Source organism: Trichosurus vulpecula, chromosome 7 (genome assembly GCF_011100635.1).
Source record: "Trichosurus vulpecula isolate mTriVul1 chromosome 7, mTriVul1.pri, whole genome shotgun sequence".
In the NCBI taxonomy this organism is placed as follows: Eukaryota; Metazoa; Chordata; class Mammalia; order Diprotodontia; family Phalangeridae; genus Trichosurus; species Trichosurus vulpecula.
In genome coordinates this window covers 99,408,240-99,480,328 of record NC_050579.1, presented here as the reverse complement: position 1 = coordinate 99,480,328, position 72,089 = coordinate 99,408,240, and positions in this window count along the sequence as shown.

Genomic DNA, 72,089 nt, shown 5'->3' with positions numbered 1-72,089 from the left:
CATAAAATGAGATATGGGGTGGGTTTTTCAGCCTAGGAAAGAAATAAAGAAGGCCAACTAAATCTAAGACTTTATTTCACACTGTATTTTTTTATCTGATGATCACACAGGACTTTAAAATAGTAGGTCAGGCCAAACATGCTATTTGCTAAATTATAACCTCTTCTTTTCACATAGGTTTTCCTATACGAATTGGACCAAATGGGTTACCTTCCTAATCACAGGCTTCACAATTTTGAATTGACTGACTTCATCCTGCTTAAGTGCTCCATTATCATCCATTCTCCATGTCCTAGATCCAGGCCTTTCAATACCTTTAACAGAATATCTCTAACCTGGTGCATCGATCCACTTTTTTTAGAACTCTGTTTATAACTATGCTTCTATGAACCTGTATGTAGATATAGCTCTAGAGATGTATTCATATGTATATGCTTGTAAATGTTATCCTGTCTGTTACTAAGTCCTGACCTTTTAGGTTGTAAGCTCCCTCCTGTGTGAGCATGAGCTGCTATCAATACTTTGACAGATCTGAGAATAGATCCCAGTGTGAGTGTTCCTTCAAATGGCGCAGAATGCCACCCATCCATACCTGTGTGATTCTTGCTCATGTTTTATTCTGTAAGTCTTACATGGAGAATAGACCTAATGCAGCAGAGGGATTCTTCCAGTCCATTTAATAGTTTGTGGATATCAGTGAACACTCAAGCTGCTCATCTGTTACCTGTCAATCTCACTATATGACTGACCCATCTCCTTTTCTGGTCACATGTCCTTAATTATATCTTTTATGGCATCTTTTGAAGTGTCCAAGTCACCACTGATAAAATTCTATGGTCTGCTTATAACTACAATCGTCATTTGAGTCATTTAAAATACATTAAACAAATGAACAGAGAACATGGTAGGGGGTGGAGGACAAGAAATTGTCAGTATAAGGAAGTCTTGAGGAAGGAGCTTTCTTTACAAATGTATGCTGGTCCATATCCTGCAGTTTATGGTCTTTGAGAGTTACCTTGGGGCATTGTGAAGTTACTTATCCAAGGTCATACAAGCAGGATATGTCAAGAAGCAGGACTTAAACCCAGATCTTAATGATTCCAAGGCTGAGTCTCAATTCCTCTATACCACAAGTCCATATCCATGCAATAATTTAACTACGTCTGAAATAATGCTAGATTCAGTATTCAAAGGGACTTCATAGATGCATGTATACAAATATTTATAAGTGCTCAAATATCTCTTAAATATTAAGTGGAAAATCTGACATTTGTACCTTTGGTGTCTGTGGCTTACATTCCTATTCCCCAGTAAACCACAGAATGTTCCTGACTTACATTCCCATTTGTCATTTTCTATGTTCTGTTCTTTCCCTAAGCTGGTACTTCAGAACACATAGAAAACACCAGGGTTTCTTCACAGGGTGCTCTCCCTGAGAAGTTCCAATTCCTCAGTATTGGAGAGATGGAACTACAGAAATATATGACTAATGTATTCTCATCACTAAACATTTGCCCCCAGAGTTGATGGCAAGTGGATATCAGTTATTGAAGATAATGTCTTTGCCTTCCTCCAAGGTTCTAAGGCATCCCTTCTGGGTTTCAAGCTGTGCACTGCAATTCTAAATACCAGTCTCTAACTTCCCTCTAGACCATCTTTTTTATCTTGTTAGCCTTTCCACCTTTTTCGTGCACTGAGCCTTGTCTGGAGGACTTCATGCCCCTTACCTTAGCACAAAGACTCTTCATTTATAAACTCCCCTGAAGCCATTTGATTCTTTAACTACCTTTTCCTGCTGTGAAGGAGGAAGACCATGTGTGTTCTGGGAGAAGATGAGTATTTCAAATATATCCCTTTTCTGTAATTCCTCCAAACGTGGGGATTCTATTGCAAATATCACAACTGAAAAATTTGGAGCTTCTTTATTTGAATGCCTTAAGCTTAAATTACATCAGTGGGTGTATTGGGCCACTCTAGTAGAGGACTATAGTTCAATACCAATCTCCCTTCAGTCCTGTTTCCTGTGATTTAATTTCCCTCACAAATACCAACAATAGGAAGAATGTTCTTCATTTTCCTTCCTTTTCCAATTCCTGGAAATAAAGCCATGTGGATTAGCAAATTACTTCAGCCTAGTGCCATGAACTGAAAAGATCACCTTAATTTTGAGAGTGAAATTTCTCCTTAGGTACAATTAAAGTTAACCAAAGAATATGAAACCTAAAAGGAGAGAACTGGCCCTCAAAATATAGCACTAACTGTTTTGCACTTAAATTTGAAGAGATTCCCTAAATCCCTTAACTCCTCCTGTTCATTCAGCAAGGCCTATAATGTTGAATCACTTTTATACCTGATGGGAAAACTATCTTTTCTACTGACTCCATTCTCCAACTGTCTTATAGATTGTTGACTTGGGATTCAGGGACTTCCTTCATTTTGTCAAGTGAAGGCCCCACACTATATCTTTTTTCTCCTATCCTTACTTATAACAGCTGGGTATCATCCTGATAGGCACATACCTTTCTGGCAAGTTAAAAAATATTTTAGAAAAAATATACCTTGATGTCCTGCCATTTTTGTGAATGAATGAAAAAATGAAAAAATATATTAAAAATTAGCATATTCTGCACACTGTGCCAAGTCCTGGGAATAAAAATACAAATACAAAAGTGAGACATTCCCTGCCTGTAAAGAGCTTACATTCTAATAGAAAAAATAACATATGTACTAGAAGGCCAAGAAAGAATATTTTTGTCTGGAAAGTCATGAGGATTGTGAATGGGACAAGAGGGCTTTATACATTTAAAAAGATGCAAAGGGAAAATGATACACCCATCTATTGACCCTAGAGCTTAGACCTCCAAAATCATCAGTACTCAAAAAAGGGGGTCTGCAATCCCCTGGAAATGCCTGAGATCCTTTCAGGACATCTGCAAAATCGAAACCCTTCATAATGATACTAAGGCACTATTTCTGTCTTTCACTCTCATTCATTCATTCATATGGTTTCAGATTCCACATCACAACTAACCTTTAAGAGATTACCACTTGTCAGATTTTATTGTAGTGTTACAGAAGAATATGCACAAATATCTGAAAAGGCTAATAAAATAAAATACTTCTCCTTTTTCCAACAATACATTTATGAGGCCAGATTTTCTTCATATACTTCATCCAAAGTACATCTCAACAGTCCGAATGCAGAAGCAGATAAGAGAATCCAGCTGTTTTTGATTAAGCCAGACATTAAAGAGATTTGCAAAAATATGTAAAGCAATGCCACTCTTCACACTAAATTTAGGTGTTTTTTTTAAAAGGGGGCTATTTATGTTAAAATGTAATGAATTTATCACTATTTTAATGTATTAATAAATATTTTTCAAAAATTTTAGCCATTTTAATTTTTAATATATTTACTATCTATAAATGTAATCCACATAAATATAAACTCTTTGGGTCCTCAATAATTTTAAAGAGTATAAATGCGTCCTGAGACAAAAAGTTTGAAAATCTCTGCCCTAGAAGATCTTATTTGCAGTATTTGGACCATTTGAAGAAAATAAAATATTTGGTTGGGAAGAAGGGTTTTAATTAAACCAACTAATATTTCCTGCAGTCATGTTTCAACAACTCTCACCTACTTGTTCAGTTTTATTAATAATTCCAAAAACCTTGTAACAATCAAGTCATAATTCTGCTGCATATTTTGGTTTCATCCCTTGTATTGAAAAATTCTCTAAATTTGCCCAGATTTTGTCAGTTACACTGCCAACCCATGCAGTAGGTATCCATGATGAGAAATATACATTTCTAAAATATTTCCATCACTCTTGCATTCCCATAAAATTACTTCGGTTCTAACTTGGACTTCAGCTCTTATATATGTGATGATGCTTTAGGAGATTTTATTTATAAAGGAGTTCCCTATTTGAAATGTAGTTCCAGAACCTGCTATTAAAAGAACTCTAGTTGATGAATTCTTTTGTAAAGCAAATAGTTATTTTATAATGTGAATATTCATCTATAACTTATCTCATTTGCGAATTTAGATTTTTATGCAGTGTAGCATCTGTCATTCTAGCCAGATGGAATTGTAGCTAGGTGGAGGAGTGAATGCTGGATTTAGTGGCAAGAAGACCTGAATTCAAATCCATCCTACAGCAATAAACCTAGAAAGATAGATCGGAGCCAGAAAATCAAAGGCAATGAATGCCAGCCTAAGGTTTTTGGATCTTGCTTAGTAGATAACACTGAATGCAGTAGTTTGCCAGTGAATGAATAAATCAATCAATAAACATTTATTAAGCACCTACTATGTGTCAGGTACTGTGCTAAGAATTGAGGATTTACCAAGGCTGCTCAGTGGTATGTTGGAGAAAGTGCTGAACATAGAGTCAGGAAGACCTGACTTCAAATCTAGCCCCAGAGACTTACTAGTTTTGTAAACTTGGACAAATCCAATAACCTTAAGCAACTGAGGCTGTTGACTGTGAACTATTATATATTTAAAAGGAATAGCAAGTTGTACATAATAGATTTGCAGTTTCATGTGCAATCATCTTTTATTGCTGTTGTTATTCTGTGTTATGGAAATACTTGTTTTATTCCATAAATTAAAAATTAAATAAATTTATTTTTAAAATAGCAACAAAAAATCCAACCTACAACACTTACAAGCTGTATAACTGAAAGGAAATCTCTTATCTTCTCTCAGGCTCAGTTTCCTCATCTGAAAAAAAAATGGGAATAATTAAAATAGCCCCTATCTCACAGGGTGGTTCTGAGAGTCAAGTGATAACCTATAAAAAGAGCTTTGCAAATCTCAAATGGTAAATTAATTTTTTAAATTTATTTTAATAGTACTTTATTCTTTTTCCCTGTTACATGTCAAGAAAATTTTTAGCATTCACTTTTACAAGATTTTGTGTTCCAAATTTTTCTCCCTGCCTCCCCTCTCCTCTTCTGAAAATGGTAGGCAGTTTGATATAGTTTATACATGTACTATCATGTTTAAAAATTTCCATATTACTCACAACTGTGAAAGAAGAAACAGATCAGAAGGAAAAAATGAGAAAGAATAAAGTGGAAAAAATATGCTTCAATCTGCATTCAGAGTTGTTTAGTTCTTTTTTGGGATATGGATAGCATTTTCCTTCATGAGTCCTTTGTACTTGTCTTGGATCATCCTGTCCCTGAGAAGAGCTGAGTCATTCATAGTTGATCATCATACAATGTTGCTGATACTGTGTACAATGTTTTCCTGGTTTTGCTCATTTCACTTTGCAGCAGTTCATACAAGTCTTTCCAGGATTTTCCGAAACCTTCCTGTTCATCATTTTTTATTGCACAGTAGTATTTTAAATGATAAATTCAAATGCTAAATAAATAGTAGCTATTATAGTTATTCTTTCTTTTCTAATCCTCCACTCACACTGGCAGGTAGGGTCATCAGAAGCTGGATGTAATTTCTCCCTTTAGTGTTCTAGAGGACCTTTAGGGTCTAAGGTGTGTCTATCTGATGTAACTCATAAACCCCTACTGGTATACCCACCCCAATGAGTATTAATATCAATTAATTAGCCAGAACAATTACCCTTTAGGAGCAGGTATTTACTAAGGTAGTAACAGCTGGTATAAACATACCTCTCAAAGATCTGTGATATACCCTCCCACTAGTACATACAGGGTCTAGGGGGACGTGGGCTCAAACTTAGAGAGCTCATGTGGCAAAGGGAAAAACTCACAAATTGTGCTTATTAGGAGCCCCTTTCTCCATCTGTAGGCTCCTGAGAAACTCCTTTTAAGCCTAGAGTGACATTCTGTTGGGATTCTTAATGCTTCTTTTCCTGTTGTGTCTATTTGTCTTTAACTCCTGAGGCATAGAGCACCACCAGTCATAGCTATTCCTGGGATGCTGAAGGAATGCTAATAAGAAATCCAAATAGGTTGACCTTCACATGGTTGAATTCTTTTAAGGTGGAAGGAGGAGACAGAAGCTCTGCTCTACCTACCCCCAAAAGATTCCCTCTCAATTGTTCTTCCAGATATTCAAGTGCCAAGTTCTGAACTGGCATGCCATTTTATTTTTTTAATCTGCATTTTTTATTTAATATTTTTTAGTTTTCAACATTGATTTCCACAAGATTTTGAGTTATAAATTTTCTCCCCATTTCAACCCTCCCCCCACTCCAAGATGTCATATATTCTGATTGCCCTTTTCTCCATTCTGCCCTTCCTTCTGTCACTCCACTTCCCCCTATCCTCTTTCCCCTTACTTTCTTGTAAGGCAAGATAGATTTCTATACCCCATTGCTTATATATCCCATTTCCCAGTTGCACATAAAAAAAGAAAAAAAACAACTTTTTTGAGCATTTGTTTTTAGAACTTTGAGTTCCAAATTTTCTCCCTTCTTCCCTCCCCACCCACCCTCCTTGAAAAGGCAAGCAATTCAATATAGGCCACACATGTATCATTATGAAAAACACTTCCATAACAGTCATGTTGTGAAAGACTAACTATATTTCCCTCTATCCTATCCTGTCCCCCTTTATTCAATTTTATCCCCTTGACCCTGGCCCTTTTCAAAAGTGTTTGCTTTTGATTACCTCCTTCCCCACTCTGCCCTCCCTTCTATAATCCCCTTTCTCTTATCTCCTTCCCCCCTACTTTCCTGTAGGGTAAGATACCAGTTGAATGTGTGTGTTATTCCCTCCTCAAGCCGAATCTGATGAGAGCAAGATTCATTCGTTCCCTTTCACCTGCCCCCTCTTCTCTTCCAATAGAACTGTTTTTTCTTGCCACTTTTATGTGAGATAATTTACCCCATTCTATCTCTCCCTTTCTCCTTCTCCCGACATATTTCTCTCTCATCCCTTAATTGTATTTATTTATTTATTTTTAGATATCATCCCTTCATATTCAACTCACCCTGTGCCCTCTGTCCATATGTGTGTGTGTGTATACATATATATTTATATGTACATGTATATGTATATGCATATTCCCTTTAACTACCCTTACACTTAGAAAGGTTTCATGAGTTACAAATATTATCTTTCCATGTAGGAATGTAACCAAAACAGTTAAACTTTAGTAAGGCCCTTACGATTTCTCTTTCCTGTTTACCTTTTCATGTTTCTCTTGATTTCTGTATTTGAAAATCAGATTTTCTTTTCAGCCCTGGTCTTTTCTTTTTCAAGAATGCTTGGAAGTCCTCTATTTTATTGAAAATCCATATTTTGTCCTGGAGTATTATACTCATTTTTGCTGGGTAGGTGATTCTTGGTTTTTATCCTAGTTCCTTTGACCTCCAGAATATCATATTCTGAGCCCTTTGATCCCTTAATGTAGAAGCTGCTAGATCTTGTGTTATCTTGATTGTGTTTGCACAATACTCAAATTGTTTCTTTCTGACTGCTTGCAATATTTTCTCCTTGACCTGGGAATTCTGGAATTTGTTTACAATATTCCTAGGAGTTTTTTTTTGGGGGGGGGATCTTTATCAAGAGACAATCAGTAGATTCTTTCAATTTCTATTTTACCCTCTGGTTCTAGAATAACAGGGCAGTTTTCCTTGATAATTTCTTGAAAGATGATGTTTAGGCTCTTTTTTTGATCATGGATTTCAGGTAGTCCAATAATTTTAAAATTATCTCTCCTGGATCTATTCTCCAGGTTAGTGGTTTTTCCAATGAGATATTTCGCGTTGTCTTCCATTGTTTCATTCTTTTGCTATTGTTTTATAATTTCTCGATTTCTCATAAAGTCACTAGCTTCCACTTGCTCCATTCTAATTTTTAAGGTAGTATTTTCTTCAATGGTCTTTTGGACTTCCTTTTCCATTTGGCTAATTCTGCCTTTTAAGGCATTCTTCTCTTTATTGGCTTTTTGGAGCATCTTTGCCATTTGGGTTATTCTATTTTTAAGGTGTTATTTTCTTCAGTATTTTGGGGGGTCTTCTTTAGCAAGTTTTGACTTGTTTTTCATGATTTTCTTGCATCACTTTCATGTCTCTTCCCAATTTTTCCTTTACTTCTCTTACTTGCCTTTCCAAATCCTTTATGAGCTCTTCTATGGCCTCAGACCAATTCATATTTTTATTGGAGGCTTTTGAAGTGGGCTCTTCGACTTTGTTGACTTCTTCTGGCTGTATGTTTTTATCTTTGTCACCAAAAAAGGATTTTATAGTCTGAGTCTGAGTCTGAATCTTGCGCTGCCTGGCCATGTTCCCAGCCAACTAATTGACCCTTGAGGTTTTTGTCAGGGTATGACTGGCTTCAGAATGGGGAGTGCTTTGTCCCAAGCTTCAGGGTGTTGTGCTGCTGTTTTCAGAGCTACTTCTACACAGCAAGCTCTGCCACACCAGCAGTCCTCCTCCTCCAAGAACTGCCAACCAGGCCCATGACCCAGACCCAAGCTGGGCAAAACAAAAGAACCCTGCCTGTGTGCCAGCAAAGTGCTCCCTGAACTCCCACTCTGATATGCCACTTGATTCCTCCCACCAGGCATAGGGTCAGAAGCAACTGCAGCTGGAGCTCTAGAAGCAGCCACAGGAGCTTCCTGCTGCTGCAGTTGCAGCACTGCACCACCTCTGCCACCTGGCCGGGGCCAACCACACACTCCTCTCCCTGATCCAGCAGTTTTCCCACTGACCTGCTAAGTTGTCTTTGGCATTTGAGGGTTGAGAAGTCTGGTAGCTACCACAGCTCAGTGATTCAGGGCCCTATGGTTTGCTCTGCCTGATCTCCTCCGCACCTGGTCTGTCCTGGTGCGGCCCTGCTGGGCCATGCTCCATTCCCAGCATGGTGTGATAGACCCCTCCCAGCATCCATCCAGGCCCTCTTGGGCTGGAGACCTGCTTCCTTCTGTTATTTCATGGGTTCTATAGGTCTAGAATTTGTTCAGAGCCATTTTTATAGGTGTTTGCAGAGATTTGGGGGAGAGCTTAAGCCAGTCCCTGCTTTCCTGCCACCATCTTGGTTCTGCCCCATCATGCTATTTTATAGAAGATGCAGAGGATGTGAAAGGCTGTGCATTAGTCTGGTGCCTTTGGTGAACTGATTCAACAGAGATGTTCTCAAATATTCTGTTATATGGGATGGCTTTTTGGGAGGGGAAATGGGTGAGACAGGGAAGGGGTGATTTAAGAAATGTAAAAAAAACAATATTAACACAATTTAAAAAAAGCAGATGTGTTCACTTGATAAAGCTATCAAGCTAGAGTACCCTCTTGATTACTTTAAATGGGGTGCAGTAGTTGAATGATTGGATAGAGCTCTGGACCTGGAGTTGGGAAGTCGTGAGTTCAAATCCAACTATTTAATTAGTCACTGAACCCCTGTTTCCTTCAGTTTCCTCAACTATAAAATGAAAATAATAATAACACCTACCTCTCATGGTTGTTGTGAGGAAAAGATGACATAGTACTTTTAAAGCACGTAGCACAGTGACTGGCACATAGTAGGTGCTATATAAATGCTAGCAATTCAGTGCTTAGCACAGTATTTGGCACATAGTAGACAATAAATGTTTGTTGAATTGAATAATAGATAGATATATATGTGTGTGTATACATATATATATACAAATATATATATATATATATATATATATAATAGGGAGAAAGAGAGAGGGAGAGAGAGTATGTGTGCATATGTGTATATGTGTTTGTGCATGTTATTCTCATGTGTGTCCTGACTTGATAATTCCACTTTTGATTTCTCAGGAAGGTTGTATTAACAGGAAAACCTGGAAAAGCAAATAAATTTGAGGTAAATAGGAAGGAGGAGAAAATTATTAAGCCAATCTGGAGAGCTCTGAACTTAAAAATTCCAGAGAATGCAACTTTTACAGAATTTGGAAAAATTTGAAAAAAAAAATGTTGATGAGCTGAAGGCAGAAAATTCAATCTAAAGAAGGAGAGGGAACTGAGGAGGTGTATTTAAGGAGAATGAAATGGCTGTTGGTCAAGCAAAGTAAGAAACAGGAGAGAAGAATTTATTTAGAGAAGAGAGCCAAGTTGGCCCTAGTTGTCAAGATGGTAGAAGTGATAAAAGAGAGTAAAGAGAATAAACAAATAAAATGGAGTAAACTGGTGAAGAGATTTAAATTTTAAAGAGAACAATAGTTATTCTGTAATGGGAAGGAAAGGAGGTAAAGATAGAAGGAAGTGATAAAAGACCATAAACTTTCATCAGGAAAAAGGAAGAACAGGGAGTACGTTTTGGTGACTTCCATCAATCCACAAGCATTTGTTCTGTACCTATTATGTGCAAAGCACTGAGGTATTAAAGACAGAAAGACAAAATTGAGACTATATCTTGTACTCAGCATACATTTGTATTCTTACCACAGCCAAAATGTCTACTTCTTATGCATAAAGCACATGCTGGGGACCCTTCAAGAAGAGAAGGTGAAGGGAATCAAGGAATGCCTCTCTACATGATGGGTTTTCAGAGACAAAGTAGCCTTTTAAAAAAGATTTTAAAAAAATAAACCTCAAAAGGACTTCAGTGTGAAAATGAGGAAGAAAAAGAAGCTACGCAAAGAGTAATCCAGACCTGTGTCATAAGGTTAGAGAGATGAAAAAAGTCACAGAGAGGAAGGGAAGAGGAATACTGAATGATTGGAACTAAGAAATAAATTTAACACTATGAAAAGGTGGCATAGTGGATAGAGTGCAGGGCCTGGAGTCAGGAAGACCTGAGTTCAAATGCAGCCTCAGACTCTTACTATGTGACCCTGGGCAAGTCACTTAATCATGTTCGCCTCAGTTCCTCATCTGTAAAATGAACTGGAGAAGGAAATAGCAAACTACTCCAGCATCTTTGCCAAGAAAACTTTAAATGGGGTCATGAAGAGTTGACTGAAGAACAACAACATGAAAAGGGGAGAGCTTACTGAAAAAGAATGCAATTGCTCATCTTCTAAGAAATGATTAATTGTTTCACAAGTGCTGCCAGGTAGATCATTGAATAAGGATTAGAGGATGAAGAAAAAAATGCCTTTGATTGGCAACTCTCTGCTGAGAGGAAGTAAGGACATTGAAACCTGTCATTTCATTAGTGTGGGTAACTCTTAAGAAGAAAGCTCCCTGTTTCAATGTAGATGGATAACAATCAATAATCAACACACATTTACTAAGTGCCTACTCTGTGCTAAGTGCTGTGGATACAAAAAGAGATAAAAGATAGTCCCTGCCTTCAAGGAGCTTACAATCTAATGGGAGAAACAACATGCAAACAGAAATATACAAAGCAAGTTAAATATAAGATTAATTGTAAATAATTAACAGAAAGAAGGCACTAGAATTAAGAGGAATGGGGATTCCTTCCTGTAAAAGATTGGATTTTAGTTGGGATGTAAAAAAAAGTCAGGGAATTCAGTAAGTGAAGTTGAGGAGAGAAAACATTCCAGGGAGAGAGGACAACCAGAGAAAATACCCGGAACCAAAAGATGGTTCACGAAACAGACAGGAGGCCAGTGTCACTAGATCAGACAGTACATGTCAGATAACAAAGGGTAAGAAGACTGGAAAGGTGGGAGGCTAGGTTATGAAGGGTCTTTAATGCAAGCAGAGCATTTTGTATTTGATCCTGAAAGTGATATAGAGTTATTGAGTAGGGGAGTGACCTGCATTTTAGGAAAATTACTTTGTTGGCTAAACAGAGGATGAAGTGGAGTGGAGAGAGACTAGAGGAAGGTAGACTAGCAGGCTATTACATTATTCCAGATGTGAGGTGATGAGGGCCTGCGCTAGGAAAGGCAGAGAGGAGAGAAAAGTACACTTTTAAAAGATGTTGGAGAGGTAAAATCAATAGGCCTAGGCAAAAGCTTAGATATGGGAGTTAGGGAGAGGGATGAAAGATAATGAGGTATCAAGGATGACTCCTAGGCTGTGAGCCTGAAGGACTGGGAAGATGGCAATGCTCTCTGCCATAATAGGGAAGGTAGGAGTTATGGAAGATTTACAACAAAAGATAATGAGTTTTGTATCTATTCTACAACTTATGGTGTTTAGGAGTTGCCTGGGGCACTTCAAAAAGTAAGTGATTTATCTAGGGTCTAATAGTCAAAATTTATCAGATGCAAAATTTAAACACAGATCATACATACTCCAAGGCCAGCTCCCTATCCACTAGTCTATACTGATTAAAAACAATAGAAAGGTCTGTTGTCTTCAGGGAGCATTTATCTAAGATAGAAAGGACATACTAAGATTTTTTTCAAAATGTATAACTAATACCCATTTTTGGTGACTCACAAATTATGCTACCAGAAGGATCCTACAAAATTGCCAAAGATTACAATCTTGGGCAAGACACTTAAAGAGTATAGGGTCAAAAAGAAGACGGTGTCTGACAATATAATTTTGATTTCTGAACTCAGCTTAAAATGAAGGAATATCATTCACCTGACCAAGGATGGAGGACACCTAACACAAGGATGTCAAGGATGATTTTTCTGGCATCTCACAAATCTAATCAAAAGAACTTTAAAACACAAAAGAATGTTGAAGGAAAGAAATTGTCAAAGAATAGCACATAGAAATGCTGCAATGCAGGAAAAATTGTTACTGAAATACTAAGAAGGTCACAGCACAAAATTTGTGTGTTAATATGAGAACATTCAAGAATCAATGGGGGGAACATGGTGGAGAGCCGTTGGGTAAAGATCAATGAAAAGAGAAACAGAAACTATTTTGTCATCAGACATTCTATAGATCACTTGGATAGAAAGAAGAAGTAAATGAGGAGTTCAGGAAATAGATCATAAACCTGGCACAGATTGATGATGTAGTAGTGAAAAGGAATTTTATTTACTTCTATGATATTAGTGGGAATTCTTCTTGCCTAAAGCAGAGAAGCTAATAACTTCTTAATGTTCCTTAATGATAATTTCATTCCTAAAAAGATGGAAGGACCATGAACTCTACTCTGTTGTCAGCAAGAAGGAATTGGTTACTGGAGGAGAAATGATGGTAACCCTATGAAGTGCTGACCAGTCACTCCTACAGTTTGCAACAAAGGAGAGAAAGGAGAGCTAGGCATGATCTGATATGCACCCTAGATTTTAGGAGAGGAGATTTGAAAAGGTTCAGAGTTAAAAAAAATAGATCCTATGGTCTAAAATTTCTGGAGGGAAGTCAATTCAGGAGGGACATGAAATTCTCAAGAACAGATTTTGAAGACACAAAGAATATTTCAATGACTAGGAAAAGGGGGAGTTGGCTAAAACAAACAATATGGATTTGTGAAGAATTCACCAATGAAACTGATTTTTTAAGGTATGTAAAGAAGTAAGAAGTAAGGCAAACTAACAGTAGATAAATAGAGAAATATCATATAGTCGTCTAAGAATAATTCAGAATCAGTTTAGACTGGCAAACAAAACTGAGCAAAAAAAATGTCAATTTTTAAAAAAAAATCCATATTAAAGAAAAAAGAAAGTTCAAAAATGAATAGGTACCTCATTCAGGGTGCCACATTGATGATAACCAACAACAGAAAGAAAAGCAGTTCCCTGGTTTTTTTATTTCTGTTTCCCTTGCCAAGGAAAATGATAGAAATAGCAGAACAACAACAAATGGTGAACATGGAGATAATGTTCAAGATAACTAAAGAGATAGTAAGAATATATTTATCTGTCTGCATTCAAGTCACTGGGCCCAGATAAGTTGCCTCCTCAGGTTCTAAAAGAACTGGTAGGTGTGATTTCTGAACTACTAGGACTGGTATTTGAAAGAGGTAACAAAGGACTGGAGAATGGTTTATGTCTTGATTTTCTTCCTTCCTTCCTTCCTTCCTTCCTTCCTTCCTTCCTTCCTTCCTTTCTTTGTTTCTTTGCTTCTTTCGTTCTCTTCCTTTCTTCCTTCCTTCCTTCCTTCCTTCCTTCCTTCCTTCCTTCCTTCCTTCCTTCCATTCTTTCTGCAAGGCAATTGGAGTTAAATGACTTGCCCAGGGTCACATAACTAGTAAGTGTCAAGTGCCTGAGGCTGGATTTGAACTCACGTCCTGCTGACTCCAGGGCTGGTGCTCTATACACTGCATCAACCAACTGCCCCTTATGTCTTGATTGCCTCCCCCCAAAAAAGAAAAATGGATCTTATCAACTATGATTCAGTGAACTTAATTTATAGCAAAATTTTAAATTGGATTATTCAAGAAAGGTTAGAGAATATTTGCAGAGGAGAGTCACAAAGAAATAGCGTCGTTTCATCATGTTTAGGTCATGCTAGACTAACTTTATTTAATTTTTTCATAGAGTTACTAAACTGTTAGCTAAGTCAAGGGGAATGTTGTAGACAGCGTTTACCCTATAGTTATGTCATCCTATAGTCTACCAAACAATTATTATTCTGTGTTTCTGTGAATTGTGTGACATGGTAGACCACCCCCCCCAAAAAAAGATGAACCTGGGCTACACTGAAAGAAATGCCTTTCAAAAATAATGAGCACACATTTCCACTGTACTCTGCCCCTTTAAGACCATATCTAGAGTACTGTGTTCAGTTCTAGGCATTACATTTTTATACATTTCCATCTGAGGGCAACCACATGATTAAAGATTTCAAATTCATGCCATCTGAACCTGGAAAAGAGACATGGGAGTCCATGGGAGGACATGATCGTTATCTTCAATACTTGAAAAGATGTCATACAGAAGAAGAATTAACCTCATTCTGCTTGTCCTCAAAGGTCAGAACTAGGAGAAATAGGTAGAAGTTATGCAGCAACCAATTTAGGTTTGATATAAGGGACAAGCTTCCTTACAATTAGAGCTATCCAAAAGTGAAATGGACCCCTAGAGGAAGTAGGTTCCCTAACAGAGGGAGTCTCCTATCAAAGGCTGGATGGTAATTTGGGAGGGGGTATATTGTATAGAGGACTTTTTATTGGTTATATGTTGCACTAAATGGCCCCTGACCTCTCTTTCAATTCTGAAATTCTGTGAGCCTCTTATTCAATGTGTGTGGGGGTGGGAGTTAGAGGAATCAGGAGGAGGAATGGGTAATGTTCTACAATATGAACTCCTGCCTTATGTTCAGTATTCAATGCAAGAAAACCCCACATTCAACACTCCTGCCCTTTCAGGTGTGAAATATTTAATTTAGCAAAGCAATCAGCAAAGATACAGTCCCCAAATTGAGGTTACTTTCTCACCTAAAATAAAGATCTTCATTTACATTGAACTTCAGCCAGACCCTCAGGAGAATGTGGGACATTATCTTGCAGTTAGCCTTGAACTGTAACTGTACCAGAAATGCAAACCAGTTCTTGTCTCTTTCAACAGTTTTACTATGTTAGAACCACAGAAAAGAAAATAATGGGTTGGCTTTTGTAAACTTTGTGAAAGATTTTCACTGTGTTAATAAAAGCTTTGTTATTAGTTTTTGGTATTTGCTTCTGTCTTAATAGAAGTAAGATAAAAGTATAAGAAAGGGCAGTAAACAGAAAGAGAAGAGGAAGAACATCATCTTTTGGTACCAGTGGTGCTCCTTATGGTTTATTCAAAAAATGATTTTAAGTCAATTTTCTTTCAGTTGCCTGGGAAAGAGTTAGAAGTAGGAGATGAGTGGGGTAAAGAAGGTAGGAGACCAGGAGGGAAGCAGGGCAGTGATGTATCTCATCATTTTATAGGCTTGGATTAGCAAAGTAGAAATCCATAGGCTATGTTCTCCTGAGTACCATGGCTACAATTTGGGAAAGTCAAGTCAAAGAGAACATGAAATGCTTTCTTAATTAGTTATGTTTTTTTCTTTCAAAAAGAAAACTCTATATTTAAACAACTAAGTGCAAATACAATCAGCAATTTACTAATTATTATGTGGAAGAGAATGAATAGTTAAAACAAAACAAAGAAATATCTTCTGTGGTGCTTACTAATTCAATATTCATTCATTGAACACAAATGAATATATTAAGTACCCACTATTGTCAATGAATTGTGATTGGCACTAGGGAGGATACCAAGGTAAATAAGGCATACTGATCCATGCCCTCATGGAGCTTAAAATCCAGTAGGGAACATCAGACATATACAATTATAACTGCAATTTATAATAGAATACAATAAGAATGTAAAAGAGGCATAAACAAGCTTATGGAACAATTATCTGGAAAGAATCTTAGAGGACATGTAGTCCCACCATCTTATGGGAAAACCGAAGCCTAGAAACTGACCTAAGGTCATTAAAGCAATTATTGGCAGGAGTGGAACTTAAAGTGAGGTCCTCTCAATCCAAACTTGGTGCTTCTTCCATGATACCAAGGTAGAACTTAATAGAAGAGAGGGATCACATCTAACTAAGAAAATTAAGGAAGATTTTGTGAAGAAGTTGGAATTTCATTTGGACATAAAGGGATGGGTATGATATCAACATGTAAATGTATCCCAGGAAGGTATTCTGGTATAGAGTATAGTATAAATAAATGAACAGGGGAAAAAAAGCTCATAACAGGGTTTTGACAACTGAGAGCCAGAGAGAAATAGGTCCTAAATTTACACATGCTTTTTTACATTTTGAAGTAGTAATGCACCTTGATATATTTTCAGATTAAATTTGCAGCTATATTAGAAAAGAAAGTGATGAACGGGTAATTTTATTTACAAAGCTAATTGAAGCAGATACTTAGGAAAGGAACCATGCCTTACTCATTTTTTTAATTCCCAGTGCCTAACAAAATGGCTTGCACATGGTAAACACTCAATAAATATTTGTTGAATGAATTGTTTGTTGAATCCAACAGGTTAATAATGGAAATGTTTGCTAATCTCTTATTAGGAAGATAACTATCATTTCCAAACATAGCTGACATTTAAATAGTCTTATTTAACTCAGGCAAATGATAAATCCTGCGTATTTAATTTAAGAACTACAGATGAATATTATAACAAATGAAGAGTATATATATATATATATATACACACATACATACATACACACATATGTATCTGTGAACCTATATATGCACATGCATGTACACGTGTGCATGTATATGAGTACATAATTTTTAAGTTTTAATACATGGAGATATATGTTCATCTAAGCAGGCATATGCCCCATCATGGAAGATGTCTATATAGAGGACAGATAAAAGCTTTTTCTATTGATGCCCATTTCTACAAGTGCTCCTATTTACAGACATCTTCCTAACTGCGCTGAGCCCTAGAACAGTTCAAAATCTCTTTAGTGAAGTTTATACAATGCAAAAGAAATTAGCCTAATCATTTACTTTGGAAAAATAAGGTGAATGGAAGGTTTATGTTGATATTGCAATATCCAATTGGATAGCCCAATAAGTTAGTCAAACCATACACACACACACACACACATACACACACACACACATATATATATATATATATATATATATATATATATATATATATATATATCAGATAGGTGTTGAAGATAAACAATGAATGAGGCTTAGAATTCTGTAAGATGAGATTGGACTGGACTATATTTGGGGAATCCCAAACTGTACACTATTATAAAAACCTATTTCTTTTATATTCTTCCAGGGAAGTTGTATTGGTATGAATCATGGGTCATAGTGATACTAGAAGAATCAGAATCGCAGAATTACACATTAACTTTACCAAAGAGTAATAGACAGATACATGATAGTCATAAGTAGGCTGCTGCATATTGCCAACAATGACTGGCACACAGGAAGTAGCATAAAAGGCATTATTGAGGGCATATATGACCAGACAAGGAAATAAACCAATGATATATTGAGAATGAGAGACAAACGGACAGCCCCGGAATATAAAAATAATCAGAGAAAAGTATGTTTGTTGCAAATATCCTCTAGGGTAGATTTATGGAAAGATATGGACAAAAATTGCATAGGAAGAAAAGGTATGAAACATGATGCTTTATATTGGTGGAAGAAATGCTGATGGTGAAATGGATCCCTCAAAGTATCAGGTTACAAACAATTGTGAAAGATTATTTTTGTAAAGATAACTTTTGTAGACTTGAATTCAGGTCAATATGAGAAAGTTCACATGTTGTATTGTGTTTTTAAATTAATCTTTAATTTTCCCCCTATTTATTACTAGACTATAAAAGGGAGGGTAAAGACATTCCTGCTTTTTCAATTCCCAAATGATTCATTAGTTCAAAACGAATTAGTCCCAAGGACTATTTCACTATTTCAATGCCTACACAAGAAGCTTCTCTTGTTAAAATGAAGCAGTAGGGACAAAAATTCTTTGAAAGAATTCAAAGTGCTAGAGAAACATATACTATTAAAGACCAAATGGTCAACATCTGCCTGTTAATTAGGGTATTTATTAACTTCAACTATCTCACTAATGTTCAGGGGTTTTTTTTAGCACCTCTCTCATCAGCAAACATAATTTCCTAGGCCTGAAATTCTTTTTAGTAACGAATAATAAAGATTGCTGAATTTCCTCACCTTAGCAAACTCTGCTTTGGCAGTCAAGGAATTGACTCAGGTAACAATAATAATGATCAAAGCTATTATTAATACAGGATCTCCCAAAAGTTTTAGATTAGTTTTTAGCTATTAAAGCTTCAACTTAACCATTTTGGGACATCTTGTATGGCATTTTTAATTTTTAAAAAATCTTTCCTAAGTTCTCTCTGCTTGATCCTCACAACAACTATGTGAAGTAGGTATTATGATAGATGTTATTGCATTGTAGGGGAGGAAATTAAACATCAGAGAAATTAAATTATTTGCCGAAAGTCATTCAGCTAGTTAGTATTGGAACTGGGTCTTGAAAAGAGCTCTTCTGATTCCAAATCCAGTGCTGAATATTAAAAATACCAGCCAGAGAAGAAGCTGGGAATGGTGCCTAGCCAGTTGTGCCTTATTTACAAAACGTCTTTTAAGATTATATGAGCCTATTTTTTAATGTGCTATAAGAATAGGAGCTAGAATCTCTGTTCTATAATTATATCGTTAAGCTTTCGGAGAGTTGAAAAGGAGCTTATCTATTCCATCTTTCCACTCTGTGAAAGACTCCCCTTTATGTATTTCCCAACAAGTGGTCATAAATCTTCTATTGAATACTCCCAGTGACAAAGAAGTTGAGTCAGCAAGCATTTAAAGGGCTTCTATGAATCAGTCACTGTGCTAAGCTCTGGGGATACAAAAAAAATTAAAATATCCTTGCCTTCAAGAAGCTCAAATCTACTAGAAAATAGAAAACTAAGTCAGTAACTAAAGACACAATCATACTGCGGGACCTTTATGTTAGAAAACTTTTCCTTAAATTGAGCCAAAATGTATCTCCTTATAACTTCTATTTGCTGTTCAAAGATTTGCCCCTGAAACAATATAGAATAAATTTAATTCATTTTTCACATGAAGGAAGCAGCAAGAGGTCTTACAGCTTCCTGCTGGAGCCTGATTCTGACCAAAAGTAAGGAACTCACTAACTGAAGTAGAATTGATGGGAGTAGAAACTATGATGAAGTAGAAAGCAAAAAATGATCCCTCAGAATCCATAAAAGAGAATTAGAGGAGATCCTGGCATAGTCTGATGTGTATCCTCGATTTTGAAAGAACAAATTTCAAAAGATTCAGAAAAAGTAGAGATAACATCAAATGATCTAATATTTTGAAGGGTTGGTCACCAAGAGGGATTCAAAGCTCTTGAGAATGACTTTTTGCAATCTGATACGGGCTATACATGCACAATCACATGGGGAAGAGGGAGGAGGAAGAGGGGGGAAATTTAGAACTCAAAATCTTATGAAAGTGAATGTTGAAAACTAAAATTAACCAAATAAACAATTTTTTAAGAAAAGAATGACTTTTTTGAAGATGGAAGCAGAATGGATTCTAATGAGGAAGCAAAGGAGAAGTGCCTAAAGAGAGTAATGTGGTTGCAAGCAATTGATTAACAAACACAAATTTTAAAAGATGTGGATAGAAGATGAAATCAGAGCAAGTAACAGAAAATGAATTTTAAAAAAGCATTCTCCAATAAGAATTATATTAAGAGTACTAAAGTGAAAAATGATCCCAGTATGAAGATAAATGTTGAGACCAACAAAAAGTATAGTTTGGAAGAGGGGCTATGACCTGGTCAGGAAAGGCTTCATGGAGAAGATAGCATTTGAGCTAAGCTTTGCAAAAAATTGGGATCCTAGGAGGAAAGGGTGAGAAAAGAACATCTTTTAGACATGGGAGACAGACAACACGTATGACATGGTGAAACCTGCAAAATCTTTTTTTTTTTTTTACTTTTTAAGTAGTATTTTTCCCAATTACATGTAAAGACAATTTTTTAACATTCAACTTGAAAAATTTTGAGTTCCAAATTTTCTCCCTCTCTCCCTCATCTCCCCCCTCCCTAAGATGCTAAGCAATTTGATATAGATTATATATATGTAATCAAGTAAAACATATTTTCATATTAGTCATGTTGTAAAAGAAACCAAAAGGCCAAAAGAGGAAAACTACCACCACCAAAAAAAGTGAAAATAGTATGCTTTGATCTGTATTCAGACTCCATCAGTTCTTTCTCTGGGTGTGCATAACATTTTCCATCATGAGTCCTTTGGAATTGTCTTGGATCATTGTATTGCTGAGAAGAGCTAAGCCATCATAGTTGATCATCGCACAATGTTGCTGATACTATGTACAGTATTCTCTTGGCTGTGCCCATTTCCCTCGGCATCAGTTCATGTAAGTCTTTCCAGAATCTGCAAAATCTTAATCCTTTTAGGGCCAGCCTTTGCATATCTAAGGGCCATTTCCATATTGCATGGAAGCATCAGAGTGGGACTTTTGTGGAGGAATCTGATAGCAATGGAATAAAATATTGAGGGATCACAGCATGAATTTCCTTGATTCCTACATTGGCCTAGGCAGGGTTCCTTCTCTCCCCCAAAATACGCAGTTCACTTATATAAGCTAGGAGTATGAGTTATGAGGTTCTCTAGAACACTCTTAACATTATAGGTATTTTATTATCCATATGTTGAAAATGCCCTGATTTCCCTAGAATTACTCCAGAGTGAAGTCAGAATGAACCAGAGATTAAAAGAAGCCTAACCTTCCCACCCCAAGGAACCAAGTCCATGGGAGCTCACAGCCAGAGCCTTTTAATGGAGGAAGTCCCTATATCATTAGTCACATGTTGGAAAAGGTATGTTTCTTCACAAAATTATGCTCCTTTTCTCTTTCAATCACATCCATACTTGATCTTTCTCCCTTATTCATATGAGCTTAATTGGCTTATGCTTTCTTCCCTTTCCTTCCTCCCACAAAAGTTTATATACATAGAGGCAAAATAAAAAATAATATGTGTTAAACATTTAAAGTAGATTGGACATTTTTCACTGGAATATTTAAAACAGTTTTTAAAATCTAACCTATAAATTCAGTATTTATAGCCTGTTTGTGAAGTTAAAGTACTTTAAACAATAAAGCATATATATTGGTACAGAGATCCCCTCCTACCACCACTAATGCAGGTTGGCACTTTCTCTGTAACTTATAGATTTAAAGTGTTGTCTAGAGTCCTGATAGTCAGTTAATAAACATTTATTAAGCAACTACTATGTGCCAGACACTGTGCTAAGCAGTGGGGATACACAAAAGGCAAAAGGTAGCCTTTGTTCTCAAGGAACTCACAGTCTAATGGGGGAGACAACAAGCAAAGATATATATATATATATATATGTACATATACACACACACACACATATATATATATATATATATATATATATATATATACTCACAGAATATATACAGAACAAGATATATACAGAATTGAAGATAATCAATAGAGAGAAAGAACTAGAATGAAAGATAATACGAAAAAGCTTTATGTCCAAAGTGAGATTTTAGCTGGCACTTGAGAGAAGCCAGGGAAGAGAGGAAGGAGAGATGAAGAGAGAAAATCCCAGGCATGTGAATAATGCCTTCAAGCATTTATACTGCTTAAACTACTTACATAGGATCAAATAGCTAGCATATGTCAAAGACAAGACTTGAACATAGGTCTTTCTAATTTCCAGGCTGCTCTCTAGTCATTAAGTGACTCTACCTCCCCAGTACTACACTGTTAAATCAGAGAAATGTCCTAGACAGTGAATTAAGATTTCAACAAAATATTTGACAAAGTTTATCATGAGAAATGCTGTGTAATATAGTCATTGAATAGGAGAATCAGGAGATACAATCTTGTCTCTATGACAAATTCACTGTGTGACTTTGGACAAGTTAAATCCTCTTTCTGGATATAATTTTCTTGATCTCTAAAATGAAAGGTTAAACTAGATAATCTGTAAGGCTCCTGTCATATCTATTTTCACTAATTCTAAAAGCTTTTGGATAAAACAGAAAAAAACTAACCTGAACGAGATTACAATTGGGTGGATGCATAGCTGGTTGTATATCTAAACTGAAAGAATATCCACTAATGGATAGATGTCCACTTAGAGGAAGAACTTTAGTAATGTGCAATTGGGTTCTGTCCCTGAAGCTGTTCTAGTTAACATTTTTATAAACAAATGAAGTCATAGAAGTGAAGAAGCCATGCTCATCAGATTTATAAATGATACAACTAACATGTTGAGTGACAGATTATAATGCAACAAGATCTCAATAGGCTGAAATGATAAGTCAAAAATAATAAGATGAAATTTAATATGGATGAATTTAAAGGCCCATATGTAAGACTAGGGCTATGGACCTAAGATTTTGTCAATGTGGGGAACTCTGATAAGGAAATTGTCTCTACTAGTATTCTCTACAATTTACAGTATGAGTTGCCTTAAAAAAACAGAAATAATGCCAGAAGACCTGGTTTAGGAGCCATTCATGAAGTAAAGTCAAGATATGACATTATTTTGGATCCAGAAAGGGTAGGGGAGGTCATCCTGTTTAAATCGTAGTTGAAACATGCATGTCCTCTGTAACATCCCTGAAAATTTGTCATCAAGACTCTGAAGAACTCCAGAGAATAGCATTTTCTTCTCTTTGTAATAGCTTTAGTTGTTAGGAATATAGATTTCTATTTATTTTTATCATCTGTTTCCTTAGATCCCTCCTTAACTTGAGCTCATTGACGTTAATTCTATCTTCTGTGATCCAGTAAAGAAAATCTCACCCTTCTAAATGAGTGACAGCTACGTATTTGAAAACAGCTATCCTGTTTCCCCACTTCTCTTTTCTAGCCTAAATATCTTTAGATCTTCCAAATTATCTCTGTATGACATGGTTTTAAGGCACCTAATAAATATCCTCTGTACAAACTAAAGTTTTTTTGATTGTCCTTCCTAAATTTGCTGCCCATACCTGAATGTAGTACTCCAGATATGGAATAATCAAGGGAGGGCATAGTCATTCTGGGATTTAGTTGACTATGAATTCAATTTAAGTCAGTGGTATAATGTGAAAGCCAAAGAAATTAATGTGATTATAATAGAAGCTAGGTAATAGTTCCACTGTACCTTAGACCGATCAGACTAAACCTGGAATATTATGGTTGCTTATAGGTATAGCTGTTAAGAAGGATTTTTACAAATGAATTGCCTGCAGATGATAGTGAAGATTTCAAAACCAGGTCATACAGGGAGTAGAGAAGGGAACCAGAAATATTTTGCCTGAAGCAGAGAAGACAGTGGGGAGATATAACAGCTATTTGCAAATATTTTAAAAGCACAGAACCACAGAAGCTCAGACTTGGAAGGAACATTGAAAGTCATCTAGTCCAGTGCATTCCTGAACAAAAATTCAATACAGTAGTCCTAATAAATGGACATCATACTGGGAGTCTGCTTGCTCAACCATCACAACAGATAACAAATTACTTTTTAGCTGTTTGAAATTGGGATTGGTTGGGTGCATTGACTTGCCCTTCCTCTACTCTACTTGGCTGCAGCCAGAACAATAGGTGTCAGGAATAGTGACCCCAGACATGTCATGTGATTTTTTAAAGAAGGCAGCTTTCTGTTTATTAATATGGCAGGATTGATAAACATTTATTTGAAACAACTTGTTCCTTGAAAATAAACAACCTCTGATCTTCAGAATTTATCCTTGGATCTTGGAACATAGAATATAAAATATTTTCTCCAGGACTCAAGGGTGTGTTCTGCTCCAAGCTAAGCAGACCTGGGGATGTTGGCAAGTGACTCAACTTAAAGAGAAGTTGGAGATGAAGATGTGAAAGATACAGGCCTTCTGAGGTTATATCCATTCTTGCTGTCTTTTCTAGAATAGAAATAATCCACTTGTCACCACAAAACACAAACTGCAAGGACCATCACAACCAAAATTTAGAACTGCCAGGTCAAAGGCCACTAAGAGGTTCAGTGAATAGAATATGCAAACTAGAGTCAGGAATACCTGAGTTCAAATCCAGACTCAGACATTTATTAGCTATGTGACCTTGGGCAAGTCACTTAACCTCTGTTTGCCTCAATTTCTTCAACTAGAAAATGGGGATATTAATATCATCTACCTCCCCTGGTTGTTGTGAGGATTGAATGAGATAATATCTGTCCAGCACTTAACAAAGTTCTTGATGCATAGCAGGCTACTGTATAATGTTAGTTGTTGCTGTTGTTGTTTTTCTGAAAGAAGATTGAGAAAGTTCAAGTACTGTAGAGACGTAGTGAAAATTACATGAGATATAGCATCTACAATATTAAAGAGTGGAGAGCTTGGAATACGATATTGCCAAAAGGCAAATGACATAGGCTTAAAACAAAAAAGTAAGTTATCCAGCAAAACTGAGTAACATCCTAAAAATGGTGGTAGGAGAAATATACCTTTAATGAAATAGAGGCATTCCAAGGATTCCAAGAATGGAGCTGAGAAACATAGAAACATTGAAATACAAATAGTTTACCGATCAGATCTATGGGAAAGGGAAGAATTCATGACCCAACAAGAGATCGAGAGCATTACAAAATGCAAAATGGATAATTTTCAGTATGTTAAACTGAAAAGTTTTTGTATAAACAAAGCCAATGCAACCAAGATTAGGAGGGAAGCAGAAAATTGGGAGAAAATCTTTACAACCAATGTCTCTGATAAAGGCCTCATATTTAAAATATACAGGGAACTGAGCCAATTTTATAGGAATAAAAGCCATTCCCCAATTGAGAAATGGTCAAAGGATATGAACAGGCAGTTTTCAGAGGAAGAAATTAAAGATATCTATAGGCATATGAAAAAATGCTCTAAATCACTATTGATTAGAGAAATGCAAATTAAAATGACTCCTAGGTACCACATTTCTCCTGTCAGATTGGCTAACATGACAAAACAGGAAAATGATAAATGCTGGAGAGGATGTGGGAAAATTGAAACATTAATACATTGTTGGTGGAGTTGTGAACAGATCCAGCCATTTTGGAGAGCAATTTGGAACTATGCCCAAAGGGCTATAAAAATGTGCATACACTTTGATCCAGCAATACCACTCCTAGGGCTATATCCCAAAGAGATCACACAAGTGGGAAATGGACCTGAATGTACAAAAATATTTATAGCAGATCTTTTTGTGGTAGCAAAGAATTGGAAATCAAAGGGATGCCCATCAATTGGGGAATGGCTGAACAAGTTGTACTATATGAATGTAATGGAATAATATTGTGCTATAAGAAATGGGGAAAATATGGACTTCATAATAACCTGGAAAGACCCACACGATATGATGCTGAGTGAGAGGAGCAGAACCAGAAGAACATTGTACACAACCACAGACATATTGATTCTGTGAGGACTAACTTTAATAGACCTGGCTCTCCTCAGAAATACAAGGCTCAAAGACAGCTCCAAAGGACTCATGATGGAGAGAGCTGGCTACATCCAGAGAAAGAACTGTGGAGTCTGAATGCAGACTGAGGCAAACTATTTGCTCTCTTTTTTTCCTCTTCCTTTTTGGTTTTGTTTCTTCTCTCTCATGATTCATTCCATTGGTCATAATTCTTCTTTGCAACGTGGCTATTGTGTAAATAAATTTAATGTGAAGGTTCATGTAGAATCTATATCGGACTGCATGCTGTCTTGGGGGGAAGTGTGGAGGGGAGGGAAGGGAAGAAAATTTGAAACTCAAGAACATGTAGAACTAAGTGTTGTAAACTAAAAATAAAAAATCTAATTAAAAAAGAAATACAAATTCAGGAATCAAGAGAAACATTAAAAGGTAAATACAAACAAGCAATCAGAAGAGAGTAAACATAGGCGAAGTCTTTACATTCTAATAGAGGAAGATGATACAAGTGACCCTTGAGAACCTTAATGTCATCAGGAGTCATAGAGAGAATGAATTAACATAAGGAAAGATGGAAGGAAGGAAAGGAGTAAGGAAGGAAGGAAGGAAGGAAGCTAAGAACTTGAATAAGATTTTAGAAAAGTTAAACATGATAGACCTCTAATGATTATTGATTGGGAATAGAAAATAGGATATAGGACACATAGTACTTTTCAAAAAATTGATCATTTATCAGGACATAAAACCTCATAAACAAATGAAGAAAGACAGACATATCAAACACATCATTTACTACCTAATAAGTATATTCACCAAAGGGGCAATCAAAAAAAGATTAAATACTAGATACTAAATAAATTAATCCTAAAGAATTGGTAGGTCAAAACCAAATTATAGGTAACTTCATCAACAATAATAATAAACAACGTACAAAATTTGAGGGGATATAGCCACAGCACTCCCTAGGGCAACATTTATATCTGTAAGTACTTTCATCAACAAAAGAGAGAAAGAAAAGATCAATAAAGTTGGTGTGCAGATAGAAAACAAAAATGCAAACAAATGTTAAATCCCTAATTAAACACCAAAATAGAAATTTTGCTTTTGCTTTGTCTGAGATCAGGATTACTACCCCCGGTTTTTTTTTTTTTAATTTCAGCTGAAACATAATAGATTCTGCTCCAACTCCTTACCTTTACTCTATGTGTGGCTCTGCTTGAAGTGTGTTTCTTATAGATAACATATTATAGGATTCTGGTTTTTGATCTACTCTGCTATCTGCTTCCATTTTATGAGAGAGTTCATCCCATTCACATTAACAATTATGATTACTAACTGTGTATTTTCCTCCATCCTATTTTTCTTTCCTGTTTGTCCTCTTTCTCCTTTCACCTTTTCACTTCTCAACAGTATTTGGCTTCTGTCTACTGCCTCCCCCATTCTTCCCTACCTTCTGTCAGTCCTCTCCCCCTTTAATCTCCTCTCCTTCTACTTTCCTATCAGGTATGATAGATTTCTATATTGAACTGATTTTGTGTATTATTCCCTCTTTGAGCCAATACTGATGAGAGTAAGGTTCTAGCAATGACCATCACCCATCCTCCCATATTTCCCTCCACTGTAATAGGTTTTTCTTGCCTCTTCCTGTGAAATAATTTATCTCATTCTACCTCTCCCTTTCTTCCCCACCCAGTGAACTCCTCTTCCTCATCCCTTAATTTTTTTATGTCAATCCCTCAAATTCACCTTATACCCATACTCTCTAAATATGTTCCTTCTAGCTGTACTGTTAGTAGCACAATTTTTAAGAACTACAAATATCATCTTCCTGTGTAGTGATGCAAACAGTTCAGCTCCATTGAATCCCTTAGATTTTCTTTTCCCTTTTTAGGCTTCTCTTGGGTCTTGATATTTGTAATGGGAATTTAAATTTGAAGATCTTTCCCACCCACTAATAGGCCCATGTGACCTGCTTACATCACAGGAAGCCTAAGTCACATGTGGTGGGAGGAGCTTGCTAAAGGAGAGGAACTGGAAGGGTAAAGCAGGAAATTCTCAGAGTGGTTAGAGCTGAGGGAGAGGGCAGATGTGTGCTAGCTGTACCGTGAATGATTGTTGGTGGCAAGGCCCCAGCAGGGGCCAGGAAGGTTATAGGATGGCTTGGCTCCCTGCTGTGATGTTGTGTATTAATTTCTTTGCTTCTATGATGGATTGGACTTATTGGCTTTGGGATCTGGTTCTCTGGTATCCGAATAAATGGTTTACTTCTTCTACCTTCTATAAGGAGAGTCTCATATTTTGCGACACAGAATTACATAGGCATATTTACAATTACCATTTAAATTGTAACTATTGCCTTGCTAATACAATATTGGAGGTCAAATTTATTTTTACCTTAAAGTTTCATGTTTAATTTCACTGGGTAGGTGATTCTTAATTGTTGTCCTAGCTCTTTTGCCTTCCAGAATATCGTGACATCTGATACTTTAATGTTGCAGCTATTAAGTCCTGTGTAATCCTAATTGTGGTTCCCAGATATTTGAATTGTTTCTTCCTGGCCACTGGTAGTATTTTCCTTAACCTGATAGTTCTTAAATTTGGCTATAATGTTCCTTGGAGTTTTTATCTAAGGATCCCTTTCCTGAGATGATCAACGGATTCTTTCAATGCCTATTTTGCCCTCCAGTTCCAGGATATCAGGGCTGTTTTCCTTGATAATTTCTTGAAAAATGCTATCCATGTCCTCCTTTTGATTATGGCTTTCAGGTGGGCCAATGATTCTGATATTGTCTTTCCTGGATCTATTTTCCAGGTCAGGTATTTTTCCAATAAGGTATTTTACATTTTCTCCTATTTTTTTCATTATTTTGAATTTGTTTGATTGATTCTTGATGTCTCCTAGAGTCATGAGTTTCCACTTGCCCAGTTCTAACTTTTAAGGAGTTGTTTTCCTTGTTTAGCTTTTTACTTCCTTTTCCATTTGGCAAATTTTACTTTTTAAGCAGTTGTTTTCCTTTTTCCAAGCTATTGACTTTTTTCATAATTCTCTTGCATCATTTTCATTTCTTTTCTCAATTTTTCTTCTACCTCTAGTATATGATTTTTAAGCTCATTTCTGAGCTCTTCCAAGAGTTCTTTCTTGGCTTGAGGCCACTTCCCATTTTTCTTTGGGGCTTTGCCCATAGGTGTTTTGACATTACTGTCCTCTTTTGAGTTTGTGTCTTGATCTTCCCTGTCACCATAATAACTTTCTATGGTCAGATTCTTTCTTTGTTGTTTGTTGTTCGTGGTTTTTTTTTTTTGGCTTTTTTCCTTTCTTTTAAATTTGAGCTCTGCTCCTGGGGTGGAAAGGGCACTGTCTCAGGTTTCTTGTGCCAGGGGTTACAAGCCCTGACTGTTTACCTGGTGCTGAACTGATGTTGCCCTGAGGTCCACAGGAGACCCTTGTGTCTGGTGCTTTGCTGAGGGTTGGGGGATAGCTGGCCCTACTGGAGGCCATAGGGGTCTGGCAACTTGCCTGGTGCTGAGCCAGGGTTATAGTGCTAGAGTCTGGTGTGTGCAGAGGCCAGTGGGGTGTTTCTGTGTTTCCTGGGGCTACATCGAAGCACTACATCGCTGGAGGAGGCCTTTTGCCCAAGGCTAAGGTGAAACTTGTAGCAGTTCTTAGAGCTAGAGTCTGCCCATTCCCCAGCTATGCTGAAGCATGGAAGGTCCTGGAGGTGGTGTTTGCATGCTCCACTGCACTGGGGCTCAGGATCTCCCACTGGTTTGCTGAGGTGGGGCTTGCTGCTGGCTTGCTGTGATACTTTCTGTCCTGAAATGTGCTCCCCTTTTTCCTAAGTGAGACAAACCTTTCCTGTTGATTTTCCAAATTTCTTGGGCTAAAAGATTATTTCAGCCATCTTTTCTCTGGTTTTGCTGTTTGAAGATTTGTTTTGGGGCATTATTTTGTGGTTGTTTTGGAAGTAATTATGGGATAGTTATGGTAAATTACTGCTTACTCTACCTTCTTGGCTCCTGGAAATAAATGCCAAAGGAGAAATCTTGAAAACCAAATTGCTTCCCAGAATGGCCAGGCCAATTCACAGCTGTACCAACAGTTCTTTAATGGGCCTGTTTTCTCATGGCCATCCCAACATTTGTCATTCTCTTTTTTTGAGTCAATTTTGCCAGTTTGACGGGTATTAAGTTGAACTTCATAATTTCTTTAATATGCATTTCTATAATTATTAGTGATTTGTATAATTTTTTCATATGACTTTTAATAGCTTTAATTTTTTCCTTTGAAAACTACCAGTTCATATTGTTTGGCCACTTGTTACTTGGGAAATAGCTATTATTCTAATAAATTTGAATCAGATCCTTATGTATGTTGGAAATAGATCTCTATCAGAGAAACTTGCTGCAAAGATGGAAAAATTCTTTTCTTAGTTACTTTCTTAAAAATGGCAACGGGAGACTTCATGAAGAGAGGTGGTAGAATCAGAGAAGGAATAAACAAAGTCATTAATATAGAGAAAATTTTACATCCCAAAATAACCCTTTGTAATTGTTAACGCCTGTGAGTTAAGAAACTCAAAACCTTCTTCTTACATGTCAATAAAGAGACCTTTACAAAATGCCCTGGAAAGCAAATGACAAGGATTAACGAACTGGTAAAAATGTTGCTGGCTAAATTTTTCTATCAACTTCAGTTTAGAATTATGAAGTTTCCAATGGTATGTATTATATTAATATATACATATGAAACCAATATAAAATCACATCTACCCTCTCCCAGTCTTACACATGGTCCTCAGGGAAAATCTGCAGGACTCACTTGCCAGATAGCTCCGAAGCCCACTCTTTGGATCATAGAATTAGAGCCAAAAGGTACCTTAGAGACCATCTACTCTAACCCCTTCATTTTACAGATGAGTAAACCGAGGTTCAGAGATGGTGAATGACTTTTCTGAAATCACACAGGTAGTGACAGAAGCAAGATTTGAAACCAGGTCCTCTGACTCCAAAGTCATTATTTTTTTTTCCATTCTACCATGGTCAGGAGGCAGCTTGGTTGCTCAGTGGTTAGAGCACTGGGCCTAGAGTGAGGAAGATTTGAATTCAAATTAATCCTCAGACACTCACTAGTTGTTGACCCTGGGCAAGTCACTTAACCTCTGTTTGCTGTAATCCACTGAAGAAGAAAATGGCAAACCACTCCAGTTATCTTTGCCCCAAAAAGGGGTCATGAAGAGCCAGACATAACTGAAATGACTGAACAATGAAAATGATCATACAGTAACTATGTCATGGATAGAGTGATAATGACAATGATAAGAACACCTAGCACTTATATAGCACTTTATAAATATTACCTCACTTCATCCTCATAAGAAACTTGGGAGGCAGCTGTTATTAACTTCCTCATTTTTATAGGTGAGGAAATGGGGGCAGACAGACAGAGGTTGAATGGCTCGACCAGGGACACACAGCTAGTAAGTGTCTGAGGCTAGATTTGAATTCAGATCTTCCTGACTCCAGGCCCTGCATTGTATCCACTGTACCACCTAGCTGCCTCTATTGTCGGAATAATTCAAGCACTAAACCACACTTTACAAAATGCATGGCCCAGTGATGTATGTCATTGATCTTTCCAGCATAGGAAGAAAAATTATATCTAGCTAACTAGTATCAAATTCTCTGAGTTTACATAAATTCTGGCATATCCTTTCTGTTCTTATCCATCTCCCATAGTCATGAGGCTTGTGTTTGCCTGTATAGATCCTTGTCTTAACTCCCAGTCTATCAGGTTAGGCCTCCAGTTCAGGAGACACTGGATGACCAGTTTTGTTGACGAGAGACATCAGGATCATGTAAGGAGGACAGAGCTATCAGAAAGATTGTTCCTATCTCTGAAGGCCATAGCCAAACTTTACTCCTGTGAAGAAACCAATACTTCTCACTAATCTTATAGGCCTTCTTTATATAAAAGCAAGCAGAAGGCAAGATTGCCCCGAGAGCTTGTATATACTGTGAGATAAATTGTTGTGCGGGATGCAGTAACTTTCAAATGAAGCAAGGGAGTTAGTTTCTTGTGCCAGTCAAGACTCCTATTCGCCAAGCAAATAAATGCAGAAAATAAGCAAGCTTGACAGATACCCAGGCACTCAATAGAACTGGGAAAAGTATCTTTATAGAAAAAAGGGAGGAACCGCAACTCATATTGTGAATGGCGCTGGCTGCTGACATGTTGCTGGCACCTGGAGGAAATCGCTTTTATTGGGTGTCAGCTCAAGAAGAAGAAAAGAAAGGAAGAGAGCTCGAAAAAAAATATTAGCTGAGCGAGCACAAGGAAAAAGATCAATAACTCTCTCTGATGTTTTTTGGCAAATTGGTCTGGAAAGCACTGAAGCCTCCACAGGCTGATGATTTTGGCACTTCTCTCCTATGTAAGAGTTTTACGGCCAGAAAATGCACTTAGAGAATTTGGTAGGGCAATTAGTTTGACAATAGGGACGAAAGAAGCAGTGGTCTGACTAGCCAAGATATTGTCCCTTGGTAGATAGATGTCTACCAATCTGATTTTTTTCATGCAAGATTTTTCTCTTTGTGGGTATTAGCTCTGTTTGTTAGCACATAGGGGTGATAAAGTCCCAGCAATGTGAGTCCCCCATTTGGGCCAGTTAGTTGTTCTTTCAGAAATCCAGTTCCAGAAGATGGCGGCTGGTAAGCAGGGACTAGAGTGAGCTCCGTACCGAGTCCCTCCAAAAACCTATAAAAAAATGGCTCTGAACCAATTCTAGAATGGCAGAACCCACAGAACAGCAGAGGGAAGCAGCCCAGGACAGCCTGGATGGTCTCTGGGTGAGGTCTATTCCACACGGAGCTGGGAGCTGGGAACGGAGTGGAGCAGAGCCCAGCCTGAGCGGCGTGGACCATCCAGACCAGAAGCCGGGCGGAGGGGGCCCTAGCGCCCTGACCAGTGAGCTGCGGCAGTTGCCAGACCCCTCGACCCACAAACACCAAAGACTGCGGAGAAGGTTAGTGGGAAAAGCTGCGGGAGTGGAAGGAGTTCGCAGTTCGACTTCCAGCCCCGGGGGCAGCGGAGGTGGGGCAGCTACAGCTGTTGTTACTTCCGGCTCCAGGCCCACCTGGTGGGAGGAATTAAGTGGTGGATCAGAGCAGGGGTGCACAGCCTGCTGAAGATCTAAGCCCAGTTTGGGTTGGGGGTTCTTGGGGAAGGAGCAGTACAGGTCTGACAGAGCTGGCACCTCCCCCCCAAATGTGGAACATAGAACTCGTTAGTCTACAAGCAGTCATACCCCACTGAAAAACTCAAGGGTCAAGTTAGTTGGTTGGGAATATGGCCAGGCAGCGAAAACGCGCCCAGATTCAGTCTCAGACTTTGGATTCTTTCTTTGGTGACAAAGAAGACCAAAACATACAGCCTAAAGAAGACAACAAAGTCATAGAGCCTACAACAAAAGCCTCTAAGAAAAACATGAACTGGCCCCAGGCCATAGAAGAACTCAAAAAGGATTTGCAAAAGCAAGTTAGAGAAGTAGAGGAAAAATTGGGAAGAGAAATGAGAAGGATGCGAGAAAACCATGAAAAACAAGTCAATGACTTGCTAAAGGAGACCCCCAAAAATACTGAAAAATACACTGAAGAAAACAACACCTTAAAAAACAGACTAACTCAAATGGCAAAAGAGCTCCAAAAAGCCAAGGAGAAGAAGAATGCCTTGAAAGGCAGAATTAGCCAAATGGAAAAGGAGGTCCAAAAGACCACTGAAGAAAATACTACTTTAAAAATTAGATTGGAGCAAGTGGAAGCTAGTGACTTTATGAGAAATCAAGAAATTATAAAACAGAACCAAAGGAATGAAAAAATGGAAGACAATGTGAAATATCTCCTTGGAAAAACCACTGACCTGGAAAATAGATCCAGGAGAGATAATTTAAAAATTATTGGACTACCTGAAAGCCGTGATCAAAAAAAGAGCCTAGATACCATCTTTCAAGAAATTACCAAGGAGAACTGCCCTGATATTCTAGAGCCACAGGGCAAAATAGAAATTGAAAGAATCCATCGATCGCCTCCTCAAATAGATCCCAAAAAAAAATCTCCTAGGAATATTGTCGCCAAATTCCAGAGCTCCCAGATCAAGGAGAAAATACTGCAAGCAGCCAGAAAGAAACAATTTGAGCATTGTGGAAACCCAATCAGAATAACCCAGGATCTGGCAGCTTCTACATTAAGGGATCAAAGGGCTTGGAATGCGATATTCCAGAGGTCAATGGAGCTAGGATTAAAACCTAGAATCACCTACCCAGCAAAACTGAGTATCATGTTCCAAGGCAAAATATGGACGTTCAATAAAATAGAGGATTTTCAAGCTTTCTCAGTGAAAAGACCAGAACTGAATAGAAAATTTGACTTTCAAACACAAGAATCAAGAGAAGCATGAAAAGGTAATCAAGAAACGGAAATTGCAAGGGACTTACTAAAGTTGAACTGTTTTGTTTACATTCCTACATGGAAAGATGATGTGTATGATTCATGAGACCTCAGTATTAGGGTAGTTGAAGGGAATATGCATATATATATATATATGTTTATGTATATATATAAGTGAATGTGTATGTATGTATATATCTATGTGTATATGTATATATGTGTATGTATGTGTATATATATAGATATGTGTTTTTATATAGATATATATAGATAGATATGTAAAAGAGAGAGAGCAGACACAGGGTGAGTTGAAGATGAAGGGAAGATATCTAAAAGAAATAAAATGAAATTAAGGGATGAGAGAGCAACATACTGAGAGAGGGAGATAGGGAGAGATAGAATGGGGTGGATTATCTCGCATAAAGGTGGCAAGAGGAAGCAGTTCTGTGGGAGGAGGGGAGAGGGCAGGTGAGGGGGGAATGAGTGAACCTTGCTCTCATCAGATTTGGCCTGAGGGGGAATACCATACATACTCAGTTGGGTATCTTACCACACAGGAAAGAAGAGGGAGGAAGATAAAAAAAAATAAAAGGGGGGGAATGATGGAGGGGAGGGCAGATGGGGGTGGAGGTAATCAAAACAAACACTTTGGAAAGGGGACAGGGTCAAGGGAGAAAATTCAATAAAGCGGGATGGGTTGGGAAGGAGCAAAATGTAGTTAGCCTTTCACAACATGAGTATTGTGGAAGGGTTATACATAATGATACATGTGTGGCCTAGGTTGAATTGCTCGACTTCTTAGGGAGGGTGGGTGGGAAGGGAAGAGGGGAGAGAATTTGGAACTCAAATTTTAAAATCAGATGTTCAAAAAAAAAAGTTTTTGCATGCAACTAAAAAATAAGATACACAGGCAATGGGGCGTAGAAATTTATCTTGCCCTACAAGAAAGGAAGGGAAAAGGGGATGAGAGGGGAGGGGGGTGATAGAAGGGAGGGCTGACTGGGGAACAGGGCAACCAGAATATATGCCATCTTGGAGTGGGGGGGAGGGTAGAAATGGGGAGAAAATTTGTAATTCATACTGTCGTGAAAATCAATGCTGAAAACCAAATATGTTAAATAAATAAATTTAAATTAAAAAAAAAATTCTGAATTGAAAATTTGAATTTTTGAATAAAAATTTTTGAATTGTCTGTAAAAAAAAAAAAAGAAATCCAGTTCCAGAACTATGCCCAAAGGGCAGTCAAACTGCCTACCTTTTGATACAGCAATACCACTACTAGGTCTATATACCAAAGAGATCATAGAAATAGGAAAAGGAGCCACATGAACAAAAATATTTATAGCACCTCTTTTTGCAGTGGTAAAGAACTGGAAATTGAGGAGATGCCCATCAACTGGGAAATGTGGTATATGAATGGAATAATGGAATACTATTGTGCTATAAGAAATGATGAGCAGGCAGATTTCAGAAAAACCTAGAAAGACTTACATGAACTGATGCTAGGTGAAACGAGCAGAACCAAGGAACATTGTAGGCAGTAACAGCAACATTGTGTGATGATTGACTATGATTGACTTAGCTCTTCTTAGCAATACAATGCCCCCAAACAATTCCAAAAGACTCAAGATGGAAAATGCTATACACATCCAGAGAAAAAACTATGGAGTCTGAATAAAGATAGAAGCTGACTATCTTCCCTTTTTTTGTTTTTTGTTGATTTTCCCTTTTGTTCTGTTTCTTCTTTCACAACATGACTAATGTAGAAATATGTTCAACATGTTTGAACAAGTATAACCTATATCAGATTGTTTGACATCTTGAGGAAGTGAAAGGGGAGAGAGGGAGAAAAATTTGGAACTCAAAATCTTACAAAAAATGAATGTTGAAAACTATCTTTACATGTAATTGGAAAAAATAAAATACTATTTACAAAATAAAGTTTTTAAAAAGAATATTTTTGGAGGGGGGAAGGCAGGGCAATTGAGGTTAAGTGACTTGCCCAAGGTCACACAGCTAGTAAGTATGTCAAGTGTCTGAGGCTGGATTTGAACTCGGGTCCTTCTGACTCCAGGGCCAGTGGTCTACTCACTGCACTGCCTAGCTGTCCCAAAAAAGAATATTTAAAAAAATAAAATAGAAACCATAAAAAAGAAAAGAAAACCATTTCCAGAGCCAGAGGCTATATTGGTAACTCTGAACAGATGTTTTGAAACTGTGTGAGCAATGTGTCATAAGAAGGAGTAGATGAGCAAACCTGTGGTAGAACTAGTGACTCAGGACTCTGGGATTTGGTCATTCCCTCCACTGATATAGCTCCCAACCCCTCTAAAATCAATCAGCAACCTCAAAGAATAACCACATAGCACAATGGTATTCCATTATTCCATTCATATACCACAACTTGTTCAGCCATTCCCCAATTGATGGGCATCCCCTCAATTTCCAATTCTTTGCCACAACAAAAAAAATGCATTTCACTACATCTGGCCTAACTATGAGCTTTTCCAGACTTAGCTAAGATGATAGTTAGACAATACACATTAGATCTTTACTTGAAGATTTGAAACAACTTTTCACAGCTTATGCCAAAAAAAAAAAACCCAAAAAACCCAGAGCATTTCCCATGCCATGATGAAGCATCAGAGCAGGATCAAAAAAAAAAAACCAAAAACTAAAAATATCTATCTTACTGGCACATGAACAATAATTGTATTTTCATAAATGAATACAACACATTTATTTTTAAATTGTTAAATACATTTCACTGATACATTTTGCTTTATGTCACCTTTATTGCCCCTTCCTCATAACCTTTTCCCTACTCCTCCCAAAGAGCCATTTCTTATAACAAAAACAATTTTTAAAGAAAAAAATACGAAAAATCAGAAAAACTGATTAATAAATTAAAAAACTCTGACATCATATGCAATATACCTTTAGAAATGCATATCTTATTCTTATTAAATATGCTTACAAAGCATTATTTCTATTTATTACAACTTCTCTTTGTATCTCCCAGGATTTTCTGTCCTGTTTTCAATCAAATCCAAAGCAAGAAACAAACTGGAGGCTGAACATGTTTCATAGGTATGTCTTTCAAAAACCGTACTGTAAATAAAACTGTGGATTGATAAGAAACAGACTGAAGGATATATTGATGAATGTGATTGTGTTCTGATAAATATTTTTTGATAAACAACTTTATAATGCTAAAGAAGGGTAAATACTGAATAAAATTTCTTGGTGAAAAATTAATTTCTTAAAAATACATCAAAATTAATATTGCATATAATACCTATGTTATGATATAACAATATTACAATAATACAGTGATACTAAGGAAGTAAAGTAATTTATGTTTAAATGCAAATCAAATCTTAACAAATATTTCCTTTCATATTTGAATGGGGGTACATGAAGGTTTAAGGAAAATCAGGGAGTTTAGGGCCAGAAGAGGTTGGAAAGATAGGCTGACATAATTGCTGTGGTTAACTTTCAACCATACCAATTGATAATCCTTCCTAGCCTTTGCTAGACTGGTCCTTAGACAGTAGATGCACCTTCTATCTGACACTAACCCCATAATCCATCTTTAGAGCCTTATCAACTCCTGATGACCTGCCAAAGCACACACTCTGTTGGCATAGCCTTCAAGCACCTAAAACCAATTTCACATGACTGAAGTGTTTAAGAAATACCTTATTTGAGACATTTCCTCACAAGTGCAGAAACTGATTCCTTAAAGTTAAGTACCAGAGTATCTTTGTTATTTTGTCTTTGAATCACAAATTTGTATGCTTTGTTAATCTTTGAGTCAAAATGGAAGATAAGTTTGTAAGAGAGAAGATGAGAAAGTAATGAATTAATATCTCTAATTTGCAAATCGGAATATATCTATTTGGTCTTAGAACCCTTCCAACATTACCTTCCATTTGAACTATTTAGCTGTGAGTTTATGTACATAATAGCCCCAGAGTTCTCATCACTTTTTTGTACATATAGACCTTGGTGTTTTGGTGGAAAGAGAATGAATAAATGGATAGATGGATGGATGGATAGATGGATGGATGGATGGATGGATGGATGGATGGACAGATGGATGGATAGATAGATGGATGGATGACCATTTATTGCTTGTCAGCAGCCAAGCACTCTGCTAAGCAATAGGTACACAAAGTAATAAGACAGTCCTTGACCTCAAGGAGTTTATATTCTATTTGGGGGAGAGGAATCTTTTAAGAGGTAACCAGAGAGGGGTATTTTAAGTTAGGAAGTGATAGAAAAGGTAAGCGGAGTCATAGGGGAGCGGATTGGTATGTCCTTTCCAATAGTGATGTCAGTACTGCTGCTATCACCAAAACCTGTATTTGAAATTGTGACTTGCTCCTGTTTGGAATCTCAAGGAATAGAGGTATTTCCACCCTCATCTCTAGTTTGAATACAGGATTTATTAATAGCAGTGGAGCACTCATTCACAAAAAAGACACAAGAAGACACAGCCACTCTATCACGCCCCACTCTCGTTCTGGGAAATGAAACTGTATGTATAACCACATCCCAGGGAAATCGGGGAAATCAACAAGGCCCAGAACTGCAGACAAAGTGATGGTGGCCTGAGGTGCTTAGGGATAGCATTGTTTCGTACTCAGGAGGACAAAGGCAGCTGGAACTTTTTACAAGCCTCTGAATATGCCAATCACCCAATGCCAGAGGAGAATAAACAGGAATTGATGGAATTACTTTGCTGTTAAAAGCTATACTAATGGAGTCATTTGGTTATTCTAACTATTTTTGTCTATATCTTCCCTCTTCCCTCAAAAAGAAAGATCCTAGTATAAGCAGCTGGATCATTTTGTTACTTTTCGAAACAGGCATGCACACATACACACACACACACACACACACAAACGTTTATCCTAACAACTCTATGGGCTAAATAGGGGAGGTAGTAGTACCCACTTTAAAGATGAAAAAAATTGAGGCACAGAAAGGGTAGGGATTTGACAACAGTAACTTAACTAGTTTGTGGCAGGCTTATCTCAGATACTATCTCATCTGATTTATATCCAGTTTAACTCAATTCAATACAAGAAGACAATGTTTTAGGCATTATATTAGGTTCTTTAGTTATAATGACAAAAGCAAGACAGTCCCTTTCGGAAAGGAGCTAAAACTCTATTAGAAAGAAATAAATCATACCTAGGAAATTCAATACAAAATGTATATGAGAGTTTCTGAAATGAGGGCACTTTCCACAGAACATTTGTTATTATCTCTACTATCATTTAATTAGAGGCATATTAGAAGATAATAATGAAACTGTATCATAGAATGCAGAATTCTGCGGACCTGCAATCTCTATGAATAATTTGGTTTTGTGTGTTCTTTACATTGAGACTTTTAATAATTCTTACAATTTGCTTTCAGTACTTGAAAAAATTTCCCAAATCAACCACCATGTCTATCTGAACCTAAACTTAAATTATGAAAAACCTGCCTTCAAATATTGATGCAAGGCCTATAACAACCATGGAAACAATTCCCAAAGAAGATAGATGTAGGTCAGTGGAAACAAAATTCTATACTATGGAGTGGCAGGATAGTATCACCATCTTCAAATATTTGAAGGATGTGTGAAATAGGCAAAGGAACACTGTATTTAAAAATCAGAGCATTGGGCTTCAAGTCTTACCTGTTCTGCTTCCTGGCTATATGCCCTTGGCCAACACTTAACATTCTCTGGGCTCTTTTTCCTTATTTATAAAATAAGAGAGTTGAGCTAAATAATCACTCATTTCTCATCCAGTTATAAATGCTAGATCCTAGTTCCACAGCCTAATAACTTATTATAATTTCTCATCTGCCAAGTCAATACTGCATTCCTGACAGCATAGTACATATCATAAATGATAATAATATTGGTGAATCAGCTTGCTTATTCTACTCTTGCTGAGTCACAACGTGCTGATAAAAGTGATTTTCAAAATACACATAATCCAGACTCGATTTCCTAAGTGAGTTGCTATGGACATTTTTCTAGTTATAATAGTTCCACATAGACAATTCAAAATAAACATTGAATATTGATCTGTTTGGGTGATTGTCAGTATAACATTAACATTTTTAAAGAGGCTGAAAAAAATATTGTCCTTAATTCCAAGACTTAAAAAGTCAGGGGGGTAAGAGGGAAGACATGAAAGACAAAGTAGAAAATCCCTCACCTGTGGGCTGAGGCCAAGTATGAAGCAAATATTTCCCAGAAATCAAAAACCAGGAGTTATGATAAAAGTGTCTGAAATCATATGCAATGCTCTAATGTGAGGGGATGGATGATTTTGAACACTACAAATTTGAATGAATTTGGGAAGGGAGAGTTGTCTTTCAGTCTGTAGCATATTCTGGGGCCCTTTATTTCTTGTTTTGATTTTGGTTTTTAAGGGAGAGAGGTGCTTTTTGCACTTTGATGTTCTGGCCAACCCATTGTTACAGTGAGTTTCCCAGGCTGGCAAGAAACTACAATTTTCTAAAAGCCTTTCACTAAATTATTCCACGTGTTCCTCAGTTCCACTCAGGGGACCTTACTTTCTGGGACAGGTGAAGCCATATGTGGAGTACCACTTGAAATGGACACAGCTGATGGCCCTTAAATAAGGGTCATCCAGTGGGTGCATCTTTAATTTCTCAGCTGCAGCTCTTCAGTGAATACACTAGAAAAATGTAGAAGTGGCCCATTGTTACAACTCAGAAGAAGGAAAATAACTCCAATATGCTACTTATAAAAATTTAAAAGCAGCCATGAGATCTTTTGCCTAAGCCCTAATTCCCTGGCACAGGCTTTGTGATCCTGTGGGGACACTCTCTTTAGGACTTGTTGCTCCCACATTCAATGTTATTAGTGGCAAACCGTTAGGCCAACAGTAATGCCCTGTTCTTTTGTTCTTGGAGGAAACATCTGTTCCTTTGTCAGGGCATGCATGCCAAAATTTCAGCCATTATAAAGCAGGGAGCCCTTTGGGGAGTATAAGCCCTGCACCAGGCAGCCTTGAGCATATACTATGAAAAAATAGTCCACCTCCTGCCCACTGAAGCCTCCTGAAAGTGAGAAAGAATTATTGTCATATAGCCTTTGTACCCCAGAAAGTACACTGGGTTTTCTCCCCATTGCTGCTCCCCACTCTCTAGGACTAGGCAGGGCAGGGCTGGACCAATATTATATAAATCCTTCCTTTCAAAAATGAGGGGGTTTCATGGTTTGTTTTGGGCAGGGTGGTAGGGAGCTAAACAGAATTACTGATAAGGCTCCTCATTTTGTCTCAAACCCTACACAGTGGGGCCCCAAAAGTCTGTCAGTTGATGGAGTTAAACTGCACTAAGACTTTTGGCATACACTATATATCTCATTCTAGCAAGGGTTTTTTAATGACCAAATTATTTAACCTCTCTGAATCTGTTTCTTCATTTATAAAATGAGAGGACTGGACTAGGTAGATGATCTCTAAAGTCTGGTTCAGCTCGAAGTCTTACATTTCTATGATAAATGTTGCTCTGAAACGTACAAAGAGAATGAAGAATGGGGCATCTAGGTGATTCAGTAGATAAACCTGAGGTCATGAAGATTCAACTTCATGAGTTCAAATCTGGCCTTAAAAACTTACTAGTTTTGTGACCCTGGGTGAGTCACTCAACTGTTTGCCTCAGTTTCTGCATCTGTAAAATGAGCTGGAGAAAGAAATGACAAACCACTCTAGGATCTTTGCCAAGAACATCCCAAATGGGATCATAAAGAGCCAAATATGACTGAATGTGACTCCAGAATAACAAAAAAGTCACCAGAACACTTTTATGATCTGACCCTAATGATTCTCTCACTCCCTTAGTGGGGGGAAATCCCTATTTTATTTTTCTCTCTTAGTTTACAAATCAGTAAAGTGATTCTTAAAGCGCCTAGTTCTCCCCATCCTGAGAGGTTATACTGGGAGAAAACAAGGCAACGAGTACTTTAAAGTGCAAACATTCACTAAATGACACAACCATGCAAATAAAAACATCAAGATACTGCAAAAGCCCTTTTTCTCATTATTAACTCATGTTTTATGACTACAGTTATCATAGGATCATAGATTTAGAACTGGGAGGGATGTCAGAACATCTAGAACATCCGGTAAGACGCTGCCTTCATGCGGCCATCTTGGCTCCGCCCCCCTCATGTTTATCTTTTTATTCCCAGTACCTAGCACAGTGTCTTGTACATAGCAGGACAAGAGTTCGTAACCTAAGGTCTGGGAATTAAAAAAATATATTTTCATAACTGTATTTCAATATAATTAGCTTCCTTTGTAATTCTATGTATTTTAATTTATGCATTAAAAACATTGTTCCAATAAGAGGTCTATTGGCTTCACCAAATTGCTAAAGGGTCCATGACATAAAAATGGCTAAGAACTCCTGAAGTCAACATTTAATAAATAGCCATTGGATTGAATTGCATTGAATGTGTAAAATGAAGAAACAATTCAAATATCGTGGAACTACAGTCAGGATCACGCAGGATCTCTCAGCTTCCACATTAAAAGACAGGAGAAACTGGAATATGATATTCCGAAGGGCAAAGGAGCTGGGACTACAACCAAGGATCAACTACCCAGCAAAACTAAGCATAATTTTCCAGGCAAGGCAATGGACATTCAATGAAATAAGGGAATTCCAGACCTTCCTGATGAAAAGGCCAGAACTCAATGGAAAATTTGATCTCCAAATACAAAACTCAAGAGAGACATAAAAAGGTAACCAGGGGGAAAAACCCCACAAACCTCATTAACCAATAAGCTTAGGTTGTTTACATCTTTAAGTGGGATTATATCATCTTATGTATGTTTTTTATGTATATATATACATATACATATATATATATATATATACACATATATAAGTCATTCTTGTGAATGGTACAACTATTTTGACAAATGAAAGGGATATACATAGGTTGTGAATGCCTGTATAAATTAACCGATGTAAAGATATAAAATATAAATAAGAGATATAAAGGGAGGGCTATGAGGGAAGTGGTAAGGAGGTAGTAGAAAAGGGTAAATTACACCAAAGGACGTGGCAAAAAAACATATTATAGTAGAGGGAAAGAAGGGAGGGAGAAGAGCAGTATTTGAGCTTTACTGTCATCTGATCTAGTTCAAGAAGGGAATAACATACCCTGATAAGTTTAGAAATCTAACTTGTCCTACGGGAAGTGGGAGGGAAAGGGGGGAAAAAGGGAGGGGGGAGGGCAGAAGGAAGAGGAGAAGTAGCAAGTGGGTAACAGTTAGATAAGGGAGGGGAATAAAGAGGGAGGGTTAACTGAGGAAAGCAGCGGTCAAAAGCAAAACTTTGTTGAGGAGGAGAAGGGGAAAGGGAGAAATAAAAGCAAAAAGATAAACATGAAACAATCCTACCTGCAAGGCCCATTTTATTTGAGCTAGGGAAACAGCACTTATACAGGGCATTAATATACGATATAACAAGAAAATACATAGTTATTGGAATGGGAGGTAGGACAAGGATCAGAAAAGGCCTGATAGTTGACACAGCTAGACTTGAAGGGAATTTAAGATTCCAATAGGCTGAGATGAAGAAGGAAAGCATCTCAGGCATGCTTCAAAAGAAATTAAGTTTCCTTCTCAAACACATATAGATTAAGTCACTCAGGTTTGCTAAATGCAAACCCAGAACCCCCTCTCAGCTATGCTACATTATTGGTCAAATGATCCAAGCCTACACACACTGCTTACCAAAAATTAAACACTTTATATCTGTCAAGCAGACCAAAAACAGTATGTTCCTAATTTCACAAATGCTGATGGGGGTTTTTGATCTGAGCTGACTTAATACATTTTGGCCTAGAAACCGTATTGAGGAACACATCCAATTTTAGGATGGCTGTCTGTTTATAGCCATTTTCTTTTACCAGAATTACAGCATCATCAAATCTCTGAGTCGGAAGGAACCCGAGAGGTCATCCAGTCCAACACTTATTTAATTTATTAATTACATCTATAATATACCCCAGAAAAATAGTCATCCAGTCTCCTCTTGAAGACTTTCAGTGATAAGAAATTCATTACTTTCCAAGACAACCAATTCTATCTTTGTGTTAGCTCAATTATTAGGCAATTCTTTCATATGTTTAGCCAAAATCTTGCTCCCCTCGTTATTGCTACCTCTTGGTCCTAAGTTTGCATCCCACCACAGAGGAAGTGGAATTCTATTTCTACACAACAGTATTTTAGGTATTTGAAAGGTGAAATCTTCTCCTTTCCCTCAGCCCCCAAGTTCTGTAAGGTAAACATCACCAGTTCTGTCTGGCATGGTTTGGAGTTCTGTTATCATTTTTGTTAATATTCTCTGGATGCTCCCTATCTTGTCAATGTCCCTTATGAAATGTGAGAACTGGGCACATTAATAATGATTTTATTATAATAACAATCATTAGCATGTATATAGTGATTTCAGGTTTGCAACGTACTGAAAAATATTATTTCATTATTTTTCTTCCAAGAGCTCTGGGAGGTAGGTGCTATTGTTATGCCCATTTTACAGTTGAAGAAATTAAGGCAGACAGTGGTTAAGTGATTTGTCAGGGTGGGGGGTGGGGGGGCAGGGCCACATAGTAAGTATCCTAGGGCGAATGTGAATTCAGGTCTTCCTGACTCCAGGTCCAATGCTCGGTTCACCCCTTGCAGCCTCTTATCAATCTTATCCCTTCCATGGTAGATACTAAATTCAACAGAATTTCTACCTCAAGATAAAAATCCTTGAATTCTTTTCCATTATGAGTTTAGACAAGGACAAGAGACAGGAACCGATAGGCCAATGTCAATAAAATAGGAAAAGCACGAGAACTCCTACAATCTCAGCTTGCTTTGCTTGGTTTTGATTTTTGCAGCATTTCATTTCTATGACAACACACCTTGTGTTCACTCCTGTTCTTTTGTTCTGTGACGTTGGGAACCACTAAGAATTCATTGGCATCACGTTAGGCTTTGTTGATGCTTTTTGGTAAAATGATTGGGAGCCTGCCTCTAAGAGACTCAAGTGTTTCAAGGTATATTCAAATGTGTCCAAACTCAGCACACCTGGTACACCATCAATTTCCCTTGAATCATCCAAGAAAGAATCAAAACCAAAGCTCAAAAAAAATCATTCACAAGCAGGTCTCCTTCTCATATAGACTTTCTTGACCTGAATTCACATAGAGATGGGTTTAAAGATCTCAAAAGGCTATCTCAAAAGTTCAATTTGAACAGATACTTAAATGCTTGAATAGGTTATCCAAAATCTCTAAATCAGTAAAAGTAGGTCTGAAAAATCAGACCCTGTGAAATGTCCACTATCGCTAAAAATAATGCAAGGACCCTCTTCATTGTATTTCAGCAATTCAGACCCATGCTTGACCAGATGCCATAACTGTAAGTGTGTGGTACAGAATGATAATCTCCCCTCTCTACCACCCACAAAAGTGGATTCTCAAAAAAAAAGGTTTAAGGAAGGAATGAAAATTTATTTAAATAAAAGCTGTTTCACATAGCCTCAATGATTTTTTTTTAATTTAAAGGACAATATAAGAAACGTTTTATAAAAGCCTCTAAAAAACTTTATATTTTTAAAATCACATTCACGGCTTTCATAGTGAGTAAAATTGTCAAATACATCCAGGCAAACCATCTTTGTTTTTCCGTCATGATGGTCTCTTGACCAGTTAATTTACTGAAGATAATTGAAATATTTCCAAACACTTTCGTAATTCAGTTTGTGCTGTCAGTACATACTGTAACAAAACAATCCCAATTCTTTTGTCCTTAAAGGTCTCAATGACCCATCCTCCCAAGGCAATTAAGGAAGCAGAGTTGTCCCTTATGACCCTCTCTAGCACTTATCCTGGATTCTAAGTAGGATGAGTTCCCCGTATCCAGTCCACCCACAAAATGGCTGCAGGCTGCAGTGTTCTATTACACTGGCTAAAAGTAGTTCATACACAGTTGCCAAGTCTGGCTTCTTTTAGCACATTCTCTCTCACAGCTAAGGGCTAAGCACTTCAACCTCAATTCAATAAATATTCATATTTATTTATTTATTTATTTTTAGTTTTCAACATTCACTTCCATAAGATTTTGAGTTCCAAATTTTCTCCCCCTTCTTCCTCTCCTCCCACCCCAAGATGGCATGCAATCTGATATAGGCTCTAAATATACATTCATATTAAACATATTTTCACATTAGTTGTGTTGTAAAGAAGAATTAGAACCAATGGGAGGAAACACAAGAAAGAAGAAAAAAAAGAGAGAGAACAAATGGTATGCTTCAATCTGCATTCAGACTCCATGGCTCTTTTTCTGGATGTGTTCAGCATTTTCTATCACGAGTCTTTTGCAGTCCCTGCATTGCTGAAAAGAGATAAGTCTATCAAAGCTGGTCATCGCACAATGTTGCTGTTACTTTGTGCAATGTTCTTCCAGTTCTGCTCACTTCACTCAGCATCAGCTCATCAATACATATTTATTGAGAACCATTTACGTTCGAGATGTCATTAGGCAATAGGAATACAAAGGCAAAACCAAAAATTACAGCCCTCAAGCAGCTTGCTTTCTACTGGAAAGTTCAAAGGATACAACATGTCCTCAATAAGTAAATTGGAGAGGAGGAGAAGGACTTGATAGTACGGGGAACCAGGGGAAACCTTAAAGAGCAAGAGGTGATTCATCTAAGTCTTGAACGTACAAGGATTCTGAGAGGTGGCGATGAGGATAGAGTAGACCATGGACAAGGAGACAGTGGAATGATGAGCTTGGGGAATAGTTAGTAGTTCAGTTTGCCTTTACACTAGCTGTCCCCTCTTGTTAGGAATTTATACTATCCTCAATTCTGCCTCCTAGAAACCTTGATCTCCCTTAAGATTCAACTCATGCCACTTGTTACCTTAAGCTGTTCATGATATCCCCAAATATTAGTACTGTCTACTCCCCAGATTATCATGTATTTATCTATGTACCTACAAGGTACTATGTACCTACCAACGTACCCTTCCAACTCAGAATTATGAGCCTTTGATCATATGAAACCTGCCCATATGGAACTTATAATCTTCATGAAGAGATTAGACCCAAATCCAAACAGATATCAGGACTACAAAGCATATGTTAAATTCCACATGAGTAGTAAAGACCATAGGAGCAGCTAGGTGGCTCAGTGCAGGGCCTGGAGTCAGGAAGACTCATCTTCCCTAGTTCAGATCTGACCTCAGACCCTTCCTAGCTGTGTGACCCTGGGCAAGTCCCTTAACCCTGTTTGCCTCAGTTTCCTTATCTGTAAAATGAGCTGGAGAAAGAAATGGCAAACCACTCCAGTATCTTTGCCAAGAAAACCCCAAATGGGGTCACAGAGAGTCATACATGACTGAACGACAACAACAATACTCAGAGTGCCTGTGAGAAGGGCTTGTGGAGCTAGTGTTCCATATGTAATAAAATATTTAATTTCCCATCTCTAAAGCTTGAATCCAGAATGCATTGTTTGAACATCAGCTTTGAAATGGTCTGCACAAGAATAGAGGAGCAGTTTTACAGTATTAACACACACACACACACACACACACACACACACACCCCACCCACACATGATATTTGGCAATGGATCCTGGCTAAAAGTAGAAATCACAGAGAAATAGAGAAATGTGGGGGGGAGGGGGGGCAGGAATGCCCAAGGCTTAAAAGACTAATTTTTTTTTAAATATTTCAAATTGGGAATGAAAAGCTTCAAGTGGAAAAGAATCAGGTGGAAGGGGTGGGTGGGTCATAAGGGCTTGGGAACAGTAAGAAGAAGAGCAAAGATTTCAGATTTCACCTTGGAGACTCAGATTCCTACTGCTTCGAGGAATAATAAAGATCATCTATTGTAATTCCTTCAGTTTGCAAAAAAAAAAAAGGAAACTGAGGCTAAGAAAAAATGAAGTAATGTGCCCAAAGTCACATACATCAGGCTCAGAGCTAGGACTAGAATACAATCCAATTCTGACTGCTAGTCAGGATGGTTTCTATTTTCCGAACATAAATATCTGATGTGAAATCACAATGCTATATGAGAAACTAAAAAGACCATATAAGATATGGAAAAAAAAGTAGTCTACAGGCCAGGGAAGCACAGAAGTGACAGGCTCTCTCCAAAATGGAGCCCAAGTGGCCGTTCATTTGGGGAGATGTCTCCCCTAGACTCAAATTCGGCACCCTAACACACAGCACAAGTCATAAATACTCCCAGTGTTTCTACAAGTGAGTCATCCCCTGCCACTAATTGAAAACAGGGACCTTAACAAACAATCTCTGCCAAGAGAGAGAAAACAAGGCTGGCATTGTAATGCTAATAGAGGATGCTACAATTTGAGGTTGATACACACGTTTAAAAAATTATTTAAATGATACTTTCGGACTTATTTGCATTCTAAAAGGGTGGCCCTTTTCTTTTTCCAGATTACCTGATAATGCCCCAGCCTGACGAAAAATTTAAATCATTCAGTGTTCAAAGTGTTTAAATTATTCCACAAAGAAAAGAAAATGAATTAAAATAAAGGGGTAAGGGAAGGAGTCCTACTTCTTTGTTTCAGCCTGCCCTTAAAGATTCCTGGGGGGGAAAAATCTATCTCATTATATTCATGGGTCCTAATTTAAAGAATAACAGACACTGTGGGAGACCAATGACTTTTAATTCTCCTATTGTTCCCATCCTGAATGGTGTGAGACTTTTTTTTTCTTCTACTAAAGCCTTACATTTTGGGAACAAAGAAAAAAGAATAAGGTAGTGTGTCTCCATTTCACTAGGCAATACTGCTACTATTCCAATTCAATGCCTGTCTTCCACCTGAGAAAGTGATGGAGGCTTGGCCAGCCTCTCTCAGGTATCCATAGGGAATACATATATGTGATTAACCTAACTGGCCACTGGGTGTGACCATTGCTCCATACAAAAGGAAACACACTTTTCCTATAGACTTTTTCCCCCCAGGCAGAGTTTCAGAGGAAACACACGTGTAGAACCCCCATGAAGTCTTGGTTCCCAGAAGAGAAAGTTTTTAAAAGACATTTTACACAGCTCTCCAACATCCGAATAGGAATTTCTAATCATTTGTATTCATTTTGCCCCTACTCCAAAAGATTATCATATATGTATTTACATATATTAGGATTCAACTTGAGAGGCATAAGTATCTACAGTAGTTCCATACTCCAATAATACAAATGAAGAGAAATTCTCTTCTGTGAGGCTAGCTAAAAACACAAAGGAGGGAAGAAAAAAAAACAATCTTTAAACACTTACATCCCAACTGGATGACTGGATCTATACCCCACAGAGAACAGTCTGATCAAAGGATTGGATGGAGCTCGGGAGGCCTGTCACATGAACGGCAGAGACAAGTATTTCCAGGTTCCCTCCTACTCCAAAACCAAGCAGATTTAAAGCAGTTAATTGGATTCACATCTGCTGACACCTTCAGTAAGACCAACTCAGCTGTAATATGTATGTGTAAATTGTGTGACTATCTGCTCTAAGTGACCTGTAAGAGAACGGAGCTTTGGCTTAGCCTGATGAAACCCCAGTTTCCCAAATACTGGGCACAATGTCAGAGTAAAGAAAGGAAGCCACACTGAATGTGATCTAAAAAATAACCAACATACAAGTTGTTTAGAAAAAAAAAAACCTATGACTAATGTGGAAATATGTTAAATATGATTGTGCATGTAGATTCCCCCCCCCCCAAAAAAATTAGGGGAGGTAGTAGGGGATGGAAGTGGATGGGAGAGAAGCTAGATTTTTGTTGATTGAAAATGCGTAATTAAAAAATGAATTTAATTTTTAAGATAAAAAATATCCCCCAAAGTAGCCATCAAGGCTTTATTTGAAGACTTATAGTAGTGAGGAATTTACTATCTCCCTAGATAGCCAATTCTACTTTAGAAACTTTGTTCTTATGCTAAGCTAAAATCTGCCTCTGCCAAACTTCCAACTGTGATCTTAGTTCTTCTCTCTGGGTACAAACAGAACAAGTCTTTTCCCTCTTCCATAAATCCTCGAGGACAATTGTCCTATAGATACCCTCTATAGCTTCTCTTTCTTTCATCTTCCCCTCTTCCCATGGGACCTGGTTTCAAATTCCCTCACCATCTTGGTTGTCTTCCTCTCTACATTCTCCAATTCATCAGTGTCTGAATCCCATTTCTGTTATTTACTACTGTGATCTTGGGCAAGTCATGTAACTTCCCTTGACTCAGTTTCCTCATCTATGAAATGAAGACCCCTCTAATTCTAAATCTATGGTCCTCATAAAAAGAGGAAAAGGGCTCATATGTACTGTTGACCTGAAAGTTTGGTTAAAGGAGGCAAACAGGCTAGGTGATATGTAAATTCATGTTGTTTGTTCCCTCAAAGCTAGCAGAATACATACATGTATGGAGCCGGATGAAATCTAACTGTCTGAACAAAAAAATGAGAAGGCTCAAATACATTTTAGAACCATCCCAATTCAGGATGTCTGTGTCACTCACATTTATGATTTCCATATACAATTAAACATAGCATGAGAAAAGGAATTTTCTTAATTGAATAGATGGCAAATACAATAAAATAAGACAGCTGAAAAAGTGTCAACTGAAATTACAACCCAGGATCTCTATGTTCAATTTACCATTAACATGCCAAAACATAGTATATGTCCATAAAATATTAAGATAAGAAAAAGTCACATTATTCAAGAAAGTGTCTCAGGTTAAGGGTCTCATCTTTAATGGACATAGACAGAGGAAAGAATGCTCTTAGGTCAGCCCCATCTGGCCTTGTTGATATAGGAAGGGGTATTGTCTGAGTTTACTCAGAGACCAAAGAAGCTGCTAGGTCCAGGCTCTTCTTCTGGTTGATTAGTGCAGGCTCTAGCCCTTATTGAGGTTATTAAATTGATATTAAATCATTATCATTACAAAAAAAAATTATAGCAGCTCTTTTTATAGTGGTAAAGAACTGGAAACTAAGGAGGGTGCCCATCAATTGGGGAATAGCTGAAAGAAATTATTTCAGAGAAACCTGAGAATATTTAAAAGAACTAATGCATAGTGAAGTCAGCAGAACCAGAAGAACAACTTAGACTATAATAATAACAAGGTAAAATTGAACAGTTCTGAAAGACTCGGATCAATGCAATGACCAACCAGAACTCGAATTGAATTACGATAAAAAGTTTGATCCATCCCCTGGTGATAGACTTAATATGAGCAATGAAACACACATTTTTTTTGGATTATTCAATTTGGGAATTTGTTTTGACTATGCAAAAGGTTTCCTTTTTCTTTTTCCAAGGAGGGGAGAAGTAAAAGGAAAAAAAATAAATGTTTGTGAGTTGAAAAAATAAAACGCAATTTTAAAAAGTACAAAAAAAATCTAGTTTCCTTCACCCGAGTAGTTATAGATCCTTTAAATAACTGAGACCCATATTTTTTATTATTTGCCTAGATTAAAATCTTCCCTTCTTTGAGAGACTGGTAAGAAGCTATTAGATCTGGTTTTTTAAAAAATTAAATAGACCTTTTTTTTCCTAAAGAGTTCAAAGCACATTCACAAGTCTAAATTAAGCACCAAATAATCCCTATTTATGCATCTATGAATAAGCAGGGTCCAATATCTCCCTGAAGACTACATTCTATATTTCAGAAGTTTTGTTTCAAAGAAATCCTGTATGTGTGTATGCAGTATTCAGACAATATTTGTTGATTGCAAACGCTGTGTCTGAAAATCAGTTGGAAGTTGTTTTTCTAAGCCCGCCAACAACCAGAGATAAGCTAAGTGCCTGGCTTTTCTCCATAGCCTTTTGCTGTGAATATGTTTCTTTAAAGACATGTTTTTTTGGAAAGTCTAAACCTAAGTGACAAACCACAAACTCACAGCTCAGACTGGAAATTTTCAATGGTTCCTAAAATCATTGTAACTTTACACCAGTCAAGACATCTGCCATCTTCTTCCCAAACAGATAAAGCACCTTGATCTATGTAATAGACACCTTCTTTGGGCTTCTACCTCAGAGTTCCAGTAGAATAAGCAGTGACTAGTATACAGTCAATAAAGACAGTAAGTCTCATAACTCTCCATTCTCTTTTTTATTTTATTATAATCTTAACAACTCAACCAACAAAAACAAATACTCAAACAAAATATCAGTAAAATATTCAAATAAAAATTTACATCTAATCTCTTTACGTTTTCACTTGAAAAATAAGGCATGCTAGCAAAATAATAACAGTATTTCCTATGTTTTGTTTCCCATTCCAAATTCAGCAGTGTACTTCAGTCACTTAAATAGGGTGTTCCAAAAAGTTTTAGTGGTACCAAAAGACTTAGTATGATCTGAGACTTTTGGGACATGCTGTAGTTTTGAGATTTTTTTAAGTTTTAAAAAATCTGGTTGCAGTTTTCACTCTGCTGCCAGTACTTTGCATCACTTAAAATGTAATTTCCATATTTCTCTGCAGACTTATGTGATATTTGTTTAGATCCCAAGAATATTCCATTTGGATAGATATGTCCCCCCTTTTGACTAATACCCTTGGGAATGGATCTTACAAAAAAATCCCAGGAATGGAATTAATGGGCTAAAGAGTATGATCATATTATTATCATTGTATCACAGACTTTAAGTTTAACTTTAGATGCAGAGTCCAATACCCTCATTTTACATATGAGGAAATTGAGGAACAAAGAGATTGTATGACTTGGGCCAATATAAATTAGATAGTGAATGTCTCAAGTGGGATTTGAACTCAAGCCTTCCTGACTTCAGTTCTAGTACTCTGATTACTATTATATTTTTTGGTTTAGTCAAATCTTAGTCTACATTATTTTTTCCTTTTTCCTTTTTGTATTTTAAATTAATTTTAATATATAGTATTCATAAGCCTTAGCTCAAACTTCACTGTCTATGTGAAGCCTGTCCTGCTCTCCCCAGCTACCATTGCCTCCCCCCATCAATTACCTTATATCTATTGTGTGTATATGCATATGTGTGTATGGATGTATGCATATATGTGCAATATATATGTTTCCCCTGGCTAGACTATCATTTCTTGAGTTCAGTGATTATTTGCTTTTGTCTTTTTTGTCTCCTATGCCTAACAAAGGTTCTAGAATATTGTAGGCATATGCTTTTTGACTGAGGCATCCCAGATCTAGGATGGAGAAAGGTAGTGAAGGCATTAAAGAAAACATATCGAAAATGGACTTCAGCCTTACTGTAATTAGGCTAAGAGATCAGATTCATTCAAAGAGACTTTCTGGGAATGCTCTATACTCACTGAATCCCACGGTACAAGGAGCTGGTTGGGCTGTTAATTGGGGGTGTTGTTTATAATTTATCAGTAAGCATGCCAAATCATAATGGTAGGTTGTGTCAACAACTCAGATCCACTTAGAAACAAGTAAAGGATGTTCCAGGATACCAAATGATCATCAAGTCAAATTTCAATGATATTCCTAGAACATAGTTCTGAACATGCCACTCCCTATCCCATGTGATTTTTGTCCGTGGCTTCTATAAGTCTGCTACATCTCTTGACATCACAAAGATATAATGGAATGCAAAGGATGGTCCTTTGGTTTTTCCCATGCTCTAGACCCATGACTAGTCCATTTTGTTCTCCATTCGTACATTTCTTTGATAACACCCTTACTACTGCATTTCTCCTTTACTATTCCTGACGTACACTGTGTCCCAGTCAACTTATACATACCATGTGCCTTTCTATTACCTTCTGAATGATGCTAATTTTTGATTCTTTGGAGACTATGGCATTCATTATATTAATCTAAATATAAGCCAGCACCAATACGGGCTATTCCTAAAATGATATCTCTTTGAAAGAAAAAAATATAGAAGTATAAAATGAAAAGGCAAACTGATTATAGACCATATTCAGATTCATAAAATCCAGATATGACAAAGAACAGCAGCTCACATTCAGGCCAATATTTCCCAAATAAATTGCAAACTCCTTGAAGGCAATAACTGTGTCCTGTTCTTTATAGGGATAGGAAGTAGTCCTGTGATTTCATTGGCATAGGGAACTCAGGAATAAGAAAATCCCTCATACCAATGCAGGATAACACCTCCTCTGCCTCTTACAATCTTAAAGACTTGTTTAGAGCACTAAGGTCAAGTGATTGCCGTGGGAGTAACCTACATAGTCAGAGCAAGGGCTTGAATACAGTTCTTCCTGGCTTTGAGGCCAGCTCTCTCTCCACTATGCCATACTGCATGTCTACCTCTTCTCTATCTCTCATACCTAAGGGAGATATAACATGAGATATGAATTTCAATAGTATCTAAGTCCTTCAAACACACGGAGGTCATAAAAATGGAGTTAAGTATAAACACAATTTGTTTGGCATAGTTTAAAAAAACTGGAAAAGGAATTTACTGAAAAACCCAGATCTATGGCACACTTAACCCTATTATTCACATTTGGGAAAAACACAAAATTCTAAGTACTACATCGTATTAAATCACAGCTATAGAGCTGGAATATAATTTAGAGGTTATCTAATGTAACCCCCTTTTTGTAATAGATATTTTTAAATAGATATGGAAACTGAAGCACAAAGCTGTACTTTTTTAAAAGTTTTTTGGGGGGGTGGGGATAAAAGAGGAATTTTCTACTTCCCCACTGTCCTGGCATTTACTCCTAGAGGATGAAGAAAATAAATGTTAGTAGATAGAAGTTATTTAATGATGCCATTTGTTTAAGCAGGAAAGAATGAAATTTACTGGTGATACTTTGGAGTAAAAAAATCTGACAGCTGAGTCTCAGAGGTGGGTTATTCATCTGTAAGGTAACTGTAATAGGAAGGGAGCTTCCAGTCCAATGACCTCAGTCATAATCTTGGGAAGTAGCTCCCATAGAGATACAACCTGGCAACTGCTATAGCCACAGATTCTGGAGATTCAGAGAAGAAAGTTCTTGCCACCAGATTTCTTGGCACTGAAAGTTATTCAACATCAAAAATTGCTATGATTTTATCAGTGGACCTTTCCAACTGACACAGCTAAAACCTTCCACATCTACTGTCTCCCTATTAGAATATGTGATCCTTAAGAAAAGAAGCTATCTTAATTTTCTCTTTGTATCCCCAGCCCTTCGCATAGCATTTGGCATGTAAGTGCTTAATAAATGCTTTTTCATTCATTAATTCATTTAATATATTTGTTCATAACTCTCAGACTTTGCTGATTTGTTCATAGCTAGCATTTTATGGCTGTGAGAGTTAGACAATCAGGGAAGCTGAAGGCCTGCACTAAAACTTTTGGGACACCCTGTATGTTTGCATCGATAACCTATATATTTTGGATATTAGATTTTTATTAGTGACATTTAACGAAAACATTTCTTCCTTCTCTGCTGTTTCTCTTGTAATTCTATCTTCCTTTGATGATTTTATTCATGTAAATGCTTTTTAATTTTATGTAGTAAAATTTTCTTTTATGATATCCTCTATTTCTCATTTAGTTAGGAATTATATCCCTCTCACCATAGTGGTGAAAGTACCTGATCTTTTTCTCTTCTAATTTTTTTGGTGTTGTTACCTATTATACTCAGTTGATATAGCTGTTTTGAACTTATTGTGATATATGGTACAAAATGAAACTATAATTTATTTAAGTACATGGAGTAAGCCAGAGTGGTTTTTTAATTCCATCTTATTTATTTTTAGATCTAAATTCTCTCCCTCCCACCACTATATCCTGCAACCACTGAGAATGCAAGAAAAACAAACTCATTAGAAATATGTTTAGTCAGGGAAGATAAATTCCCTCATTGGCCATGTAATATATGCATCCATGTATGTATATACATGGATGCATTTGTATATATACATGCAGATAGAGATAGAGATAAAAGAGATAATTCAATCTGCACTCTGAGTTCATTATGTCTCTATCTGTTGGTAGATAGCAAATTAGCATGTTTCAGCACGAATCATCTGGAACTGTGATTTGTTCCATTGTGTTGATCAGAGTTCCTAAGTCTTTCAAAGTTGTCTTTCTAGCACTATTGTTATTGTATAAATTATTTTCCTGGTCCTGCTCACTTGATTTTGCATCAGATCATCTAAGTTTTACCATGCTTTTCTGAAACCAACCCCTTCATAATTTCTTACTGGACAGTATTCCATCATATACATATATAGCCATTTGTCAATTGATAGGCAACCTTCAGTTTCCAATTTTTTGACACTATGAAAAGAGCTGCTATAAAATATTTTTGTACATCTGGGTCCTTTTCCTTTTTCTTTGATCTCTTTGTGGTATAGACCTAGTCATCAAATGGAATGAACAGTTAATAGCCCTTTGAGGCATAATTCCAAATTACATTCCAGAATGCCTAGACCAGTTCACAGTTCCACCAACTGTGCACTAATGTACCTCTAACATTTGTCATTTTCCCTTTTTGTCAGCTTTGCCAGACTGATGGGTGTGAGGTGATACCTTAGTGTTAATTTATATTTATCTAATCATTGATGAATTAATAGCTTGAAGTTCTTCCTCTAAAAACTGCCTATTCATATCATTTGACTGTTTATTAACTGGGCAATAATTCTTTATCTTATAAATTTGTCTCACTTCCCTATTTATCTTAGAAATAAGAACTTTATTAGAAAAGCTAATGCAAAGATTTTTCTCCCAATTTCCTACTTCTTTTCTAATTTTAGCTGCACTGGAGGTTTTGTGCAAAAAAACCCAACTTTTTTAATTTCATATAATCAAGTAGGGGGAAGGGGATGAGAGGGGGGATATAGAAGGGAGGACAGACTGGGGGAGGATGTAGTCAGAAGCAAATACTTTTGAAAAGGGACAGGATCAAAAGAGAAAATTGAATAAATGGGGGATGGGATAGAATAGAGGGAAAATATAGTTAGTTTTTCACATGACCATTATGGAAGTGTTTTGCATAATGATACATGTATAACTTATATTGAATTGCTTGCATTCTCAAGGGGGGGTGGTGTGGGGAGGGAAAAAGGGAGAGAATTTGGAACTCAAAGTTCAAAAAGCAAATGTTAAAAACTGTTTTTACATGCAACTGGGAAATAAGATATACAGACAATGGGGTATAGAAATCTGTCTTGCCCTACAAGAAAGTAAGGGGAAAGGAGATAAACGGGGAGGGGAGTGAGGTGAAAGAAGGGAGGGCAGGCTGGGGAGAGGGGAAATCAGAATATATGCCATCTTGGGGTGGGAGGGAGGGGAAAGATGGGGAGAAAATTTGTAATGCAAAATCTTGTGGAAATGAATGTTGAAAACTAAAAATAAATTAATTAATTTTTTTAAATGTATATAATCAAATTTGTTGATTTTACCTGCTATGAACATATCTTGTTTGGTAATAAACTTTCCACCATACATCTGACAGGTAATTTCTTCTATGCTCTTCTAATTTATGATGTCACCATTTATGTCTAACTCATGTACTCATTTGGAGTTTATCTGGAGATACAGTGTGAGATTTGTATTTATCTAATTTCTGCCATACTGCTTTGCAATTTTCCCAATAGTTTTTGTCAAATAGTGAGTTCTTGCACTAATAACTAGGGATCTTTGGATTTATCAAACACTAGGCCATTTTACTCATTTCTTCTGCATATTACATACTGAATCCATTCCACTGATCAAACTCTCGATTTCTTATCCAAGATCAAAATGTGTTAATGATTATACTTTCTCATATAGTTTGAGATCTGGTACTTCTAGGTCCTCTTCCTTATAAGTTTTGTTTTTTTTTAATTAATTCTCTTTATATTCTTTTATCCTTACAGAAGAATCTTGTTATTATCTTTAATAGCGCTATAAAGTAATTTTTGGTAATTTAACTGGTATGGCATTACATAATAAATTAATTTAGGTAGCATTGTCAGTTTATTGACAGCCTACATATGAATAATTAATAGTTCTCTAATTATCTGTCTTTATTTGTGCAAAGAATGATTTGTAATTGTGTTCATTTAGTTTCTGTGTATATCTTCACAGGTAGTTTCCCAAGTACTTTATGCTGTCTTTATTTAAGTGGAATTTCCCTTTCTATCTCTTGCTACTGGATTTGTTGGTAATATGTAGAAATTCTTATGATTTGTGTGAATTTATTTTATATCCTTCAACTTTGCTGAATTTTTAATTGTTTCAATTAGTTTTTTAGTTGATTCCCTAAGGTTTTCTAAGTAACTCATCATATCATCTGGCAAAAGTGATAATTTTGGTTCTTCTTTACCTAAGCTTATCCTTTCAATTTCTATCTCTTGTCTAATTGCTATAGCTAGCACAATATTCAATGATAATAGTGATAATGAACATCTCTGTCTTATCTCTGATCTCATTAGAAAGACCTCTAGCTTACCTCCATTACAAACAATGCTGGTTCTTGGTTTTAAATAAATACTACTTATCATTTTAAGGAAAAATCCATTTATTCCTATGCTTTTTGGGTTTTTTTTTCCCTAAGGAGAATTATCAAAAGCTTTTTCTGCATTAAATAATATAATCGTATGTTATTTGGCTTTTTTGCTATTAAATTGAATTACATTCATAGTTTTCCTCATCCTAAACCAGCCTCCCATTTCTTATAGTCATCCAGCCTGGTGAAAGTAGATAATCTTTGTAATATATTGCTGTAGCATCCTTGCAAATAGTTTGCTTAAAATGTTTGCACAACATTCATTAGGGATATTAGTCTATAGTTCTCTTTCTGTTTTGATTCTCCCTTGATTATGTGTGAAGACCATATTTGTGTCATACATGGAAGGAGTTTTGTAGGACTACTTTCTCTATTTTTCCAAAATTTTACGTAGTATTAGAATTAATTATTCTTTAAATATTTGGTAGTATTTACTTGCAAATCCTTCTGATGGGGGGGATTTCTTTCTTTGGGATTTCATTTATGGTTTAATTTCTTTTTGTATGATCGGGTTATTTTAGTATTCTATTTCCTGTTCTGTTAATCTGGGCAATTTACATTTTTGTAAATATTCAATCATTTCATTTAGATTGTCAGTATTATTCCACATATTTGAATGAAATATCTCCTAACAGTTTCTTGTATTTCTGCCTCATTGATTATGAATTAGCCTTTTTCATTTTTGATATTGGAAATTGGATTTTCTTCTTTCTTTTTAAAATCAAGTTAGCTAATGGCTTGCCTATTTTTTCCCCTTAAAAAAACTGCTAAGATGATGCTATTAAATGCTGAACTCAATATGTCAGCAAAGTTGAAAAACTCAACAGTAGTCATTGGATTGGAAAGGAGCACTTTATGAGTCAAACCTAAAGAAGGGCAATACCAAAGAATGTTCAAATTACTGAATAATTGTGCTCATTTCACACACCATCAAGGTTAAGACTGAGATTATGCAAGCTAGGCTTCAATGATATGTGAACTGAGAATTACTAGAAGAGTAGGCTGATTTTTCAAAGAGGCAGAGCAACTAGAAACCAAATTGCCAACATTCACTGGATTGTGAAGAAAACAACAGAGTTCCAGAAAAACATCTATTTCTGCTTCATTGGCTACACTAAAGCCTGTGGATCTATGTGGATCACAAGATATGACAAGTCCTCAAAGAGATTGATTGGAATACTAGGTTATCTTATTTGTCTCCTACAGAATTTGTATGTGGGTCAAGAAGCAACAGTTAGAACCAAACATGGAACAATTGATTATTTTAAGATTGCCAAAGGAGCACAACAAGATTGTATGTTGTCACTTTATTTATTTAACTTACATGTAGAGTACATCATGGGAAATTCCAGGCTGGATCGATCAAAAGCGAGAATTAAGGTTGCCAGGAGAAATATCAACAATCTCAGATATGTTGATGATACTACTCTGATGGCAGAAATTGAAGAAAATTTAAGAAGCCTCTTGATGAAAGTGAAAGAAGAGAAGTTTGACATAGAAAAAAAAACAACCCTAAGATCTTGACAACTGTTTCCATCACTTCCTGGCCAAAAAAAAAAATGGAGAAGAAATAGAAGCAGTGTCAGATTTTTGTATTCTTGGGCTCAAAGATCACTGCAGACACTGACTACGGTTATGAAATTAAAAGACACTTGCTCCTTGGAAGAAAAGCTATGGCAAATCTGGACAGCATACTAAAAAGCAATGACATCAGCCAGAGCTATGGTTTTTCCAGTAGCAATGTATGCATGTGTGAGTTAGATTGTAAAAAAAGCTGAGCACTGCAGAATCAACACTTTTGAATTACAGTCCTATAAAAGACTTTTAAGAATCCCTTGGACAGCAAGGAGATAAAATTAGTCAATATTTAAAGAAATTAATTCAGGCTATTCATTGGAAGATCAAATACTGAAGCTGAAGCTTCATAATGAGAAGGTGGGATTCATTGGAAAAGACCATGATGTTGGTAAAGGTTGAAGGCAGAAAAGGGGAAGGGGGATGGCAGAGGATGAGATGGATAGAGTCATAGAAACAACAAATGTGAACTTGGACAGACTTTGGGCAATAGTGGAGAATAGAAAGTTCCACGAGGTCATGAAGAGTCAGACATGACTAAATAACTGAGTGACAACAATGACAAAAATTTTATATATTAATTCAATGGGTTGGTTTTTTTGCTTTCAATTTGTTAATATCGACCTTGATTTTCAGAATTTCTGTTTTGGTGTTTAATTTGAGAGTTTCAATTTGTTGATTTTCTAGGGTATTTTTTTAAATTGCCAGATAAATTCATTTATCTGTTCTTTCTCTCTTTTATTGATGAAAGTATATAGATACGATTTTCCCCTAAGTACTGCTTTGGCTACATCCCAAAATTTTTATTGTGTTGTCTCATTGTCATCATTATCTTTAATGAAATGATTTAATGTTTCTATGATTTGCTCTCCAACCCACCCATTCTTTAGGATTAAGTTTTTTAGTTTACTATTAATATTAAATCTTTGATTCAAGGGCCATTTATTGAATAAAATTTTATTGCTATATGGTCAGTAAAAGACACACCTAATATTTCTGTTTTTCTTCATTTGTAGAGAGGCTTTAATGTCCTAATCCATGGTTAATTTTTGTGAAGACACCGTACACTGCTGAAAAATAGGTATACTCCTTCTTATTCTCCAGAAATTCATCATACATAATTTTTTAAAAATTCTATTCAGGTTCTTACTTATTTGGGGGCTAGAATAATCTAGATGTGGGAGGGATAAATTGAGGTCCCCTACATGTATAAATTTGTTATCTATTTTTCCCTAAAACTCATTTAATTTTTCCTTTAAAAATCAGATGCTATAACATTTGGTGCATATATGCTTAGTTTGGGGAATAATTCACTGCCTATGGTACCTTTCAGCAAAATGTAGTTTCCCTGTTTATTTATTTTAATTAAGCCCATTTTTCCTGTTGTTTTGTCTGAGATCATGATTTATACCCTTGTCTCTTTTATTTTACTAGAATAATAGATTCTGTTCCATACCTTAATTTAATGCTGTGTGGATTTTTCTGTTCAAGTGTGATGCCTGTAAACAACACATTATTGAATTATGATTTCTAACCCAGTTTGCTATCCTCTTCAGTTTTATGGGTGAGTCATGCCATTCTCATTCACAGTTATGATTGCTACATATCTCCTGCCATTCTATTCTCCCCTACTTTTCCTTCTCTTTTTCCCTATCTCCTCTTTAAGAGATTGTTTTGCTTCTGACTAATCCTTCCCATGATCTACCATCCCTTTTATTTTCCCTTTCCCCAACCTCTTTCCTTCTTATTTCTCTGTTGGTTGAAATGTATTTCTGTACTCTAAGCATGTGTGTTTTTATGTTTGTTTTTTCCTCTTTTGACTAGTTCAAATACAACTGAGGTGCAAATATTCCTAACCCTGCTTCTTCCTTGTTGTTTAGATTTCTTTTTGTGTACCCCATTTATATAAGATAATTTCCCACATTCTTCCTCTCTCTTTCCCCTTCTTTCATTGCATTCTTTTCCCTTCCCTTACCATTATTCTTTTAAGATCATCAAAACATAACAGTTATCTCCAGAACCTCTATCAAATTAGACTCCCTCTATGGTCCCTGATGATGACAGAGTTCGAGGAGCTACATGTATCACATCCCCATGACAATATAAATGTTAACCTCATTTAGTCCCTTATGATTGCATATTCATGTACCTTTTTTGCTTCTTTGGATTTTCATATTTCTATGTCAAATTTTCTACTCAGCTCTTGTCTATTCATCAGGAATGCTCAGAAGTTTTCTATTTCATGAAATATCCATTTTTACCTTGTAGACTTATATTCACTTTTTTGGGGGTAAGTTGATACTTGGTGATAAGCCAGAATCTTCTGTTTCCTTACATATAATATTCCAAGCTAAATCTTGTGTGACTCTAACTGTAGTTCTTCAATACTTGAATTCTTTCTTTCTGGCTGCTTGCACTACTTTTTTCTTCAACTTAGGAGATCTGGATTTTGCCTAAAATATTTCTGAGAATTTTCCCTTGGTGGTTTCTTTAGGAGGTAACCAGTGGATTCTCACCATTTCTACTTTGCCCTCTGATTCTAAATGCTCTTCACTGTTTTCTCTTATGATTTCTTAATGACTTCTTTCTAGGCTCTTTTTTTGGTCATGACTTTCAGGTATTTCAAAGATTCTTAAATTATATCTTCTCAATATGTTCCAGGTGAGTTATTTTTACTATGAAGTATTTTATATTTTTTTCATTCTTTTGACTTTGTTTTATTATTTCTTGATGTCTCATGAAATCTTTAGCTTCTATCTGGTCCATTTTAATTTTGGTAGAGTATTTTCTTAGAAAGGTTTTGTGCCCTTTTCATATCTTTTTTTCTATAGCTCTCATTTTTTCACACATTTTTTCTCTACCATTCTCACATGGTTTTAAAAATTATTTTTAGCTCTTTTTCTAAGCCTTGTTTTAATTCTTTTAGGAATTCTGTTTTTGACTTGTATACAAACTTCATCTTCCTTTGAGTCTTTGCTTGTAAGTGCTTTGAAGTCATTCTCTTCTAGGTTTCTCTTGAGCTTCCCTATTGCCATAACAGTTTTTCATGGTGGGATTCTTTTTTGTATGTTTGTTCATTCTTTCAACCTACTTTTTGACTTTGAATTTTATGTCAACGTTGGGCTCTGCACACTTCTGGGAGGGAGATGTTTGACCTGATCTCTCTCCTCTTATATCCTTCTACTTATACAGTTCAGCTGGAGGCCTGCAAGCTTTCAGTGCTCCTAAAGTGAAATGATCTGGGGCAAAGTCTGCTCATTGCCCCTCTGCTCTGAGCTCTGCAAATTCTAGATCCAGGTTTGGGTCTCTCAGCTTATTCCTGTTTGGGAGTTTCAATCCACTATTGCTAAACTCAACCACTTTAACCAACTGGGATGTTCTGCAGGTTCAGAGTGATTGGAATGCAGATTTCCCTTTGGTCTGGCATGTCTTCCCTAGTTACTCCACCACAGGCATCCAACTTAGACTAAAGGCTAGAATGGGTTTCTGTGATCAGAGCTATACAGCTCCTGATTGCTTCTGGAATGGGTTCCTTGCTCAGTATGTAGATGGGGGCGCACAAGCAACCCATTCCACTGGACCATTCCTCTCTGCTTGGGATCTATAACCCAGAACTGAATAGCGAGTAACAGAGCTGACATATAGCACCCATTCCTGCACCTTGCTCTAGTTCAGGAATCCCCTGAGATCTCTTCTTGCCCTGATGGTTTCTACTCGGGTGCCCAGTCTTGGTTCTCTTTCAAGCCCTGGGTACTAGAATACTGAGTTTGATTCATTCCTGGTCAGACCCTGTCCCCCCTATAACTGGAGATCTCTCTGTCTTTCTCTAAGCCACACTGGGCTAGAAAAATAACACTCTGTGACTTAGGGCTTACCAGTTAGAATTTGGTCTAGTGTATTTTCTAGATCTTCATGGAAGAGTTTTGGTGGGGGAACTAGGCTGTACTCCTTACTACTCCTTACGTACTCCCATCTTGACTTCACCTCTCTAAAGCAGTTTTTATAATCCATTTCCCTGTGGATATACTGGAAAGTATCAAGGATACAGGAAAGCAAATAGTTAAGTTCTTTTCAGGGTGGAGGAAGCCTACAAGATAGACAGGTTTATGCTCATTACAGGAGTGAGACTTTCATAGGAATGCCTAGGAAGCCACAGTAAAATCATGGCACAATGGATCATATATTTAAAACGAGGCAGTAAGGGTGACATGAAATGGACATTTGTTTGTCAAGCCTGTCCCATATAGCTGCAGGACTCTTTCCAGGCTTGGAGCACCTGCCTCTCTTGTCATGCATCCCAATGCCCCCTAGCACCATTTTAACTAAGCACCCAGACAGAGATATTAGACTAAAGTGCAAAGGAGACTTAGGGGAGGGGGAAGAAGAGGAAAGTAGAGTAATAAATGGCAGAAAGTCTGGGGAAAGGGGGCTTCCTTTCTGAAATGAATCAATGCTACTGAGACAAAACATCAGGAACAAAGAGTTAAGAGAGTGCTTTAGAGGGGGAAAGGTCCTGTTAGCTGAAAAGAGGGAGTGGAGATAGAATTTCTGAAATCTTTGCCAGTAGACATTAACTCCTAGAGTGTGGCTCAGTTACAACAAAGAACATTTCACTTGTTTTTCTCGTTTCAGAGGAACGTGTGTAGGAAATATGCTTTGGAAGTTTAGGTGCAAATTTTAAATTTTGTAAAACAGACTAAACGTGGACCCAGAGATTTATCAAAAATGAATGGACTCAAAAAATTGTTTTAACATGTAATTGGGGAAAAAAGAAAATATTTTATTAAAAAAGTGAACAGCTCACTTTCCTCATGCAGACTTTTCTTCCCCCTGTTTTTTTCAGAAAACATCAGATCAGACTCTTCCTTTCTTCCAGTCAGTGACAATCCTACAATCTCCAATCCACGTTTTAGGAGGTTGGAGAGTTGATTGTTGCAGAAATGGCAACAATGTCGGGTGATTTGGATTTTTTTCCAAATTCTTGAGCATTAATATTTCTCCCAGTTTTCACACCTAGAGGCTTTAGTGGTAACACAGGTAAGAACTTTTAGAGATGACGGTTTCTATTTTGACAGCACCTTTTTAAGGCCTGCCAGCTCAGCTGTAAAAAAATTTGCTCTGGATTGAAACTTGGCATTCATAGTGCAGTCCCAGAGCATTGAACTAAATTTGGATTAAATCTGTTAAGACTGTTCTCCAAATTATAAGTATAAAAATAAAATTGAAGAACTTTTGTGACATCCTTGATGGTTTCTGTGCTCCTACTGTGTGGGGAAGAAAAGGGATTTCTAATTTTTTAAATGCAAACTTGCTAAGTACCAATGTCAGGCTTTATTTGGGTGCTCTCTTTACTGTATAAATGCATTTATGTATACTTTTAAAATTGCATGCACATATGTATTTTACATGTCACATCCTTAGTCTCCAAAATTGAAATTCTAAAGTCAGTCTCAAGTTCCTAACTCCTAATCCCAATGTCAGGGCCTGAGAGTTTGAAGGCAAAGACCCCCCAGCTGTAGCTGTAGCAACAGCAGCAGGCTCCTGTCACTGGAGAGACTCTCTCTGACCAGAGACAGGAGTAGGCAGGTGAAGGTGATGGAAGTCTGATGCCCACCAGGAGGAAACATCTCACTCTTGGCAGCAGTCCCAGTATGAAGTAGCATACCTGTTGATAGAAGTCACCCAGTCTGTCTGCAGAGCAATAGGGGCTCCTCCTGACTCCCCCATGTTACACTCCTGTGTTTGGCCACCCACCAGCATCTTTAGATCCTTTCATAATCCCAGTCAATCACTAGAAAATTTCACAATTCCTTCTTTTTCCAAGTTAGACTGTGGTTGGGGTGGGGTGAGGGTGGGAGAAGAGGTTGTTTTACAGGCCTAGTTTTAATGCATTTATTAAACTATATACCAGGCACTGTGCTAACCACTGAGGATACAAAGCAAGCAAAAAAGCTTGTCTTTTTACAAACAAGCTCTTAGCTTAGGCCAAGGGTTCTCAATCCTTTTTGTGACGTGGGATCCCTTTGGCAGTCTGGGGAAGGCTAAGGACCCCCTCTTAAAATAATGTTTTTAAATGACTATTGCAAAGGAAACCAATATATTGAAACACAATTATCAATATCTTTTAAAGTTCACAAGCCCCAAGTTAAGAACCACTGTTTAGACATTTCTTAAATATATGGGGACTGTGCACCAGGTAAAACTCACAACTTCTGACTCTGTGCAAAATATGGCTGGTTTTTTTTTCACTGCAATCTGCTGGGGTTCCATTTCACTGGAGGCTTATTTCTTTCTACTGATTACCAACAGTATGATAGTGCCTCTGAGGTCAATGCTGACTCCTGAAGGAAAATTTTATCAGGCTAGTAAATTTTATTATAAATATTTGTAAGATCAAGCACTGTGAACCTGAGTAAGTCATATAAAATTTTCAATGGTTTAGGCAACTCTTTCCAAGACTTTAAGTTGCAGAGAAGACATCAACCTACAATGGGAGAAGGATTTCCTCGTGGAGAGTTCCCTAAGCCCATGAAACTCCAGGTCGAATCCTTCTCCCTTTTCGTAAGAGTAGATACAGAAAGAAAATTATTTTGCATTTTCCAGCAGAAGTTGAAAAGATCGCAAGGCCTACACGTAAGTGTGGTTAAAAATGGGTGACATACAGCCTTTCTACATGGAGTGCACACATAAAATGGCCCCCTGGTTGGCAGCAGGGGTCAGGGAGCAACTGTTTGCTGGGCCTGTTTTGAAAGTGCCAGCTCTCTGCCTCACAGCTGGTCCAGCACAAAGCATTTGATAGAAAGTGGTGAACCCATAGAGAACATCTCCTCAAGGTACTCAAAAGGTTTATGGGTTGTTATTTTTCTTATTTGTTTAAATGGTATCTTTAAGGTATTTGGAAGTAAGTAAAAAGCAAGTCTATTTACCTTAATTTTACAATTTCAGTGGCATGCCTACTATAGAATTTTAAATAAAATACATTCAAAATATATATTCAAAATATATTCAAAAAATATTTATTACACGCAAAATGCTCTGAAGTAGTTTGGCATATGCAGTGAGCACTGAACTGGAAGTTAAGACCTAGGTTCAAATCCAGCCTCAGACACTTACTGGCTGTGTTAGCCTAGGCAACTTCTGCCTGCCTCAGTTTTCTCACTTGTAAAATGAGGCTAATGATAACTGTAGCATTTACTTCATAGGATTTCAGGTGAGATGATGTATGTATGGGTGAGCTGAACATAGTCAGATCTTAGATCTAGGTTTAGAAGAGACCTCAGGGGAACCTGGGGCTTTGAGGCCACATGTGGACCTCTAGGTCCTCGAGTGCAGCCCTCTGTCAAACCAACTTCTCCACTCTGTAGATAGGAAAATGGAGGTTCAGGAAGATTTAGTGATTTGTCTAGGATAAATGGGCTCTAAGTATCAGAGGTAGGATTTGAACCCAGGTCCTCAGGCATCAGAGTCAGTATTTTTTCCACTGTAACCCTAAACCCTTAGTGGGTTTGTTTAATTGAATTAAATTCATTTATTTAATTCAACAGTTAAATTATTTTTAACAATTATAGGGTTAAAAAAGACAACCATTTGAAAGAGTCCTGCAAATTAGGCTTTTCACATGCTTTTAAACAGTGTCCCTTCTAATGCCATGAGAAGAAAAGACAAGGTAACTAAACGAAAGACTGCAGACTCACAATAATGTGCTTTGGCAATGAAGTCCACATGTGTTTACCCATCTCGCTGCCCAGGAGATTTGTGACACATTTTTGTGCCATAGTGTATGGCATCAAATAGACTGTTGGTTAAAGCAGGGTTCAGTAAACTATAGCCCACCATCTGCTGCTGTATGGCCCTCTGAGCTAAGAATGGAAATACCAACACAGGAAGCAGGGTAGATTGGGGCCATGAACCAAAGTTTGCCAGTCACAGGGTTGATCTAACTTTTGGAAGTGGATTAGTACCACCAAAAGCCAGTCAGGCATCTTCACAGGACGCCACTACCCTTTATGCTTCCTAACCCCAATCCTTTCATGAAATTTGATTTATTATATTTTTACTCCTTTTCCTACTTCACTGGATGTTTTCCTTCTAGTTTGAAATGTTTCATATTTGACATTTTATGAGCAACATCTTGAGCTCTGTAGCAGAATTGACATAAAGATCCAATAAATATATATAAAAAAAACTTAGTTCATTACTTGAAATTAGAAGATATTTGTGTGGTATTCCTGCTGTTTTAAAAGCCATTACAAATGGACTGTCATATTTGATTAAAAGGCCTAAAAGAATTGTCATAAAGTCATAAGGTCTCAGTGGTAGAAGGGTTTATCTAGTTAAATTCTACCTAAGGCTTGTGTTCTCTCTCCCTCCTTGATGAGAGATCATTCAGACTCTACATAAAGACCTCCTGTGACAGGGAACTCACTGACTCCTGAGGTATCCTATTTCATTTTCATATAACTTTAATCGATAGAAAATTCTTTCTTATTCTGAGTCAAGGATGACATTCCTGTAACTACCATTCATTCCACACATTAAAGGCAAACTGGATTCCCAATATAACACTATTTGCTATACAGCAGAATTTGGCATAAGATAGGTCTGTGTTGGAACTCATCCAAGCAGATCTAGCTACTGTGTAAAGAAACCTTTTGGAAAGTCAGTCTCATTGCTGAGAAACCTGACAATGCCTGAAGGATAAAATACCAGGGCCTCAACTTGGCATTTAAAGCCTTTCACAATCTAGCTCCAGCTCTACCTTTCAAGACTTGTTTCATTTTATTTCCTTTTACACATTATATTCCACCCAGACTTGCCTACTTGCTGCTCCCCAAACTCAAGTATTATATCTCTTCCTTTCCTGCCTTTGCCTAGGCTGCTTCTAATGCCTGGGGTGCATACTCCTTGTCTCTGCCTCTCAGAGATTTTGCCTTTCTTCAAGGTTCCTTCCCCAATACCCACGAAAATGCCCATGTCTTTCCTGTCCTTGAAAAACCCCAACATGATTCAGCCATTGTCTTCTCTCCCCCTCGTGGCTAAATGTCAACATTAAGTGTTTCCACTTTCTCTCCTCACTCTCTTCTAAACCTTCTTCAATCTGCCTTTGGACCACATCATTCCATCGAAGCTACTCTCTGCAGCATCACCAATGATGTCTTTATCACTGTAGTAGTTTATGGCCTTCGTGTGATGCTCATCGTCCTTGAATTTGCTGTCGATCTTCAATTTGTCCTGGATACTCTTTCCTCTGAGTTTTCATTACATGGTTATCCCTTCCACATTGTGGGGGTTAGGACCGTGGTGTTCCTTGCGATCTAGAAAACCCACATAAAAACTTTTGGCCCTCCCTTCCTACCAGAGAAGTCTGAATTATTATGGTATTAAAAATAAAATATGTTCATGTTATATAATACTATACATATATTTTATGCATTTCTGAGTTTCTAAACTTTGCTGTGTCACGTGCGGGCCTTCCCATTTCATCTGTGGCTTCCATAAAACTCCCCAAAAATTCCCATTTAATTTAATATGCTGACCCACAATATATCGGAACCAGGATGGGGGAAATCGTGGTAAGGAATGGATAACTGTACTGCTCTCCTCTGGGTTTCCCTTCCTATCTCCCTTCCTACCAGACAGTTCAAATCCCACCTTCCTCAGGAAGTGTTTCCCAGTCACTCAACGTGCTAGTGCCTTCCCCTCTGGTACTATTTTCTATACACACTGTGGATGTTGTGGATGTCCTAGTTACTTACACATTGTCTCCTGCCATTAGAATGGGAGTTCCATGAAGGCAAGAGCTGTTCTTGTCCTTTTTGTGTCCCCTGTGCTTAGCACAGAGCCTGGAACATAGTAAGTATTTAATAAATGCTTGTGGACTAACCCACTGAATGCCTACCTTAACTCTTTCCTGATTCCCCTGATTCCCCAAAAGCCCAATATTGGTGATCTTTCCATCTTCCTTACATCGTTGTCATTATCATCATCATCATCATCATCCACTCAAAGTTATATGGAACTTTAAGGTTTGCAAGGTGTTTGTTATGGTAATTAGAAGGGACTTTTTTGTTGTCTTCTCTTTTGGAATACTAAGGCAACCAAATGACTTTAATGAGTCTCACCATTGTTTGAATAGGGCAGGTAAAATGGGACCTTTTGTTGTCTTTGTTTTGGAGTGTTTCTCAGCACTAAGGAAACTTTGATTGAATCTGGAGTCTTTGATGACCTGCTTACATGGAGGGAAGGCCTAGTTCATGCGGATTTGAGTCTCATGGTTGTGACACTCTTTGACCCTGAAAAAGTATACAGACACAAACACACACGTACATACATACATATATATATATATATATATATATATATATATATATATGTATACACACACACACTCAGAGGTTAGTGTTTTGTGTTTTGCCTTTGAGGGCGCACTCATTGGAAGACTATTGGTGATTTGGCCAGATGAGACTCTGGATAGCTGTTGGAGCCCCTCCCAGCTTTGAAAACCGAGATGTTGGTGCCTCTCTGGTAACTATGTAATTCCCTGGTCAGACAGCTAGAGGCCTGTCTGTTGATTTCTCTGTGTGTTTGCTCTGTTTATATAATTTCCATTTGCAATTACTGTTTCTTTCTCTCTGAAGTTCAGGGTGCTGGCTTTTCCCCCCGAACTAAGTGAATGCTATATGTATGTTTAATTAAAGTAAGATTGTTAACCCCTTAAAGTTGCTTTCCTTAGAAAAGCAGATCAAAGAACCCGCGCTGGCAGCCCTCCTGTGTGCTCTTGTTGTTAGTCTTTCACCTCCACAGCAGCTATTAGCAACATTGTTATTACAGTGTTTATCTATATTATCATACGTATGTGTATATATATATATATATATATATATATATATATATACATATATACACACACACACATACGTACGTACATATATGCCATCAGAAGAAGTAATACAAGGACACTCTTAAGGTCTCTCTGAAGAAATTTGGAATTGATTGCATGACATGGGAGATGCTAGCAAAGGACTGTCCAGTGTGGTATGCCTACATCAAAGAAGGCATTGTGTTCTATAAGCAAAGCAGAATTGCAGTAGCTCAAAAGAAATGTGAGAGGAGCAAATTTAGAGAATCTCCACCCCAAATGTTCATATGGACTATTTGTGCCCAACCAGTGGTAGTGCATTCTGAGCTCATATTGGTCTGATTAGGTCTGTACCTTGACTCCAACACCGTGATGTCATTTTGGTCCTCAAGAATGAAGGGCAACAACCATAAGACATACTTCATTTAACCATGTATAGACTTATCTGTTTACATGTTGAATCCTTTTGGTTGAATGTAAGCTCTTTGAGGGCAGGGACCATATTTCGTTTTGTCTTTGAATTCATTGTGACTAGAACAGTGTCTTGTATAGGACAGTCACCAAATAAATACTTACTAGATTAAATCAGATTGTATTTGATGAAGGACAAGATTATAATGAAGCAGCAATGGGTATATATGTGCAGAAATACTCAAATAAGTGAAAAATATTTCCTGAATTAATCAAAAGTCAAAAAAAGTCAAAGTCTACAATTAAAAGTCTAACCTGAAAGTCAGATCCAAAGGAGGATTAACATTACATAAAGGGACCACAGGGGAACCGTGCAGCATGTCTCTGTTGTATCCACATGTACATCAACCCAAAGATAGCCTGGGCCATATGTGTCAAATATCAATCTGCCTCAAGCAAATCCTACTCAGACACAAAAATCTTTGTCGTCAGCAGAATGTCAAACTCTAAAGGCAAGACATCAAAATAGAGAAAATTCTGGAGAGCTAAATTG